The sequence below is a fragment of the Coptis chinensis genome, chromosome 1 (assembly GCF_015680905.1).
Source record: "Coptis chinensis isolate HL-2020 chromosome 1, ASM1568090v1, whole genome shotgun sequence".
NCBI classification, from domain to species: domain Eukaryota; kingdom Viridiplantae; phylum Streptophyta; class Magnoliopsida; order Ranunculales; family Ranunculaceae; genus Coptis; species Coptis chinensis.
Genome location: NC_141456.1, coordinates 1402648 through 1457029, shown reverse-complemented (window position 1 = coordinate 1457029; position 54382 = coordinate 1402648). Strand labels below are relative to the sequence as shown.

Below are 54382 nucleotides of genomic sequence, written 5' to 3'. Positions count from 1 at the left end.
ACTGTAGCTGCAGCAGACGAACTTGTAGCTGCAGCTCAAGTCCTGGTTTACGCTCTCGATGAACTAGCTAATTATTTTAAGTTCAACCAAGTACAAGTGTACATCAGTGAAGAGTGAAATAATCCGCTTTAGTGACAGAACCGCCGAATTGTGGGAGAAACCAAACCAAAACAGGAGGTATAAAATGAATATTACTTCCATCAAATGCTTCTGGACTCATTAACGTGGATACAGGAATTATGGTATTTACAATGCTGATATACTGCTAATGCGATCCATTGTTATTAGAGATCTGTGTGAGCCTATGTACTACTTGCATTTCTGGACGCATTTATTTTGTCAAGTCTGCAGTTAGCCAGGGCATCGATGAGGTGGTCCATTTTGCAATTTCAACCAAAAACTTTAGTGCTATTTTAGTTTAAGAACAAAAAAAGTAGGATTACTGCAAAAGAAAGAACCTGAAAATTCTATTTGATTTTCTATCCATGGTATTTTTTTTTTTGTTTTTTGAACTCATGAACGTGGATACTTCCATGGTAAGTCAGCGGTTTTATACTCAGCACTCAAAGCGACCATTGTCAATCAAAATGGATGAGCCCAGATTTGCTTACAAATAATGCAATCGTTTGCTCTGTACCAACAACCAATAATGTAAACTGTGTACTGGTGTGTAAACCTATCCTCAAAGTAATGTATGTCTCCTATACATATTCCATGGATCAAGAAAATCATAGAGCTCAATTATATATATATGATACAGGTGCTACGCACTTTTGCTTAAACACACGCCATCTTAAATCACTGAAATTTAATGATGAATAGAAGGTCAAAACAGTCATAAAAAAGATAAGGGCAAAATAATCATTAAATAAAACAGATTAGAGACAAAATCGTCACAAAAAATAGTCCAAAGTCTATATTAATATTGCAGTACTGCATGTGGGAGCCAGAATCTTTAAAATAGTTAAGATATGCAACTGTCAAATTTGAAAGACATCAGCAGCCACTTGAGTTGAACCAGCTTATATCATGGAATATGCAGCTGGCATCTTTATTACATTTTGGAGTGGCTAGCATATCATTATTACTGACTATAGACCAACAAAAAAAAGAGAATTTTAGATTTCCGTCTCCCCACCCCCCAAACTTTGCCAATTAGATTTCCACTCTCAGTTTTTCGATTATTAGACTTCTACCTCCAATTTCACAGCATGACCAAGTCAGCACTCTTTGACTAAATGTAATTCGGTTAATGTATGTGCAATGTCAAATCTATCTTTCACAACGTAAAATGACCAAAATATCCATTAATTCTCCTTACATCTGTGCATATAAAATTACCAAACTACCCTTAGTATTGTTTACATGTAGTGACACGTGTCATCGTCCTAACTACAAAATCAACGGTTGACAACATCTAAAAATCGAGATTTTGATTGAAATTTCAAAAACAAAAACAATCAAATAATTCAACACATCAGTTTCTCTATTTTTTGTTGTTGTTATTATTAGCATTTTCTTTTTACTTACGAGTCGTGATAACGAGAGATCAAGACAAATAGTCGTTGGATGGAAAAATTCCTTCTCGAGATCGAGGTTGTTGCATAGCCCACAACCGACAAACCACACCAAACTATATGATCATGTCATCCAACGGCCGATATGAAGTGCGCACTAAATTTAGAGAGAATGATCTCTCTTTATCATTTGCCTTTACTTACCAAAAAAGAGAGAGAACCACAACACTTCTCACCACCGTCTTCCCCACCACCTCCACCTCCGGCCCAGCCCACAAAACATATCTATGATCACTCATCAAAACCCATAACAGAAAACACCCTCAACACTCAAGTACGACCCGCAAGGCATAACAACACTAAAAACAAGGAACATAACAAAATAAAAGTCACGACTCTTGGGTTTCACCCTGTTACTGTAAACTACAATTATGTAGCTCCAACGACTGCAAGTTGATCATCAATGTAGAAGACCGCAGGAGTGATAGACACTTCAACGAGAACTCGTGAAGTGATTGCTTAGGAGTTCCGGAGAAGGTCGCGGGGTGGACTCCGGCTTCCAATTTGCGTACACCTCCGCAAAGCTTTCAATTTGCTTATGCAAATAGACTTTCCACGAGTGGCAAGAGGATTCTTCGGTAGTCATCCGGCGACAAAAGATGTGATTTTGTCGGCTAAGTCCAGAATTTGTCCTTTTGATTCAATTAAATTTGCATCAATTTTTACGAGCGGCAAAGACAAGTGGAAATGGTGGTCAAGCAAAGCGGTATAAAAGCAAAGTGCTCGATAAAATAAGAATGAACCAAATTGAGAATTAAGGTACATAAAGAGAGAAGGAGAGGAGAGAAAAGAGGAGGAGAAAAGAAAGAAGAGAAAATTGCCTTGGTACAGGACTAATAACATCTCTAACGGAACCTTACCTCTAACTCTACATTTTCAAGTAGGCTCTGATAGCTTCTAAGAAGGCGATTAATCCGTGCCAAGCCCCTTGACCACTTCTTCTTCCTCAACCGATTGGGCTAAGTTAAGTAGCATTGAGAGCACTTCCAATTTGGACTTTATTACTGATTGCAACTTTACGAGTCCCTTTCTGCACAAGCTCTTCTAGTTAAGCGTCTCAATGACTTCTCTGTTCTTTGAGTTTGGTCTCCTTGTGGCGAGTTTTTCAGAGAGAATGTAAAGCCTCCTTGTAGCTTGGTAGTCACATTTTCTATCCAACAGTTTTTGCATATTATTACTACAATTCTCGAATTGTTTGGAAAAGTTTTTCTCCAAGATGATTCCTTTGGCTTCTTAGGCGTGTCCATGACACAATTATAACTTCAGTTGTTTGACTAGTATCACCCTCTATTAAGTCTTTGCCAACACAGGGCGCATTTAAAGCGATTGTGAATGTTTTGTGGTGCGGTAAGTTGGAGGTGGTGGGAGGGTGGGGAAGACGGTGGTGAGAACTGTTGTGGTTCTCTTTTTTTTTTTAGGTAAGAAAAAAGAAAATGCTAATAATAACAACAACAACAACAAAAAAAAAAAGAAACTGACGTGTTGAATTATTTGATTGTTTTTGTTTTTGAAATTTCAGTCAAAATCTCGGTTTTTAGATGTTGTCAACTGTTGATTTCGTAGTTAGGATGATGACACGTGTCACCACATGTAAACAATACTAAGAGTAGTTTGGTAATTTTACATGCACAGGGGTAGTAAAAGTCATTTAAGAAAAATATTTGTGGGCATTGGATTAAATGCATAAGATGGTGACACCTCAAAATTTGATCTATTTTGGTCTTGGGAGAGTCAATGGGTATTTTGGTTATTTTATGTGGTGAGGGGTAGATTTGACATTGCACATGCACTAACCGGATGACATCTAGTCAAAAAGGGCTGATTTGGTCATGCCGTGAAATTAGGGGTGGAAGTCTAATAATCGAAAAACTGGGGGTGGAAATCTAATTGGTAAAGTTGGTGGGGTGGAAATCCAAGAAACGAGGCTCAGCCCCTTGGTTCTAACTCGGTTGAGTATAAACTCCCTCCCATCTACCCATATCACATAACCTTTATATTATTTAGGTCTCGTTAAATAATCTTCCTGTTTTCTAAAAAAGAGATAAAATCTGGTTTGTTTTTATTTCCCATTTTATCTTATTTTCTTTTTTACCTTTTTAGGACTGAAAATTTCCTGACTATATGTAAATGTATTTTTTATATAATCATATATATATATATATATATATATATATATATATATATATATATATATATATATATATATATATATAAAACTATATTTACATAGTCATTAGAGCTATAAAAACTTAAATTTACATAGTAACTTTTGTGATTGAAAATTTTCCGACAATTGATAGAATATATGTAAATGTATTTTTACATAGTCATATATATGTAAAACTATATTTATATAGTCATTGGAGCTATGAAAACTTAAATTTATATAGTAACTTTTGAGATTAAAAATTTTCCGACGACACCTGATAGAATATAAATTTAAATTTTCCTATGAAAAAAATTTTTATATGAAAATTTAAATTTAAATAGATTAAGAAGATTGTGTAATTTTATATTGTCATAAGTAAATACAAATTTACGCCGGTTTGTCCTTAAGCCGAAATTATAAGTAAAGATTGATGACGTCATCCCAGTTTTCACAGGAGTATTTTAGTCTATTTTGGCTTTGATGTTATGTTTTAAATAATATGGAGGTTTTATGCATTTGTTCGCTTTGGGGGGAGGGCTTTGTGCAAATAAAAAACTATATAAAGACCTCTATATACATCACTTCTTCACACACAACTATTCAATATGGCTTCTTCTCTAGTATTTATTCTCATCTCCACCATACTTATTTTGTCAACCTCAATCAGTAACGCTCAACCATCTTCTAGCCCACGAGCACTCGTCCTTTCCATTACTAAAGATGCATCCACCCTCCAATATACGACAATCATCAGGCAAAGAACCCCACTTGCGACCATCAATGTAGTTTTGGATCTCGGTGGCCAATTTCTATGGGTCGATTGTGAACAATTCTATGAGTCTTCATCATATGTCCCAGCTCGTTGTGGCTCGGCACAATGCTCCCTTGCCGGGTACGCGATATGTGGTACATGCTATGCTCCCCAAGACCTGGGTGCAGCAACAATACATGCAGTCTAAGCCCAGATAACACAGTAACTGGCATCGCAACAAGTGGTCAGGTGGCCCAAGATATCTTTGCTATCGAATCGACAAATGGGAAAAATGTAGTCTCTGTTGTTTCTGTCCGTCGATTTCTCTTCACTTGTGGATCCACCATTTTACTGAACGGACTAGCTAGTGGTGTTCGGGGTATGGCAGGACTGGGGCGCGGTCGCCTTGGTTTACCATCTCGATTAGCTGCTGCATTCAGCTTTAACAAAAAATTTGCAATTTGCTTGCCGTCTTCCATATCAGCGAGCGGGGTCGTGTTCTTTGGAAACGGTCCTTACGTAATGCAGCCAAATATAGACGTCTCCACCTCACTTACCTACACTCCACTCCTTATCAACCCAGTCAGTACTGCCTCAGCTTACACTATAGAAAAATCAACTGAATACTTCATTGGTGTTAAGTCAATCAAAGTCAATGACAAAGCCATCTCCTTAAACACATCATTACTATCCATTAAAAGTAATGGATTTGGTGGGACCAAGATCAGCACTGTTAATCCGTACACAGTGTTGGAGACTTCTATTTACAAGGCTTTAACTGCAGCATTTATTAAAGAAGCAAATTTAACTGGAGTACCATTTACATCTAGACCACGGGTCGGATTTTGTTTTGACTCAAGCAAAGTGGGCAGTACTCGAGCTGGGCCAAAAGTTCCAAATATTGATTTTGTATTGCAAAGTGAGAATGTGTATTGGAGAATAACTGGAGCCAATTCACTGGTTCCAATTGAACAAGCAGTAGGAAGTTTGTTGTGTTGGGCGTTTGTTGATGGTGGCTCCAATCCAAGGACTTCGATTGTCATCGGTGCACATCAATTGCAAGACAATTTGCTACAGTTTGACCTGGCCACTTCCAGACTTGGGTTCAGTTCTTCACTCCTGTCCAGGCAGACTACCTGCTCCAACTTTAATTTCATCAACTCTAATGCCTAGTAAAATTGTTTAGATTTTGTTGTTGTTACTTGTTACGGTACCTGTCAATAATTGCGATCACATAAATGGTGATCACATGTTAAGTTTTGACTCTTGTGGCTAAGATGTAATACCCCTTGTGACTTGATGTAATAGCGCTTGCATTGTGGCTTTATGCAAGAGCACCCCTTTTGAATAAATGAAATAGAACTGGAATTTGCCCAGAAAAAATATACTATTTACTTGGGACGCTAATGTAATAAATTTGCAAAAATGAAAAATCGAGATAAGATCAACATTTCAAATCAATAACAGTTTAATTTTAGGAAAGCTCTTCAAAGTTGAACTTCAAATATTAAAAGAAGCAAAAGAAAATTGATACGTAAGTCTTTTGTTTTCCCTTGTCAAAAGAGAGAGAGAGGGGATGTGCTTTGATCGTGATTCTTACAATGTCAATTTTTGCCCTCAAACTCACTATATTTAAGAACAACATCGTACATGATTTTGACACAAGTTTGATAATTCATTACAGATTGTTTGTTTAAAATCAGGCTAAAAATCTTAAGATGTTGTCACGTGTCAATCAAAACTTAAATGAGTGTGCACGACTTAAGGACACTTTTACAAGTTAAAATAGGCTTGATGACAAAGACTAACGTGTGATCAACTGGCTGACCAAGGAAAGTAAAAAATGGGCTAACAAAATTCCAATTTAAAAGTACAAATACCACGAGAGCTTCTTGTTATATTGAACTAAAAATTTATATCGAAAATAATTTAACTTAAAATTGAAGAACCCCCTTAGCATTTTCTAATAAATAAATGGGGCCTTCTAGTTTTAGTTGAAGAGAACGTACCACCAAAAACGTTCTTGAAACAAAAAAACAACTGAGCCTAAAACCCCAAAATAAACAGGAACAGAATTACCAAAAAAAAAAAAAAAAACAGGTGTTGAGACTATCCATCTGTGTGTTGATGGTATTGCCCTAGAAATTGGTAGGCAGCGGTTGAAAATTGTTGTTGTTGAGGATCTCAAGGCTCGAAGTGCTAATAGAGCGAACCTCATTATTAATAATTTTTTTTTCTCTCTCTCTCTCTCTCTTTCTCTTTCTCTTTGTTGTTGTCAAGAAGAGATATGAGTTCTATTTTTTTTAGGAGTGTGGTTGTCACGTGCTTTCTTGGACTTTGTTGAACCATGATGATGAACTCGTGGACCGTCTGAGAATTTCACACGTGTTAACAATTACTGTATCACTAATGTTGCGTGCGTGTCATGATAAACAATCAAAATAGGTCTCCTATTTCACTATTTCCATAATTTTCTGCACTAAGAGCATTATCAACGCCTTGTTATTTTTCATTTTTAATGTGACAATTGTCAAATGATCGTTTTGATTTTAAAAATTGTCAAAATTGGAGCTAAATTGGTGAAGAATATAGAAATGATGTGTTCGTTTTGATTTTAAAAATTGTCAAAACTGGAGCTAAATTGGTGAAGAATATAGAAATGATGTGCACAGGACAACTTGACCCGTCCAAGAGTGGGATGGGACCACTTTAGCCGTCCAGCATTTTTTTGTTTTTTTTAATAAAAAATTCAAACGGTTCGATTTTGTACCGTTAGAATTAACGGCTATATTTAGTTCCGTTGGACTGGGCCTATATATATATATTGCATATTTGTTTAACTCATTTTTCACCAATTTACTTCATCTTCTTCTTTCTTCTTTTATTCTTCACTAAAATCACAAAATGTCTTCACAAAGGACTAGAGGTAGAGGAAATAGAGGTGGTAGAAATAGTGAAAACCAAAGCTAAGAAAATAGCCAACATACCTATGTTCAAGGTCGTTCAAAAAAATTCACAACTTTTGAAGATGAAATTTTATGTCATAGTTGGATTTTTATTTCAGAAGATGCAGTTGTTGGAACGGGCCAAAATAGGCATGTTTTTTTTGAGAAAATTGTTGATGAAATGAACAAGTGTATGAGCCAGCTTGGTGGGCAACCATGAACTGGTGGATCAGTTCAAGCGCGTTTTCACATCATCCAACATGTAGTAAGTTTATTTCAAGGTTATTATGATCAACAATTGAGAATGAATGCTAGTGGTACTAATGCGGATGATACAATATCACGAGCTCGTACTATTTTTTTAACTGTTCAAAAGGAATATTTTAAATTTGAGCATTGTTATTGGATTTTAATTTTAAGTCCAAAATGGAATTATTTCTATCAAGCTAGAACTGATAGTAGTTCAAAAAAACAGAGAACCACTTCTAGTAGTGATGTTAGTGGTGGCATTAGTGGTGGATCAACCGCTAACAATATTGGAATAGCCAATATTTTGTTAGATGAAGAAAGTCAACCATCGAGGGAAGTGCTCGGATCAGAAAAACGGCTAAAGGGAAGAAAGTTTAAGAAAAGAGATGCTGATGAAGTTGCGCACTAAATGGCACAAACTCTGGAGGAGGTCAGAGACAATCAACATACAACTGCAAAATATCTACAAGAACAAACAGAGCTAAAATGACAAATGTTCCTCTCAATGAAAAAGGAACAAGAAGACGAAATATTGAGGTTTGAAGTACAGAAAGAACAAGATATCATGATGCTTGATCTAAGCAAGTTTAGCGGTATTCAACTGACATTTTGGGAAGCTAAGCAAGCAGCTATCTATCGTAAGTGGGTTGAACAAGAACAAGATATTCCTGCTGCTCCTTCTAGTCCATACATTCCAACCCCTCATAGTCCATACATTCCAACCCATCATTCTCAACAGTTTGGGTCTTTTTCTTTTTCTGGATCAACAAACATTGCTAGTCAGTCTCGTGGTACGCGACCACGCTCTCCCAATCCATTTCTAAGGGATGAAAATGAAGAATATGAAGATGATGATTTTTAGTTATAACATTTTTAATTCCAAGTATGTTGTAACATTTTTTATTTCAAGTATGTTGTAACTTTTTAATTCCAAGTATGTTGTAATGTTTTAATTCCAAGTATGTTGTAACGCTTTTTAATTTCAAGTATGTGCAAATTTTATTCAACAAATCACAATCTTATTTAAACAAAACAAACTTGATAAAAGTACATTAACAGAAAAATACAGAAAAGTACATTTAACAAAAATACATAAAGCACATTTAAAAACACAGTTAACAGAAAATTCAACTAAGACAAATCAAACTTAAACAAACTTGATGAAAGTACGCTTAACGAAAAAATACATAAAGCACACACTTAAAAACACAGTTAACAAATTTAAACAAACTTATTAGTTGTTCCTTTGGTTGTGGTGTGCACCATAACGCGTCTAATGATGTTCAACCGGATCATTCTTCAATTGTTGATTAGTAGCTCCACAACTAATACTTAATGTCCTGGCTACCATGTTTTGCACAAACAGATGGTCATTACTCTGCATCTCAACTTCATGCCGCAACCGTTCATCTGAAGGTGGTTTCCACTTTGGAAGTTATGCATTACGTTTATTCTCAACAATCATGTTGTGAAGTATAATACATGTCTTCATTATACAGGATAGAGCGCCTCTGTCCCACTGACGAGTAGGCCTGCTAACAATTGCAAATATAGTCTGTAAAACACCAAAACCACGTTCCACATCTTTACGAGCTGCTTCTTGCGCTTTTGCAAAGTTAGTATCCATGGAAGTAGTAGGAGATGGGATTGTTTGAATTAGTGTAGCCCATGGTCGATATATTCCATCAGCAAGGTAGTAGCCTATGTTGTAAGGATTGTTATTAACTTGATAAACACAAGCTGGAGCTGTTCCTCTTACTAAATTATCAAATAAATGAGAATTATCTAACACATTAAGATTATTACATGATCCAACCATTCCAAAGTACGCGTTCCAAAACCATAGCTCCTGGTTTACAACTGCTTCCAAAATCACAGTCGCTTTTCTAGCATGGCCCAAATGAGTTCCATGCCACGCAGTTGGACAATTTTTCCATACCCAGTGCATACAGTCTAAGCTACCCAACATACCTGGCCAACCGCGCTCTTCACCTACTGCAAGCAAAGGTGTTACATCTTCTTCCGTTGGGCTTCTCAGGTACTGTTCTTCAAAACAGTTGACAACTGCATTACAGAAATGATGAAGTGATTCTCGGGCCGTACTCTCAGCAAGTTTTATCCAGTGATCCATTGAATCAGCTGGACAACTATAAGCAGGTATCTGTATTGCAGCTGTCATTTTTACCAAACCCGAAACCCCAGGCAAACCAAGAGCATCACAAGAAGGCTTAAAATAATCATCAAAATTAGTGACAACTTCCAATATATTGTTAAAAAGTGGTCTTCTCATACGAAACCTATGACGAAATTTACCTGCTTTATAAGTTGGTCTAGCAGCAAAATAATCAGCCACCAATCGTTCATGCGCACCAACACGATCGCGGTTAGTGTATTCTCTACAATCAACAAATCCACCCCATTTTGGTACAGATAAAGCGTTGAAAGCCAGAATTATTGATGCCACTACAACTGCATCACTTTGCATTTGTTGAACGATTGCGGTATTTTCATCATCGTCATCGAAAATTAGTTCACTTACTCTTTCGCACCAATTGCTATTATGACTACTAGAACCCATGACAAAATATAAAAAGTTTGATTGATGAGAGGAGATGAAGAAATGATGGATGCTTCACCTGTAATTAATCTGTGATATATAGCGTAGAAAGTGGAGGGAAACGATGGGCGCGAAAATGGGTTGGCACCATAAAAATGGAGGAAATTGATGGGCGGGACAACTTGTGCCGTTTATAAAAATATATATATATCTGGACGGGACAACTTGTGCCGTGTGAAATTGAAACAACAAATTTTGTCATTTCGCATTTCGCGTTGGTACTTGAACTAATTTTAACCATTTTCATCCCTTAAAAGTGCTGATGTGTCACAACGCAAAATGGAAATGTGTTGATGATGCTCTAAAAGGGTCGGAACCATTCCATAGGTATATGCCATTTTAGAGGTCCAAACTTTCTCGCATGCTCCTAATTTCATTTCCATCTTTTAACACATTTCGATACACTCAAACGCATAAATCGGAGCATTGAGTTAGAAATTATACCTTGTTGAAATTTCAACATGATTCAATGTTTCATTTTGATTGTATTGGAAAAATAGGTTTGACATATATACAAGAGTGGAGAAATACAGTGGCACTATATACAAGATAAATAAGTTAGCCTATAATAATTACAAGAACTAGCAAAATGCACGTGCTCTGCACGAAAATGACTAACAGAAAATATTGAAGAATATTTTGAAAATAATTTCAGTCTCAAGTTCTTTTAGATTTGGTTTATTGCAATTGTTTATTATTTTGTTTAGCACACCTGCAAGTCGCATACATGAAATTGAATTTTCACTTGTATTTAATAAAAGACGTCTTTAATGAAGCAATACCTCAAAATTAGGATAGAATCTTAGTGGATTTGAACCACCATCTCTTGAGATGTTTTCTATTGAACTATCATCAAGTGTTCTTCCATTTGTTTATTAGGTGTGAACTTGATGGAAGCTAGGTAGTAGAATAAAAAACCAATATGAAAAAATTTACATACTTCACACAGTTTACATTGTTTTGGTAAAAAGTTATGCTACACCATCCGTCTTAGTCGCTCTCTTGTACACTACGCTTGAACCTTACAAAGGCTCAATAAGTTTTCAAAATGTAAATTAGAATAGGATGCCTAAAAAAACTCTTGGTAGCAGCCTGCTACTCCATTGGCCTTCAAAATATACGCTAGCAATCCTATAAAACGGTTGTCAGATGAAGTGCTACCAAGAATAGCAATAACTGGTTCCATCTTATTAGATGGCACTTGATAAGAGTGCCCATGTATATGCAGTCCGAAAGCTTCTTATTAGTTGGTGGACGGCCTGTTTTACTGAGCCAAACAACTAACAAAGTAAGACATATTACAGAATAATCTTTTCTATCAGTTGTAACATCATATATAAGATTATATATATTCAAGAAAAGTCTATGAGTAGGAGAACCTTTAACCCTTTAATTATTGCAAGTAAAGAGATCACACCTTTCAATCTTATCAAGACCAAATCTTGAACTTCTAAGCTGTTTTGCGGTGCCTGCATTGTCTTGCTTCTCAAGTGACGTGGGATTGCTAGACCCCATATCAGTAAATCCCCTCAATGTCCTTCCTTGTCTCCGAACGCCATCTTTATGTCGAAGCTCTTCATGAGGCACCTTGATGGCAAAACCTGAGTTGCAACCGTTTCAACATTCTGTCCACCTCTCTCATTAGACTTTTTAACCTTATCCTCGTACTTGATTTCAACAGCTCCAGACTCCTCACTTTCTGATAACGTAGCTCGAGAAAATTGGACACCCTTTAATTTAACTTGCTTGAGAGCATCACCACTGGAGCGCCTTTGGAGTCCCAGTGCATTATCATTGCCTGAAACAGTTGATGTCGATATATGGAGGGCTCTCACGAAATGAAATAATTGCGAAAACAACAAGTTGACGGAAATTGAAAACATGTAGCTTATATGACACCATTTGATCACACATTATCAAAACATAAACTACTTTGAACATATGAGACCAGTACGATTGATATCACAATACAAACTCGCCAGATACTGAAATACACTACTATCTTGAATGACTCTGTTAATGCAAGCCATTAACAGAGTGATGTTCATATGAATAATAGAATACACTTAGCTTGTACCTGTAAGTTTATCACAGTACTAACCAAATTCATAAAAAGAGAGTAGTCTTAAATCTCAACAAGCTAGGAGAACTGCAAAGCAGATCATCGTGTAAAGTGTCATGTACAGAAATCATGTTTGATATATAATAAGAAGTTGCAAAAACTCGTGGCCAAAAGTAAGAGAATGTAGGTTTTATATACGCCACACATGTATCTGCCTCAGACATAGTAATAGCGAGTTTAGTAAGTGTTTGTAAGGTGATTACAGATTTGAAAAAGCTAAAGCTTCAATGTGTTAACGAATGAATATAAAAATCTAACCCGATGAGTTGTATCCAAGCTTTTCTGATTTATCTTCACCTTTTTATATATAACCTATAGAGGTAAACCCGGCCCATACAAACAAAGTGATAAATAAACTACTAACAAAATGTATAGTATATGAATGTGGAAACAGGTAGTTTCTGTGTAGATGTAATAGACGTAGTCTTAATGATCCTAACATAATAACACTTAGATAGATAGAAATATATAAATAGAACAACATAGAAGTAAAAGAAATAACACGGCAAAAGAACATGTACTACATGGGTACCTGCAAAAGAATACACGCTTTGTTCATCATGTAAGCAGATATTGCAAAAAGCACAATCCCAAAAAGTAGGAGTTAGGTAGTAGGCTCCTGCTTGTAATTCCAACAAAAGAGATACTGAGTAGAGATGAAACACGCAGCTATAAAATCTTCACACAATGTTATTGCACATTTGTAAAATGATTCAATACAGCTTTATAGAATTCGAAGGACACATCCAATACATACCATGACACATAGGCTATAGGCTCTGGTCATATACACATAGGCTATATGAATGTAGGAGTCTGGCTATGCATTTAGAAAGCATAGTAAATTGGTGACCAATTGTGGTACTAATAAGGTGTTTACCTGAGAATGTATGTATAGTGAACTCCAAAAAAAATGTACAATCTCAAAACCAAATGATATTGGAACAATACACTTGCAGCAAGCATTAAAATATATGATATAATACTATGTCAGCTTCTGTGCCAAGTAAACAATGCAAAGTCTCCATTGCATGTTCCTGCAATTAATATATTAAGTATAAGCAACCTTATATGTGAACAATTGCATTTCAATATTTAAAATAGGTCTAATCCATTTACCGCAGCAAGGAAGGAATGAAAATGGTATGAGCTACGAAACACTCATCAAGATATGTCTCAGAATAGTTTAACACCTGTAAAAAAAAACTCGAGCGTGCAAGTAGATGCCTCCTTATGTAAGCATTTAGCAACAATCAACTTAGAAATTCATAGTTGATGTCATTTTCACCATCAGTAATACTATGAATACCGTTGATATCATCTCTTAGCAATACGGAAGGAGTCGATACGTACACGAGGTTATCTGTTATACAAACACATAGAGCCAATAAGATGATTGCTAACTACAATTCAGTGGGTTTTTTACACAATAAGGGAGATTCTAATGTCGCGTGGGAGTATGGCGTTAGTGGACCATTCTGGTATGCAAGTGGAGCTACCATTCAGGTCTTCCTAGAACCTTATCACATTACCATAATCGATATTTCAGTTTTGGAAAATAAAACTTTATTTTTTGTTTATTCCAACCAGGTACTTCTGTTTGGTATTATGGCTATTGAGATTAAAAGGAAAGCTCCTCATGCCCATACTGTCTGTGAGATCGTTCAAGCTAGGTAAAATAATATTTCATTGTGTCTACACAATTTTCATATTAGTATAACATTTCTGGAGCATGGTACTAATCAGCTATGAACTACATTTAGATAAAAGTCTACTCTGTTCATATGTATACATTGTCCACTCCATTTTTATTGTTTTGCTATTCTGGATTGTTGAAAATGGCAATGATAACTCTATTATGTTGATACATTGATACATCAATCATTACTCAATTACCACTCAATCAAACACTAACATCAACTGTTAGCTCAACCTACATTTGAATACTATCAAAGACATCAAGACTATGTACTAAATATGCATGGTATCATTGTAAGGAATACTCAACGACAACTTATATTCCAATCTCTAAGTATAGGTTCAGGGGAACCACACGTGCGAGTTCCCCCGAATACATTTGAAGTGGCGAAGGCCCTTTCCTTCGCACATGGTAATAGACTAATAGCTGATCAAATCGATTCCATGATTATGAGTTCATACTTACTGATCTATGCTCTTCCTTATGGCAGTGCCTTTAATAGTAGATATGAAGATCAGATTACATCCACTAGGAAAATCGTAAGACCACATAAGAGTATGACTTTGTTACTTGTGAGTGTTAAATATATGTCAATAAGTCTGTAATGAAATGATATACCACATAATGAACTGTTTGGATAGAGAATTCATGCTTTAAAGCTGATCTTAGGAGGAGTAGTATATGATATTGTTGATACAGATATAAGCACAAATAACATTATTAGAATAAAGATGAAACAAAAACACTTACGATTGAATAAGAGGTTGTCAGAATAGTATTGATCGAGTAGTAAACCTAGAACTGAATCCATTCTTGACAGCAAAAAATATCCATATGCAAATGCTGCCAAATCTGCTGATAGTGTACAACTAATGATTGGATGAAGCACCTCCTTGACATTTGATGGCAAACTGCATATCAAGATAGCAATATCAGTATCGTGAAAACTTAAGATCACCTCAAGCTTTTATGCTTAATGTTGATGGCTCACTTCAACAACACAAGGCTAGTTATGGAGGAATGATAAGAGATGACCAATGTAATGTGGTTCTCGATGTATGATGGAGGTTCAAAAAGAGATCTATTATGTACCTAGAACTTATGGGAATAGAAGAAGGGACGAAAGCAAAGAAAACTAGAAGGAGTAAAACAATTACATGTATAATAATAATATAAGATGTAGAGAAGTCATGAAATGTGCGGTCTTACCGATGTTAAAACTAAAACTTCGAATTACGTAGCATCAAACTTCGCGTTTAAAGGTATAATCAACATATATATAATGAACTAATAGTAAGTGATGAGACAAATAAAAGAAACAATTGAATAAGGAGAGCGTATTTACCTGGTTGTGACCACGATTTGTAAAACACCTATCAAATCGAATGATATTCTTTCTCTTCAATCTAAAAAGCAAAGCACAAAAAAAAAATATCAAAAAACAACAAATCATCAGAACTGGTCCATTGAGAGAGTTATTGTAAGAGTAAACAAAAAAGAGTCCCTAATAGCACTGACCTTGAATAAGCAAGATATCTCTCCGACATTGCACTTTGAGTTCCTCATCCAGATTGATGCTAAATGTATATGTTCTTTTTTCTTTTTTCAAAGAACCCAACAAAGATGGAGAACACGAGTTGTAGATTTCCTTTCAGAGTAAACTTTGTCAGATAACCTACATAAATAACCAGGTAGTAGATCAATAAAGTGAGATTTTTGTATCAAGTCGAAAAAAAATCAGAAAAAGCCATTACATTGAAGTCATTAACATGCCTCTGGTAGGTTAGGTCTTAGGTCTTTTTGGGATGTAATCCTTGTTGCATTATTGAAGCAATTAATTCATCTTTGACTTAGTAGTCCTTTTTGTCTCAAAACTCAAAAGCCTTTCTCTTCATGAGTTTTGTTTGGTTGTAAGATCATACTTAAGTCTCACTTTGAAAACTAACCAAAAACACGCAGACACATACAAAGTTGTAAACACACTCACATACATCAAGAATTTGGTACATGGTCCAGCCATGCATCATGTATTTCCAGACTTCTTAAACTCATGACCTAATACTGAAAGAGATAATTCTTACAGACGATTTTTTTTTGGTAAATACTACCAGCGCAGACCACTACCTCCAAATGACAGAGCCATGACAACTTTCAAAAATTTGAGGGGAGATTTGAGGGTTCATGTTAACTCTAAATGAACATTTTCACAACATAACCCATTTAAAATAATAACATACAACCCATTAAAATCAGGTAATCAGACCAAGCACTCCAAAATTTAAATTTTATTGCAAATGAAAAAAAACTCACCATTCTGACCAATGCCCTTGATGGCACACGTGATATTAGGACACCACGATATCGTCGTTCGCGCTCTCACTCCTTTCCCTGCTTTCAATTCTCTTCCCACCCTGCTTAAAGTCGGTATTCTCCTACTTGTTTTCCTTTCTTCAAAACTGGAAGAAATCAAGAGAAAAGGAAGGCAACAAAGAGTTTATATGTTTTTTATCAATAGAGGACGAAGAGGGAGAAGAGAAGCCAGAAGTAAATACCTGATTGGGAGAGAGAAGAAGAGAAGAAGAAGAGAGACGATTGGTTTCTTGAATTTAATTTCAGTATAAAAGGTAATTATTTGGCATTAATGAAGGGTAAGTCTCGAACAATTGAATAGGGGCGTGTAGTTGATTTCCGACCTGAATTTACACATACCCTTAAGTTACTATATAATCTTAAGAGTATAGATGGTAGTAAATTTTGAAATGACTAAGTAGTCCTTCTTAAAGGCATTGAATAATTGATTTTAATATTTTATCAAGGGTATTTTATGGTAGAAAAAAGGCTGGTTCAATTTAAATGTCAATGTTAATTATGGTATACTCTATTAATTGAGATGGAGAAAGTCAGCAAATACTACTAAGTATCTTGGGATAAAAAAACATGCTTTTTTCTTTTTCTTTTTCACCAAGAAAACACAATTATATATACTAGAAACCACCATATAATTTTCCTAATCGTGTCTTTTGTTGTTTAAGGAATCTAAGGGTCTTTTAATTTTTCTGAATCTAAACAACCAAATAAAAACCAAAAGAACTTCCCTAAAAAAAAAACTCATTTTGATTATAAGAGATACCACTGTCTTGGAGATATTATGAGGATGATGCAACCAAAAAGGAAAATTGGGTTCCATCAATATGCAAAGAATCAACCACACAAGCCCTACATTATTGACAATTGCTCCTTTAATCCAGATAGCGCCAGTGGCACAGACGTGCAGGAAAGCAATATGCAAGGCAGTAAGCTTCACCTTAGGAACTATATAATTAACAACTAACTTTGCAGCTCCAATCAAGATTGCAACTCAATTTGTTTCTTCAATATACTCACTGTCTGCATCTTCATCTTCCGTCTCATCTGCATTATTCGCATTAAAAAATATGTATCACAATGTATAATATTTTCCATAGGAATGTCTAGATGTTTGTAAAAGGCTTTTGAGATCAACTTGCACCACAAGGCCCATCATTAAGGAAAAAAGGGAGAGGCTGCAGATCATGCACAAAAACACCTTGTCTTAGAGGTGCATATATATTTGTAGCTCACATATTGGTTTTTGACTTTTCGCTATTCAATCTAAAGAAAGTACGATTCTCTTTCCAACCCATCCACCTTAATATGGTAATACCAAATTGGAGCGAAGAAAACAAACATTTCTTGCTTTCACAAATATTAACCATACTTGTACCGGTCAGTTTATTATGACGAGGGTAAAAATGAGACACGTTCTTTGGGCACAACATGGAGAAGAGCAGTTTTTTTTTTTTTTTTTTTTTTGTGATATTGATTTCACAATTCATCCACAGACACACCTATGTTGAGCTAACTGATGACTTTATGTGGAAATGATCTCCCACCTCGGAGGTCATCTCTACCAAAAAAAAATAGGCTCATTCGAAAATTCTAACCCTTTGTCAAAGTTGTATTCAACTTTCGTACTTAGCGAACAGTCTAGAATTGGTACTTTTGCAACCCTCTCTTCACAATGTTAGACTTTCAAATGAGGTACTTCTAGTGGTTTGGAGACCATCTCCACAAATACTCGACCCTTATATCATCACAAGTTCATTGCTCGAGTCATGGGTACAAAAATGTGTCTATCTATTCTATCAAGTTGTGACGTGGGGAGTTTTACGATGTTTAGGTGGTCTGCTACTTCAATTCCCTAGGCTGGTTTACAGCATCATAGAATGTACTAAACATTCTTCTTTAAAGTCGGTAAAGGTTGCTTATTGTTTGTATATATGGGCCTGGGTCACTTTGGGCACAAGGCCCGCGCAACCCACTATTACATATTTGATGTATGTTCACAGAATAATTTAAAGGGTATATATATATAATAAGATGCATCATGTTGAGGGTTATGCCTAGAGTAAGGCAATTGAAGTGCTAAACTAACACCTCGGAAACTTATAAACAATACAAATAAGACATCAAAGTAATAGCAAATGCAGACGTTCAGAATCAAGATTTAAGCGTTCGGCCCATAGGAGATATTCTCAGGTTACATACTTTTCACTAAAAAGAAAGGGACAGAAAATATACAAATGTATGCATAAGCTGATTGTAACGTCATAACAGTAAGCATATTTGCCAAAAAAGAAACAAAAACAGAAATGAGAAATGGGAGATAATTATATAATTTAAGTGACATTAGAAAGATTCTTCTAAATTATTAATAAAAGAAGGGGCTTATTTTAATTTTTGTGAGAGGTGTTTCTAAATTGAGCAAATAAAGAGATTAATTGCCTACTCGATGGAGAGAGATTCTTGAAAGCTTGGCTATCATATAGTGGCGAGATACACTACCAAGACAAGATATGGGGGTGTCACATCCCACATTATTTTGCAACAAATAAATTATGGAAGATAGTGAGGAACTTTTCGTCTTATGAGTCTTATTCTTGCAGTCTGCATTGGGCATGTTTTACTTCCCAAAATCATCATTGGCTGGGGTTGCGTGGCTATATGTCATATCTTTTTTTTTTTGATTGGGTTGGCGGCAGAGTTTGAGCCCTAGACCTCTGGTATCATCACCCAAAAGTTTTACCGACTTATCTTTGCTACAAAATGTGCATTTCCAATTCATCTTTATGTTTTTTGTGCATTTCAATGACCGACCGTCCAGTTTACTTTGAAGTTTTGATACAAATATAAGTTTTTTCCTTAGCATTGTGGTAAAAATATTTTGCATACAAATGAACCCCTAAGAACACACAACTGCGTAAGGTTAGGTCGCTCAATTGGCACATCAATAGAACGAAATAAATTTGGCGTGCCTTAAAAAACACAGAAGAACGAGCCACTAAACTGATTTTAGCAAGCATTCTCCAACTTTGTTTAGCCAAGAACAAAACCATCTTTATATACTTAAACAAGAATTACATCACGTTATCACCTCTTAGTCTCTTACGCAGACTGCCAGACGGATATCAGTAAATGACTCTTACGCAAAAGATGCAATCTTCCTAAATAACTATTAACAAGCATAATTATACCAAAATAATTATCTAAAGCTTAATCTGAGCCATTGCCAGTGAAGTCCTCATAGTCTGCACCTGTCTCATAGTAATCATCGTAAAGCATTGACCCTTGAGGCCTGAAATCCTTGATATGAGAAGCTAGCTTCAATATCTCCTCATCATCTTCATCGAAACCAATGCAGCCCCTAACATCAAATAATACTAAGTCTCTGCATCCATTCAATATTTGTATGAGACACTCACGAGGAAGAGAACAATTCCTCAAGGACAGATGCTTAATTTTTGGTAGATTCGTAACAATTGATGTTGCCTCATCAAAATGAATACTAGAATTGATAAAGAGTCCCACAAAGTTGCTGCAGTGAATTCCAATTTGAGTAACTATCTTGTTCAATTCAACGCCACAAATCCCTAAGTTCTCCAAATAATTGAGTTTAGCTATAAGTTCTGGGATACACTGCCTTTGTTTTGGAGTTGCATCCAAGTAGGGAACGATTAAGATTTTCAATGCTTTGCACCTACAAAAGAAATACAATTTAAGCATAGTGTGACACTAATAAATAAAGTACACATTCTATGCAAGTAGTTATAATAAATTACAGAGGGAATAATGGTGTCTTTTTGGGCGCCAACGCAGGTGGTATAGGGATAGCTACAAGTTACATAGGAGAGAGTCATGCTATAGTGGAGGGCATCAAAAAAGCATTAGACATGGGATGGACAAGAATCTGGATTCAATCTGACTCAGCTGCAACCATCAAAGCATTTCAATCAAACAAGGTACACTGGAGCTTCAAAGGGCTTTGGAATCAAGTAAAAGAGAAAGCTGAATGGTTAAATCTCACATGCTCATGGAGGAAAACTAACTTAGCTACAGATGCTTGCGATAGATACGGAGCTAATCTAACAAAGGGCACCAAGCAATGGTGGGATGATAAACCACCTTTCATGCACCCGATAGAGAATCAACATCAGATGTACTACAGATTCATGCAGTAAATCTTGTTAGGTTCAGTCTAAATGTAAACTTTGGAGAGTCCTACACAAGGCTCTCAACTGATATAAATGTAAATTTCTCCTTTGCTATTAATACCTTAATACAATTACCCTTTTAGCAAGAAAAAGTTATAAAAATTAGAAATTTGAAACAATAATTAGACTTGTACCACATCAGTGATCAGATTTGCACAAAAAAATAAAGTTTTCTGGACACAATATATATAAAATATTGGACATGTAATTACTTACTCCTCTGAAATATAGTTCAAGTCTTCAAAGGTGCAATCATTTGGAAGTGCAACCATGGTTGCAGTTCCACAGCTACGACTAACAGCAAATTTTATCAAGTTGGTATAAGATGAACCAAACGAAAAGTCATTAGCAAAACGAAAATCAAGATTCTTCCAACACCCAGGACTTAAATGAGCCTTGTACCATGACTTGCACACAAGTGGAACATCCAACATCAAGTGCTTCAGTCCCACTCTCTCAAATACCAGTGCTAGACAATCACAGTTTAAGTCTTCCCATCTCCTCTCCGCCATTTTCTATGTGTATGTATATGTAATGCCTTTATTCTCACTACTCCAAATGCACTATATAAAGAGAACTTAATTAAAGAACATTGAGAGTCTATAGCATTTACTAATGAGACTCTTAATTAATTGTTAAGGAGAAGCTTTTGATGCTTTGTTTACTTTTCTTCTCGAGATGGGTAAAGTGAAGGGAAAAAAGCGAGGAAGTGGGGTTCTGAATAGCATTTAAAGCGAGAGATTAAAGAGAAAGGGCTAGGGACCCGTTAACAACCCCGCTTGCTGATAAAAAAAAAAAAAAAAAAGATTAAAGAGATTGCACTGCACCAGATCCATTTAATGCGTCTTTATTCTAAAAAAAAAAAAAAACACGTTTTTTGGTGTCAGACGAAGGAGACGATGACATTTTTTTAGCAATCGTTTTTCCCTTTTCTACGACACTTTACATGTGTCGTTTTTAATTTTTTCAATTTTTTTTCAAAAAGGCTGAATTAAGGGATTTAAGGCCAAAAAATAATCTCTGGCCCAAAATCTATTGAGTCATGGCCAAAAAAACCCCACCTAATACAGGCTAATTGGATACATCCTACCCTAGTGGCCCAAAATCCCTATAAAAGCCCAATCAAAACAAAGCCTACAACATACATATCAAAGAAGAGCTTTATCTATACTAGCATAGTGCACACCCTCTGGGCGTCAAATTGAACCGGTCTTAGTTTAGAAAGACATCAATGTATGTTACACACAAAAAGTATACCACTGCATAATTAATTAAATTACATTAGTAAAATAGAGTAATTAAGTTAAAAGCACCAACATATAAAAGCTTGTTTTTCTAAATGTTTCAGTTGAATAACTCTAACATGCACACCATCAGCTCCAATTTTCAGCTTGTTATCTTCCGAGCAATGAACTTCAACAATTTGAACCTCCTAAAAATAAGTGTTTGCTCCCAACGGATGTAGTAACTCCATTGCTATCACATTGTTACCTCAACGTATAGAAGACATCAATCTATAACTTGAGTTCTATCGGTGATTTTTGCCGATGAATTTGAATGTAGAGTATCAAAAGGCACATTCAACACAACCTCCTGGTATTGCAAAGAAGCATTTTGATTCTCATTAGGAACAGAACTCGAATTGTTTTAGTTGTCATGTCAATGTCGATTATTATTGCCCTGTTGTTTTGCATGATCTCAAAATTATACTCTTCCCCAGCTACAGGTAAAAGCTCATAAGAAGAAACAAATGTATAGGAAAAGTATTTGGTAGTAATCGATTCATTTTACCTTGTTTACACCTTCATCCGTATCAACAAATATGGAGCCCCTAGCTCCCCTAGGAAATTCAACCGGAATTGTCTTAGAAGCTGATAAATAATAGAAGTTTTATACAAACGGTGAAATCTGTTACCATAATTGAGTTCTTACTGGGACAATCTCCTATGCAAGGGAACCACCATTTTGAGTAGCAATGTCATGTTAAAAGTTTTGAGCAAAATCATCCTGTAGGACTCACATACAAAAATGCAATTCAAAAAAGTAATAATCCACATCAACCAAACAGAAGAACTACACAAAAATGAACAACTTAAATCAAATAAGTTGTATGATGATAATGTTATTGAAAGCAAGGTACCAATAATAAGGAACATTGCTGAGGTCTACACAAAGCAAGCACAATTAAATATGAGATTTATGGTGCTCTACAAAACAATCAACTCTAACCCTTTTTATGCTACCTAATTAACATAGCATAGAAGTAAAAAAAGATCAGCTCTACGTTATAACAACAAATTACAAATTACAAATCTAGGAAAGGAAGTTTAATTAAGCCAAACTTAAATAATACTTAAGTAATTGACAAATAATGCTTCACTTAACCTAAATGAAATCAACACCAGGAAAACTCTAAAGGAAGTAATATATAATCTTCATACGCAAAGGAGTTGCACCAGTTCAAATTTGTTTCTTAGTCCCCAAATCACACCTCTCTAGAGTCTTTCTACTTATCAAAGTCATCAATAATGGCAGGAGAGTTGGCAAGTGTGTGACACTATGCCGATTGATAGCTCTAACCATCTCATCTCCATTAAAATTCCTAATAACCACAACATTAGAACACAAAGACCTTTATTGTATACTATTCGATATTATGTGATTAATGCTATTCTGCTATTGACTCCTGCGACAGTTTGACGATGCAAAGTAACCAGACAAAAAAACACCATTAAATAGTTATTATTTTAAAAAACAGTCGTTCAATTAATTATTTTAAATAAAACAACAAATATACCTAAACTCAGTTATAACCATAGAAACCATGCATCCCTAGCATATATAAGAAACTATAAGTATTGCTACATATATAATCTGCTATGTCCAAAACTATGCTCATTATGCTATTAGCGGCAGTTCCTGGTTCATAACTCATTTTATCCCGCAAAAGATGAACACTTAGTCTATGCACATTTTTGGGTTTACGATATATAAAGGTAGGCATTGGTTTCCTTCCCTTCGTACTGTCTCTCTATAGTATTTTCATTTTTTTAACGTCTTAATTACTAATTAAATGTATTTATGGTGACGGACAATTCAAAATGATGGCGTAGATTTGGTATATATCTCATTCAATGTGTGTAAGGACATGGATGGGGACCAATATTATAGAATTCACATCTAATCTTAAAAAAAAAACAATCTAAAAAAATACCTAAGAGAAAAGAAAGCACTAATATCAACATTTAGGGATTCTAAAGCATTTTATTACCTTTGATAAAATAAGGCTCCTAGTGGCAGCATCAATTATGCATTCATTGAATCTAATGGAATCCACCATTTTCCAACTCACGAATCCCAGAAATGATGGTACCTCGGGTGATGCAACATCGTCTTTCAAGTTATCCCGTATCCTTTTCTGAGTTAATGCCCATGGTTGCTGCTCCCGAAACCTATGACATATATATAAGCAGCACCGTACTAAGAGCAGAATCTTGGTATAATTTAACTAAAGGTCTTGCCATCCAGGGACTTACAGATCCAAAGAGGTAGCAGTAACAAATAATAAGTAGCCTTTAAATTCATTTTTCAAAATACTCGAATTGATTACAATAGCTTTGACACTACTAAGTACTACCACAAAGATTCCTTACGGTTTGTAGTTTTCACTTATTGTATGAAAAGCAAGATCTCGGGGAAGACCTGCAACAACTCAAGCTTAGTGAGATTATCATTTTTGTCAACTTTCAATTTCACGCTACTTGCATTGCCTTTCAAATTGTCTACCTTTCAAAAATTGCAATATTTTTTATCATTAGTATATATACAAATTAAATGAATTTTACTGATAAAAAATAATAATAATTAAAATTTGGCTATCTTTCATAGTATATTCATGACATTAAATTAACCTGCAGAAACACCAACTTTTTTTTTTATTATTATTATTTTTTTTAAGATGGAAAATGACAGCCCTAAATTGGGTCTGAAAGCCCTAACTAAGTTAACTTGGAAACATGGGCTTAAACCCACCACACACCATTAAGATATGACGGACGCGTGGCAAAGGGGTAAGCATTAGTTCATTCCCTTTCTCAACTTTATCTACATGATCTATCTTGCTACTTTTATGTAAATGTGCCTATATATGGCATGCCTTATTTTCTATTACATCTGTGTATAGATGCATCAATAGTCTCTAACTCACACAAATTTTTCACTACCAAAGCACGTCTTACCTGCCTCTATGATATGCTCAAACTAAAGGGTGTACTCAATACCCACTTGGGGTTCTAACATGGTTGGGAAGGAGACCGAGAATTCATTTTCTCAATATCCTAAGGCCTAGAACAAAAGCTCCCAACATTGACCCAAAACAGTTATAGCTTTTCAAACATTCCTTATGCACTCGGAAATTTAAAAGTTGAGTAAAATTAGGAGTGATACACAATTTGCAGATTTCCTTAGCACATGAAGCAACAGACTACACATGAAACTATAATGACATAATAAAATGCACATGAGGGAATATTTGTAGAAGTCATATATTACAAATATGGGGATATTTTTTTTATGATGTAGTTACAACACACTTAAATACTTGTACCACATTGTTCATTCCGATTTTGCGAGGACCATGATGTTATTACAGTGGGACCACAAGATCTGAATATAAGTGTATTTACTTGATTTGAATTTGCATTCTGCATTAACTGGGCTGTGAGTGCTTTCAAGGTATAATCTTCTACCATGGTCCATGTAGGGAAATATTGGCGACCTTAAAAATCTAATGTTGAAGCCAAACGGTATAGTTGTGTGTCTAATATTTTCTTCTTCTTCTCTTGATCAACTCATGCTTTAAGTTGCAATTCCCTAAAAAATTGCCCAAATCGATACGAAACTCTTCATTCCTAAGATCACAACCTCTTAATCCATACCAATGTCTTGCATGCATTTAAACCAAGCAAGATAATATGTTACCTTAAGAACTGGTTCGCCATTGTTAGATGCCGGCATATTGCTTTGACAGTGCAATTATCTCAGTAGCGCAACTCTTCCAGCAACAAACTTCTCAAACTGCACTTGCTTGTTATTAGCATCATTATATACACATTACATACACTTCCATTGTTACTCAAATTAATATCACAACTCATTTATCTATTCAAAACTTCTTGTAGTTTTATATATGTTCATTTTAGTCTTCCAAGTTTTAGATTAAAAATACACCCTTAAAGAATATCAAGAAGCAAATCACTTAGCTACCAGTACAGGAAATAGTAATCCTCATACGATATGACGTTCACCAGGCTTGTTGGCTGAATAAGATGTGATTGTTTTAAAGAGAAACTATGTCCTCACTCTTCTCAGACTTGAGCTAAACTGCTAATGGTATACTCAGTTTACAACTTAGTTTCGAACACATTTTATAGATTTTGGTGGCAGTCAACTATAAGGTGAAGAAACATACATATTCAACTAAAAAATTGTGAGTGTGTCGGACAATAAGGACTAATTCAATTTTGTACATGCACAAAATGAGACAATTTGTTTAAGACCTAATAAGTAACTTAGCAAACCATGAAGTTGTTGCACACTAAAAATATCCACTATGAAACACATGAGAGTTCGACAAAAACATAACAGAAGCATACAACATACCCCTTCAACATGAGGTGGCTCATTGGTTTTCTTGTAGATCCCAGCACTACTAATGTACAAAAATTGTTTGACACTGGCACTCTTTGCCCAGTCCACCACGGGCCTGCTTGTTAAGTTTTTTACGTTAGGTTAATACAACCAAACTGCATTAAAGTATGAGAAGCTAGAACACAGCAGCTTATACACGAAAAATGTACTGATTTTTCTTTGTTTTTTCATTCCAATAATAATAACAAAACAAGTAATGGTTAATTTGGAGACAGAAACAAACCTCACATTATCCAAATCTTTGCCATTGTTATCCAACATAACATCGAATGCCGCCCTGCCAACAACCTTCCCGACATCTGCAGGGTTTCTCCACACTGTCTCGCCTCCACTACTCACAATTTCCTAAAAAAAATCATACCTCCAAAGAAAAATCAACAAAATAATAATTTGCATAAGAAAATACAAATGCCCAAATAGAGATATAAGGAACTAAGGAAGGAAAGAATACTAACTGAGAATCGACTAAATAGAGGCTTTTTCATCTTGTTTGAACTCTCTTCACCAACGAAACCACACAAGAAACTTCATGACCCGGAACTCAAAAAGATCTTTAGCAAAGTAAAACCCAATAACAGCATGCCCACCACTGTTAGTATTAATAATAAGTACTTTCTTCTTCTCTGCACTTGCACTGACAATGAAAGAAGAAAGAGAAGAGTGTCTAGAGATTTTTGAGTCGAGAAGAAAAGCTGAGGAGACAGAAAAAGAAGATGAAAAGAAAAAAGTTATTGTTTACCAAAAGAGGGGAGACGGAAGGGGAAAGGAGTAGAGTGTATTTATGGTAATTAAAGTCTAATTTATGAATAATTAATATAGGCGTATAATTCATATATTGCGTGCATTTGGTTTTCGACTTGAATTTACACAAATGCCCTCTTTTTCCTATGTTAAGTTAAGGGTAACATAAAGAAAATGGTTGAAAAATCATGGGTTATTTAGCTTTTGGCCCCACTTTATATATGGATATTAGCGTTTGGCTCTCCTAAGTTGCTAAATTCATTTTTGGCCCCAGTTCTGTTAGTTGAATCAGTCAACTTTAACTCCACCGTATGTTTTCGCACTCACATTTTTGTAATGGCAGAAATACCCCTCACACATGACACACGTACTGATTTGATTGAAAACAAATCAAATTTACACGTGTCGACATCGTGTGGTTTCCATCCAACGGTTACTGATAATGAGCCGTTGGGCTTTAAATGTTGCTCCCAACGGCTAATGGTTGTTAATCTATAAATACTGGTTTCCATCTTGAGTTTTTTTGTTCATTTCTTACTCCAAAGTAAAGATAGAATGGGTGGCAGTCAAGTTGTTATCGTTGGTGCACCAAAGGTTTGTACTTTCTTCGAGTATTACCCCAAGTAGTATCCCACTGTCCATTAATGGAGGAGGGGCCAAAAGCTTGAAAGTTTTTCACAAAGAGGGGCCAAAAACAAAGGTTTATTTAATTTCATTTTTGTTTTTGTTTGTTTTGCAGGTTTGTCAATTGTGTTTTGAAGTTGGGCATTATGCTCCTACATGTAAGTATTTTGGGATGCATTGCCCTCGTGCTTGTTGTTGTGGCTTTATGAAAGTGGTTTTTGGTCGTGTTAACAATGGAGTACAAGGAATTCTAGAATACAAGTATTTGAAGTGCTCGTTTGAGCAATGTAGTGTTGTGGAGTGGATCTACTTTGATCGAAAGGTTGAGAACAAAGTTTGTAATATGTGCAAAGAAGATCTTGAGTTGTGTGAAGTGTGCAGCCTATGCAAGGGATGTCATTTACCTAATGGTTGTGCCAATAATGTAAGTGTGTGGGGATTGCCCTGTAAGGAAGATGTAATGCTGTAATGAAGTTCAAGTTATCTATTAGATCAAGTAAGGAAGATGTAATGCTTTGCTATATAATGTAAGTGTGAGGGATTGTTACATAAAACAGAACATCATCCATTACATAAAACTGAACATCATCCATTACATAGACTGAGTACGCAAATCCAGAGCAAAAATACACAGATTCCAAGTGCACAAATATAAAAACTGAAGTAACCAAGTAGACTGCGAATACATAGACTGCCCAAATACATAGATAATAGGTACACCATCAAAAGCTAGCATCCATTAAAGCTAGTCATTACATAACCTAATTAACCAACCAAAAGCTAACATCCATTAAAGAGCATAACCATCCAAAAGCTAGTCATTCATTACATAACCTAATTAACCAACCAAAAGCTAGCCTCCATAAAGACCCACCAAAAGACAAAATATTTTTGTTGATTTTTTTGCAAAAAACACTTTCGATCCAACTGCTTCCCCAAAAAAACACCCACCACTTTGCTTCCCTGCTTGAAACAAAGAAGAAAAACAAAAAATGATTTAGAACCAAATCACTGAAAATAGATAGCATGTAGGGTACCCTAGCATGTATGTACAAAAAATGATTTAGAACCAAAATCACTGACAAAATCACTTCTTCCACTTTTTCCTTGTCGATAGCTTAAACTCTGCTTCAAACTTTGCTGGACACATTAGAGCTTGTACAACCATCTTTGGTTGTGGCTTTGGTTGTGCTTGACTTCCCCCTGCAGATTCTGCTTGTTTTAAACTGCATTCTCCAATACCTTTCTTATTTTTACCAGCTTTTGGTTTAGAGATGGTAAAATACTCATCCACATACCCCTCCAACTCCCCCAACTCCTCCAACTCCTCCAAACACTCCCTCTCCCAATCTTGAAGAACTTCTACAGGCAGTCCAACAGCCACCCTTTGCTTTTCTTGATTGTCCAACAACTCCATGATATAAGCCTAGACTTCTTCATATGAGACATCATGACCATGCTCATCTACATATGCTATGGCAGCCAAAACTACATTTCTAGGATAATTGTTATATCCAAATCTAACTGCACTCATGAGATGAGGTGGATATTCATAACCCTTATCCTTATTCTTCCCCTTTTCCTTATTTTTTCCCTTACCTTTCCCCATTTGATATGAGATGTGTGAGAGAGATATTCTAAGTGTGATGTGTGTGTGTTGCTTTTATAGGAAAAGGTATGGGAACTACCTTTTATGGAAACTAACACCTTCATTCATGACATTTAAGACATTAAATTGTTGGTCAAAAGTAAAACAGTAACAATTATGCATTAATAGCTAATAGTACAACTGAAAACACATGCAAAATATATATTGAATAATGAAGGGTCAATACCTTCAATGTGACTACTTACTACTGCGTTTCATTTAATGGAGGGGGTGGTGTTGCTTGGCTTGAGCTTGCTGGTGTGTCTTCTCCAAACCAATAAGCCATTCCCCTACCAGTACCCCTACCCCTTCTACCAGCTCTACCCCCTCTACCAGCCCTTGGTATATGTTCCACTTGCACATTTGTCTGAGAGTTTACTTGCACATTTTCCTGAGAGTGCACATTTGTCTGAGAGTTCACTTGCACATTTTCCTGATGGGTTTCCTGATAGTACACATTTTCTTGAGAGTTCAATTGCACATTTGCCTGACAATGCACATTTGCTTGAGAGTTCACTTGTTCATTTCCCTGAGAGTTCACTTGCTCATGTGTTTGCTGCTTGCACATTAAGCTTTGCTTCATTTCCCCTGAGTTCACTTGCTCATGTGTTTGCTGCTACACATTTGCTTGAGAGTTCACTTGTTCATTTCCCTGAGAGTTCACTTGTTCATGTGTTTGCTGCTGCATATTAGCCTCATCTTCACACTCACCTTCTCCTCTGCTTTGTGTTTTTTTTGCTTTTGACATTCCCTTAGTTCCACCTTGTTCTCTTATTGGACATGTCCTCTTGTTATGGCCTGGTACATGACATAACTTGCAGACCCTCTTCTTGGATGGTCTCTCCTCATCTGCATCCCTAATTCTTTGTTTTCTAGGCCTTCCTGATTTTCTCTCAAGTGGTGGAGGTAGTACCTCATCACCAATTTCAACCTATTAAATGACATTCATGACAATCACTATTAGCAAAGTACAATGAAGGAAAATGAATTTCAAACATAAATAAGTGCAACATTCACCTTGTCCCAGTCTTCCTCATTATCAAAAGGATATATAAAACCAGCATAAATGGCTTTAAAGGATTGTACATTATAGAATGGACTACAGTACCTAAATAGAAACAAAAAATGAAATAAACATGTAAATTTGTTGTCAATAAAGGTTAAAATATAAGCATAGTACACCATTTTTACTTACTGTGCCCAGCTAGAACCCTGTGTTCTCCTTTTCCTAATAACACATACTGCATGAACACATGGTATTCTAGTCATTTGTCATACTACACATGTACATTCCAAACCTGTCATATTTACCACAAACTTTTTTTCAGTCTTGACATTAATGACACAGAATGAGTTGTGTTCAACTCCTTCAACAAATCCCTCAACAAATCCTTGTACTTTGTATTTGTTGTACTTGTTTTCTAGCTTATTTATGACTCCCATAGCAGCTGGCACCAAATCACCATCAACTAGTTCCTGTGAAGTAATCCTCCTTTCATGGATCAACTTCATTACAGCAAGACTATATTGATCAACAAACTGCACTAGGGGCATATCTCTAATTTTCAGTATCCAAGAATTAAATGATTCACTGAAATTATTGGTGATAGCATCACATTTTGTTGAGAAATCAAAATGTGACCTAGCCCAGTGTGTTTTGCTTCCCCTCTAACCACTCTTTTTAGCTTCCTCATCCACATCCAATGCTTCTGTTCCATATATCTATCATGATGACATTCTTTAAATGCTTCTGCTGCCCTCCAGCTCAAGTCCCTTAGCAACTCACCCTTAAAATTCACCTTAAAGTTTTTGTACATGTGTCTAAAGCAATACCTAAAAAAGAATAGAACCAAAAAAGAATTAAAATACATGTAAATAAGAAAGTGAATACATTATGCAAAGAATTACTTAAGAATTAAAATACATTAGCAACCGCGATTGTATTACATTAGCGAGCTTCTGGAAACACATCATCCACAACTTCTATGAGACCCTTTTGTCTATCAGGGATAAAGGTAAGTGGCTCCTTGTGTATGATCAAATAAGGCCTCAGCTGACTCAAAATCTTCTTCCATGTATCTCCATTCTCACCCCTACAAATATAGATAGCAATTGGGAAGAGCCCATTTTGTGCATCTAAGGCCATTGCATTAAACAACATCCACCATATTTCCCTTTCAGAAATGATCCATCTAACCCAATAATAGGTCTACAACCATTGACAAACCCATCCAATGATGCTTTGTAAGCAAGCAAGAACCCAACAAATTCCCCTGTTTCACCATGTCTGTACCATTTGACCAGACTTCCCACATTCTTTACATCTATCTGTTTTTTCAACTCAGATACTACAAGATAACTAGCTTCATAATTCCCATTTATTTTCTCAAACATCTTGACCTTAGCCTTCCAAGCAGTGTAATAAGATAACTCAACTCCAAATCTCCTCCAAACTTCCTTGTGAACATCTAAAGGTTTCATGTTTGGGTGATCTCTAAGGAAATCCTCAAGAACTTGTGCAACCCAAGGAGCTTTGGCTTGTTTCACATGATTCTTTCCATCAACCTCACAAGTATGAGTCCCACAAATTTCCTTAACTTCACAGTATGGTGATCCCTTGTGATACTACATGCTACCTTCCAGGTGCATGGTTTAACCATTTCTTTATCTGCATGGTCTTCACCAATACAATACATTCTGTATCTTTTTGTGTCATTTTGTTTTTGCTTGAAACTGAATATGTCTTGTATTGCCAAACTCTTCAGATAACTCCTACATTCAGGCATTGACTTCCATTGCATGCCTGGTTCTAGCTTCAGTTTGTTATCTTCTTTTATATCTTCATCCTCCACACTTGGGATTGGTTCACCCTGATACAAGTTACTTGTCCCCAACCCAAGACTATCAATCACATCATCTGCTCCTTCTTCAAGATTAGTTGCCTCATTCACCAAATTACATACAACTTCATCTTCTTCAACATCTTAAGGTGTGAAATCATCATCATCATCATATTCAGTTGACTGATTACTAACATACCCACATCTCATGTCCACACATGGACCACCAGTTTGAAATTTCTCAAAGTATCTTCCACCCTCTTCATTTTCACTATCATCATTCTGTACTTCCCCATTGTTTTCTTCTTGGGCACTTGCTTCTTCTACTGCATCAACAAATGCCTCACCAGTTTCAAACAACTCAGCAAAGTCATTGACAACATCTTCTGCAGTTTGTTGTATCCCTTCATCAACTTGGATCCCCTCACATGCATCTTCATTTTCACATGGAGACAATTGTATAACTGGAGAAGCTTGGTTTATTGGAGACAGTTGTGAGGAAAATCTAGGTGACCTTCTTACCTCAAAGTTAAGAATAGACTTGGCCTTTATAGGTGTGCTTGGGCTTTGTGTTGAGACCAACTTGGACTCAGATTCACATGGAGGAGGAGAAGCTATGTTTATTGGAGACAGTTGTGAGGAAAATCTAGGTGACCTTCTTATCTCAAAGTTAAGAATAGACTTGGTCTTTATAGGTGTGCTTGGGCTTTGTGTTGAGACCAACTTGGACTCAGATTCACATGGAGGAGGAGAAGCTAGGTTTATTGGAGGCAGGTTGTGAGGAAAATCTAGGTGACCTTCTTACCTCAAAGTTAAGAATAGACTTGGCCTTTGTAGGTGTTCTTGGGCTTTGTGTTGAAACCAACTTGGACTTAGAAACAATACTGGGCTTCTTATATGGTTTGGCATTGGGCTTACTCTGGAGCTTAGGTTTAGGGACTTGATGGGGTTGCATCATATCCTCGAGTGACCATGGTGACAAACAAATGAAACTTTTGATCCCTTTCTGCCTTAATAGTATCCCACATTTTTAGCACTCCAACATCATTGTAAATGGTAGTCAAGAACCCTCTACAAATGCAATTAACACCATTAATGGGAACATCATCCCCCACAGATCTATGAATATCTTCAATGAGCCCCATATAACTCAATTCATCCCCATCTAACCTAAGATGAAACTGAGACCCACCATGATAATCTAGATATTTCATTCTACCAGGCACTATTTGCATCCAAAAACCATCATAGTGTATCACAAACTCTCTCTGACCTCTTAAAGATGACGCCATATCACTGAAAATGCATGTTTACAATAATTCCCATAATTCAATTAGGGTATTACATACATTTAATACATACACACAGAGAGGCATATAAACACATAGAACATGCACATAAACAAACAGAACATGCATACAAACACACAGAACATGTATATATAAGAATTAACAATGAAAAGACACTTCACAATATTCAATTTGCACTTTAGATTCTTAACTGGACAAAATCCCCAATTTTTTGCAATTAATTGTCCCAATTTAGGTTAAATTTGCACACTATAAACAAAATTGGACAAAAGGCCTATTTATTTTACATGTAATTGGGCCTAATTGGTGTTCAATTTGCACATTAGAACCCTAATTTGACCAAAGCCCTAATTGTTAACATGTAATTGGGGCAAATTGGTGTTTAGAACCCTAATTTGACAGAAGTCCCAATTTGTATGGTGTAATTTCGTTAAGTTTTTATGTTCAATTTGCATATTAAAATCCCAATTGGACAAAATCCCCAATTTTGAATAAGTAATTGGGGCAAATTGGTGTTTAGAATCCTAATTTGACAGAAGCCCCAATTTGTATGGTGTAATTTCGTTAAGTTTTTATGTTCAATTGGACAAAATCCCCAATTTTGAATAAGTAATTGGGGTTATTACAGTTTAATTATAAATCGTGAACCCTAATTTAAAAAATCCTCAATTTCAATAAGTAATAATTATTTAGTAATTTCTAGGGTTTGGTCCCCACTTTAAAATTACCATTTGGTAATTTCTAGGGTTTGGTCCCCACATTCCCCACATTCCTTATTATATGGTTCATCACCCATCGCTTTTCATGCAACCAACAATTTACATGCAATTTTCATGCAACCAACAAAGTACATACAGACATACCTTTCTGCAAGCTAAATAATCTTTCCAATGAACTAAAGCTTGAGCTAAGAAACAACAATCAAACCAACTGATCATGACCAGAAATTAGGGTACGTGATGATGGGGAGTTGGTATTTTGTTGGTATTCGATGATGGGGAGCATTCGATGATAGGGTATGTAATTTGATGATTAGAGAGATGAGGGAGAGATGAGAGATCTTTTTTTGTTTTCTCGTGATATCAGACAAATTGTAATGTTGTTGATTGAAATTGTACAAGAGATCATTTCGAAATTGTAATGGAATTTCAAATCGAAATAAAACAAATGAATATTTCGTTACAGTTTCACGTGCAAGTCACGAGTCACGAGAGGGGTAAAATTGCCATTTTGAAGAAAACATACGGTGGAGTTAAAGTTGGTGATTCAACTAATGTAATCGGGGCCAAAATGAATTTAGCAACTTAGGAGAGCCAAACGCTAATATCCATATATAAAGTGGGGCCAAAAGCTAAATAACCCAAAAATCATTAGTAAATGTGTCGCATAAAAATTAGTAAAAAGTGTGACAGACAAATTACGAATAACGAAGTTCACCTTTTGTTATGAGTAAGCCTCTATAGCAGACTACAGTAAACATGATCCTTTGGATCAATTTTTCTTCATTCACCTCTGTTTGTAGAGGAAGTGATTATCCATTCCTAGATGTAAAGAGAAGGAAGTTCCTAACGTTTACGACAAAATCCACCTCGACAAGATCCATGGCCAAAGCACTAATCGGTTTATACACACCTTTGCCTGAGGACACCTTCTGAGAACCTTAACCAACATGACAATCATATTTGCAATCACATTCCTCTTTAAATTTCACCTTGGAAGCATATGCTTCTAATGGATCCACATTACACCGGCCAGTGCGCTAGTATTTGTTGTGAAAATATTGTCCAGTGCTGCTTTTGCCCAATCGGTCAACTTTTTTGACCACCGTTCTCTGAAGGTAAAATTTGAAACAGATTATTACACCTATGATCAATTTCACAAAGATATCATTATTCACCACAAGATATTATCACGGAGACTTCAGGAGTCCTTACTTGATCTGAAATCCACAGGCCCTCGACTCTTGGGATCATTTGGGTACTTTGTTCCTTGTCCACGAAACACATAGCCCTTGTTGTATCACAATAAAGCGGGCGATTGAGACAACCCATGGCCTATAAGGTTGCTCACGGTGATCCCGTAAATTGCACTCCAACCGCAACCTCTCGAAACATCCTTCCCTATAAAGTAGCGGACCTTATATAAGATCCCAGCAAATGGATAACCAAAGAAACTCAATACATCAAAACCATTTAATTTTTTTTTTAAAAAAAAAGTGATCACAAGCATTATCATGCAATCAAAAATTAATAGAAAAAATGAAATGAACGTAAGGAGGAGATATAGACCTGAAAATCCGTGAAAACACCTGCATAGTCCCACTTTCCGGTTGCAAACAACTTGGCCGCTGCAATCACTCTTGCATGTCTTTCCACCTATTCTCTGTAGACAGAACCAGTGGGTGTAAGTAAGAGATAAGGTCGAAGCGATTAATCCTATCCACAACTCTACAATCAGTGCAAATGCTCAAATTTCCACAAGTAGGAAAAAACATAAAAATGAAGTAATGTTGCTCAGATCTTCTACTATCTCTCATTGATGAGATCAACATATAAACTTCAAGCCTTTTTATCCAAGCTTGAAAGTTCAATTCTCAAAAAATCATTGTAATAAACAAATAAAATACAAACACTACACTATTTTCACGTCTCCATACCTCGACAATATTGATTGTCCTATTTGTTGAATCATAGCCGGAAAGCCACCATCCAATTTCTGCCTTCCATGGTGCACCATGGTAAACCACAGTGTTATGTGAATCAGTAGGAAATTTATGATCTAGGTTGGTAGGTGGACTAACTTCTCCACTCAACCCATTGTTTGGAAAAGAAGAATTCTGAATTTGGCAGGGACTTAAGTTAGTGAAAGATGATGGCACCAAAGGAAACAAAAACAGATGCACAGTTGACACTAATGTAACTAATTAAGGAAGCAATGGCTGCTATCAAAGACCATGAGCATTTCCAAGTTTGAACAGTGGACATCATCTTAACACTAATATCCTGAGGAACCAAACTCTACCAGGTCAAAGGATTATCATGAAACAGTCTTTTGTTGGTTCCTGTTTCACTGTTATTATAAGAGCTTTAACTCCATGTACATATAGCTCTCCACGGATACCTGATCACACGGTACCGCATTTAATCCTTACTGAAATTAAGAGCAAACAATTCAAATATAGTTAGGCAAAAATAGTAATGGTTAATTTGGAGACAGGAAACAAACCTCACAGTATCCAAATCTTTGCCATTGTTATCCAACACAACATCGAATGCCACCGCCAACAACCTTCCCGACATCTGCAGGGTTTCCCCACACTGTCTCGCCTCCACTACTCACAATTTCCTAAAAAAAATCATACCTCCAAACAGAAATCAACCAACTAATAATTTGCATAGCAAGAAAATACAAATGCCCAAATAGAGATATAAGGAACTAAGGAAGGAAAGAATACTAACTGAGAATCGACTAAATGGAGGCTTTTTCATCTTGTCTAAACTCTCTTCACCAACAATCAATACAGTAACTTCATGACCAGAACTCAAAAGATCTTTAGCAAAGTAAAACCCAATAACAGCATGCCCACCACTGTTAGTATTAATAATAAGTACTTTCTTCTTCTATACACTTGCACTGACAGTGAAAGAAGAAAGAGAAAAGTGTATAGAGATTTTTTAGTAGAGAAGAAAAGATGAGGAGACAGAAAAAGGAGATGAAAGAAAAAAAGTTATTGTTTACCAAAAGACGGAGACGGAAGGGGAAAGGAGCATAGTGTATTTATGGTAATTAAAGTCTAATTTATGAATAATTAATATAGGCGTATAATTCACATATTGCGTGCAATTGGTTTTCTATTTGAATTTACACAAACACCCTCTTTTTCCTATGTTAAGTTAAGAGTATAACGGTAGTAAAATTTAAAATGACCAAATAGTCTTTTTTAAATATATTGAATAATTTGTTTGAATATTTTATGAAAGGTATTTAGTGGTAGAAAAAAAATTAGTTCAATTTAAAAACTCATGTTAATTATGGTGTACTCTACTAATTGAGATTTTTGAAACGGTTTAAAGTATCTTGGGATCAAAGCACAAGAATAAAACAACGACAACATAGTTACATTTTGAACATTAAAAATGCCATTTATGAGAGCTTCTCCACGGAAAAATGTTACTCAATTTACTCCAAACCTTAGTGCTGAAAAAAAGAACATAAATTGGCAAACTACAAAGCAGTAGAGGACACATCAATCCGATGTTCTCACTACTTCAAGAGTAATGAAGCACTGCACTGAGCCATAATTTTAGAGGCCCTGGCGATGGAAGCAGTCATGTAAAAATTGTCGACAGCACTTTTGTATGCAGCTGTACTCATCTCAAAAGGGAATTCAGGTTTCAATAAAGGAGAGACAGTGGCCGGTTCCCTCGATCTCATCTCTGTGCAAGAGGTTTGGCGCGACAGTCTTGATGCGTGCCCGAAGATCCCCAACTGAATCGCAAAGCAGCCGTGTTCCAGTCATCTCTGAAAGGGCCCTGATAATTTTCCAATCATCCCTAGCATCACCAACTGTTGGAACTGCAGGCAATGTCTGCTGAACACAGCCTTAAGTATTCTCATAGGTACTTTCCTTCTCACTGAATGCTGAAGCAGGTAAGATGACATTTGCACGGTATAAGCCCTTATCACCATGGTGTCCCACTGTCCCTGCTATACCACAAATGCATCACCATGGAGCTTGTCCAAACTCGCATCATCAGCACCCATTAGATACAAACACTTCGCAGATTCAATGCTGTTCTCACTCTCTTGCACGAGACTAAGGTCATCATGAGCAGCAGTTTCGGCAGCATCAAGAAGCAAGAAACTGAGACCATTCCAGTCAGGTCTTACAACGTTTCCAAGCTTAGCTATGGCTTCAACAGCAGACAAAATTGAGTCCTTGTCCGCACGATCAAAGACTCCTGCACTGCCAATGTTCGCTGGATTTTTTGCAGATAATATAGTAGAGCGAAATGGGTGTCTTTCCTATGCAATTTCAAGCAGTGTGGGGAGTAGTGCCATGTTGCTGGTGGTCGTAATTCAAATCAGTGGGTGAACGTGAACCCATGTATCCCACCTTCGCCTGGGTTGCTTTGACCGTTTTGCGGATTCTCGCATTAACCATAGGACATAGGAGCCTCAACCTTAGCTGTGATGTCTAAGAACAATCTCTAGATAATTGATCTCAAATCACCCGAACTACTGATCACTGATCGTAATTGAATATGAATGATAGAAAAATAGTTTGAATGAGATTGAATTGAAGTGAAACAAATTTTTTTTATTTATCAGTAACGGAGGTTTATAATCTCTCTGATTCTCTATTTCTCTCTCCTGTTTCTAATAGTTTTTGTGGTAATGATCGAATGAATCATTCTTTCACTTTAACGAAGTTCAAATAATCGATCATATTATCACATTTTGCTGAATATCCTCTGTGGGGGACATATATTGTCATCAATATATTTGCAACACATGTCATTGTCATTGATCATATCGTGAGACTAACTTATTGAATCATTACAATTGGTCATCTCAAGAGTAATGAGTTACTAAATGGTTACAAAATGAACATGAGCAATAAATAACTATCAATGCAATATTAAATATCATTAATTAATAGAGCACCAAAAATAGATCTCATTCAATTCATGGAGCACCAAAAGGGGAAGGAAATTTTATATATTTTCTCTCCACTCTCTAAGCAAAGGGGGGAGAGGGCACGCTTCTTCTCCACTCTCCATCTTCTCCATTTACCATCGATCACTCTATCATAGAGACCAAACAATGAACTACGTTCGACTTGATTCCATAGGTAGTTCGATTCGTCGAACTCAGTCACAATATCATTCTACCCAAATCATCAACACACGTAAGATTCCCCTAAAAAAAACTTTTACATTGGTGCCGTATGTGGGGAGAAGTTTTTGAGAAAAACTACTTTCTTTATTTGTTCTTCTCAAGCCTGCAAAGCATGGATAAAAAGCCACACTAGAATTTTTTCAAAGTTAGCTATTACTGAATACGATAATATTTCAAGGATCGGAAGCAAAGAGCCTCGTGAACAAGCTAAGTTTCTCCAACTCTCTGTTGTTTTTGGGAATTTTTTTTTATTTTTTTTTTCCAAAAACGTCATCGTTGAAGTAAAGACTAGCCAGGTCGCTAAAACATAAATCTACCGATTGGAGATTGATGTAATAAGATGCATTCTTTTAAATAATCCTAATATGATATCATGATTTTAAAATCAACCATGAGCATATTCAGGATCGTAGACTATTCTCCCACTCACAAGATTATTTAAGAAGAAATTAAAGGTTAACGTTAACAATACTTTCATGTAAAATATATGTTATGTTGAACTGAAATCTTATTTTCGTAGCTACTTGCTGCTCCTCGGGTTTATGAGAAATGCTCTCCCGTGCATTCATTTGAAAATCCAATTCATAACTATTTCAAAGATGTTCCAGATGATCAGTGACCGCATCATCTTGTATTGGATGGTCATTTGCTATATGTTTGGAACTTCAGCAGAACTGCCAGCTTCAGACTATCCGCCAATGCTTCCATTATTACAAAGAAAATGCTTCTGCTTTTCTGTCAGAGTATAGTTCCACATTTTCTCATAATTTGCTTCATGGCCTGTTGTCAATCCACCCACTGGGCTTGAGTTGCCATATGGTATTCTTTTCAAGGTCAATTCCTTGATTCAGAACGGTTGCTTAGCAGGGGCAACCCTTGATTCTACCTTTTTTAGGTGAGTTCATCCTCGATATTTCCCAATAAATCATATATAGAGTGAGCTATAAAAGTTGTATAACTTGAAAGACCCTGTTAATTGGAGCAATATATAACAATCAGTGCAGCTAGGAGGTCTCATAGGCGACCTGCTATTACCTTGGATGATGGCTTGGCTTACATCCGAAGAGTTCAAGTGACTGCTATTACAGTTTCAATTACTAAAACTTGAGATCACCAAAAAATCAAAAGGAGATAGAAGAACGTACCTTTGAATTTTAAACGAAAACGAAAACAATTGTTCCAACCATTCCAAGGCAAGAAGACATAACTGTTGGAAAATTGCTGACTTATATTACAAGATTAAAGAATATTAGAAAACGAAAAATGAAATAAAGTATTACCTTTGATTCTGAAAATGAAAACAGGGTTTAAATTTATGTTTCGTTGGTTGCAGTGTTTGATTTGAACTTTCAAACTTAACGGGTTTTAATTGGGAATATCAGGAACGGAGAAAACGAACAAAATGTTAATTTTTTTTTTAATTGGGAAACCGCAAAACGGTGTCTTGTTTTTTGTTTTCTGAAGACGTTGAGTTTTATTGTCCTGGGAATGCTTTAAATTACCGTTTTACCCTTTTCGCGAAAAACAAACAAAAAGTGGTTGTCCAACTTTTCGGTACCCTTAAGATTTAAAACTTTGGTCTAAAACCGGGAATACAGGAACTAATTGGAAAATCTAGTATCCGTTTTATATATACTAGTCAACGGGCACGTGCGTTGCACGTGCTAGGAAAAAAAAATTAGAATGGAGAAAATCAAAGGAATGAACGCATGTAAATTAGAAAAGAAAATTAAAAAATTTAATAAGGAAAAAACACTTCAATACGCTTAGTTGTATTTTTGTTCGATTCGATTTTTCTTTGACGACCATGTTGTTTGAATAAATATATTCGAATGGGTATTTAACCACCTGTAATTTAGTCAAAATATAATTATTAGTGCATATCATACAAACTAATTTACCAACTAAAGAAAGGCATTATGTTAATGAAGTTAACCCCATGTTGCTAGTTGTGTAATTATCTTGTCGAGCATTTATATGTGATTGAGGAACATTGTTGGATTCATATGAGTGTATGTACTACCTGTAAGATATAAGAATATTATATCATAGTGTGCAACATACTTGTTATCTACACTGGAGAATAAAATATATAAAAAAAAAAATGCAAGAAGAATAACTTTTTTCTTTCCATTGTCTTCAAAATGATCTAGTTAAAATCTTTCAACATAATGTGGATCTTAAAATGATGGAGTGGTGATTTTTTCAAACCATCTGTATAGAGGTGACAAAAGGAAGAAATTATGGATGCTAGCTAGTTGCATAAAAGAAGTATTACATTGGTTATTGGTCTCATTCTGAAAATGTTATTAGCACTCAACTCCACATGCAGAACTTTGAAAATGTTATTAACACAATGCAATGGAATGTTGGTTTTTTAGAGCCAAATTAAGTGTAATGATCGAGTATTTAGCAGCAAGTGCAGAGTGCACGGTGAAGGAGTGCAGAGGAATTATAAGCGTGATCCATTGTGCATACTTAGAAGGGAAAAACGTTAGTAGTAAAAAACCAGCAGAGCAGCTTTTAAACGCATGAACTGTGTAAGTTATGAAGTTTGATTATAATTGAGTTCCACCTATTCCCATCCGAGTATCCAATTAATATTTTAAGAACGCTTAGTTATAAAAGGGTGTATAACAAATATTATAATTGATTATAAAATCATGTGGTTAAACAAATTCGACCGGTTAACTAATACATTAAAGTCATGTATAGACTCCATGTATTACAATATTTTCGTAGGGAACTATCTGTTTGCCTGTATTTTTATAATCATTTAGTAGGGAACTATCTGTTTGCCTGTATTTTATTTTCATTCTTGAATAAGCGTGGGCTTAGGTTATTAACCCAAATGGTTTCAGAGAATAAAAAAAATAGTATATCGTTAAAAGTAATAGTATACTTATTACATGCTCATAAAGATTTATTTTTTTTATTATTATTTTTTTGTATTTTTTTTATTTTGTAAATCTAGTTGCCACTGTACCCAAGTAACTTCTGGGTTGCCTACGTACATAGGGGATTAACTCTCACCCCGCTTACGGATCAAGCGACACGTAATTCTTTTGTCATTATTAAATTACAAATAATATGATTACAAGGTTTATGTACATGTAACAACTCCAATTCGTTAGTTCCATGTAGAAATTATGTTGTGAATCCGGGACAGCTCCCTATTCAACTTCTTCAAGTAGTGCAGTCTGTACATTGACACTTTGAAAGTGTGTTCACAAAAGGGGTCCGAAATCGACGTGTTTTTCATTATTCCTTTGCAAAATTGATACACTGTATTGTAACACATGACAACAACTGTGATCGAACTTTTTGCGAGAAGAAATAGCATATTTTATCATCATCTGTAAATAACTGAGAAATATGCACTTCAGAATAAACTATGTAGAAGAGTTTCATAATGTCATTTATAGGGAAGATATACATATAGGGTTGGTAAGATGACTAAAATCAAAAAAATATTACCTCATACTATGTACTTTTTTTTCCATCACATAAGGTTCAATACAATTGCAGCAAATGAGCGATGGTGTAAAAATATTGTTTGGTTGATATTCCATGAAACTTGTATTCAGATCCAAATGATAGAATTGAATGAAATGGAAGACAAAATAATAAAAGATGAGTGCATAACATGCATATGTGAAATGAGACCACTTATGCTCGATGATCAAATTAATATATCAAAACTAATTTGTTATCGTACGGACGAAATGGATGAGCAAGATCAATAAAGCCTAGGCAAATAGTTAAGGCATTTAATCCGGCAGAAATTGCATTCAATCACCATACTGTAGAGTTCCATGCATTAATCGCTAGCTGCATTGAATCAGAAATCATGAAGTCACAATGAAATTCAGCAACATTGATTGGTGAAGTAAACTCAGCATAAACAGTTTGAAAGAAAGGATATTAGACAATGAATTGGCAGTTTTGAATCAAGGTCCCAAGATGAGTAGCCACTAATATAGTTGGTGAGTTATATCATAATAGGCTATTTTAAAAAGATGAAGCTTAACTATAAGTTGCAAAAGCGAATTTTATAGCTTTGAGAATATTAGGCGAGTCCAAAGAAAAAAATTTGGATTGTATTCACAAATGTGAGGGTTGTGAATGATCATCGTCGATATTACACCCGGAATCTATAAAAAAGAAAACCCATGAATGCAACACTACTATATTAGGCTGTAAAGCTCGTAATACAATCATTTCACTGTTTTTAAAGCGTTATTTGTAGGCAAATTATTGAAAACCTCTCTATAAACATTATGTTTTGTATACCCAGTGGCTCACTGTCAGAGTGATTGATCCGAATTTTAAGTCCATCAGCAGACGACGTCCGTGATACAGCGAATATAATATGACTTCTAGCTAAGCAATTAGTGTATGTATAACGACAAATAATCAAAGTCGATGTGCTGGCCATTGCCCCATCCATGTAGTGTTTTGTACAGCTGATGGGTTGAGTTTGCTCGTTTCCAACTCTTTGTTTTCATTTGCTTTTAGCTATACTTTCTTATCTTCCCCAATCATCTAAGTGCCAGAATAGGTACTTTTTGTTCTTACAATTCGCCCTTCTGTTCATCCTCAAACGTTGTATGGTGTGATGGTCCTGCACTCCCGCACCGAAAGTATCTGGAGTCCAAGATAATGTCAGTCATAGTCATTCTATAGTCAATATTGGTACACCTAAAGTATTGACATCTGCTGCCGCTTGCCTATCAAATGACCATCAATCTTTTGGTTTATTGATTCCTTGTACCTTGAAGAAATGACTGTGGACATGTATTTTTTTTTTTTTAGAAGAGTAGGGGCTATGGCTGACCCCAACCTGGCATTAGAATCTTAATTAAACCCTCTCATTCTTATCCTCCTCAATCATGAGAGTTAAGGGGAGGTACAAAATAGTCAGTTACAAACTCATTTTCTTGAGCAGTTAAAAAACTTCTCAAAATGGCTTTAATAGCGTGCACAGCTAGTAAGTATGCACAATGCCAAGACGCCTTCTCCTGATCCTTCAGAATTCTAATAGCCCTCATTGAATCTGCTGGCACTATGATTTTCTGCACCTGCAACATTTGACAACCTTTTAATCCCGCCTGCATATATAGCTCTCAGTTCTTGCTATAAAACTGATCTTTGGCCATCGCCTCCAGTCTACAGCTAGTAGAACTTGCCCTTGATCATCTCTTATTACTACTCCTACAAATTGAAGTGTTAAAACTTGAAAAATAACTGTGGACATGTATGTTATAGCTAAGTAGCAAGTAATCAAACAAACGACTATGGACTATGGACATTGATACTTGATACTTTGATAGTACCGCTACAAACATAATGGTCCTGTATTTCTAACTTGGTTTCTACTGACGATAATAAAATCCATCGAACGTTTGTTCCAATGTTAATTTACAACCAGATCTATACAATATTAAAAATATCAATGCCAGTTTTCAGTCAAACAATGCTACAAACCCTTTTTGCTTAAATCAAGCTTTATCAATGCTTATTCACCACTCTTTAATTTATTCACACAGAAAATGGCTTTGGGGTTTTGAAAGCCTTATCCTTATTCTTTTTCTTACTCTTTACAAAATCTTATGGTGAACTTATAACAGCACTCCGACCAACCAAGCAATGTTTCATTGAAACAGTACTCTGGGAATACAGTAACTGATGCACAACATGGCCGAGCTTTGTTCTACTATTTCGCTGAAGCTGATTCAGTCGATCCTCTTACTCGTCCCCTCACCTTGTGGCTTAATGGAGGTTGACTTCAACTATTACATTTTCATCTTGTTTGTGTGTGTGGGTGGGTGGGTTGGGGGTTAGTTTTAGTACATTTGTTAGAAGAGTATGTATATTAATATGGACTTCAACTGCTAGGTCCTGGTTGCTCTTCTCTTTGGTTTTGGCGCATCCAATAGAGGAGCCGTCGGTGTGAGGAACTAATTGGAAATTATCTTAATGAAGTCAAAAAAATTCGCACATTGTTTTAAAATTAAGTCTGTAGTGAAAGTTTATGGAAGGTTGGATTGTTGGAGCCAGCCTTAGCCCGTGCATCCTTCATAAATTATTACATCAATTGGCCAAACTACACATAGTGTATATGAAAATATCAATTACCTGTATAGTACTTCTGCAATCCAAACATCATCGTCTCCACCATACTGGTCAAGGTAGTACCTTGTCTCTATACGAGATAAGTTTGCATACCATGGAACACACATATTATAATATTTTTTTGCACGCAAGTAAGGAGTTGTATTACGAATAAAAGAATGTGTTATAGAGAGATAATAAAATTACACTGCATCTGACTTAACAAAATCTAAAATATGATCAAAAGGGGCACTCCACTCTCGGAACAAAACCTGGTCGAATGTCACTCCAATTATCAAGAGTTGAAGCATGCCTTGCTAGAGATATGTGATACCTTTGGTGTGTGTGTGTTTATGCCCCATGGCAGACATGTGATACCTTTGCTAGAGATAATTACTTCTCTGCTCAACAACTCAGGTTTTAGGAGTAAAGTTGTTCTTAACCATATAGTAATATACCAACCTGACCAACCCACTGTTTAAGACCCATAATATGTTCCCTTATTTGCTGTGGAGTGAAGAGTTCAGTCACTGATACACCCTTTACTTTTGCCTTTCCTGACTTCGTCCCCAGTAGAGCTACTTGTTTCCTGCCTTATCTCCTGCTTAACCTGGTCAATCTGTTTCTCAGTGAATGCCAAGGTCTCTCGGGAAGCAAGACCAAGATGCTCATTCGAAGAATCGATTCAGAAGCGAGCCCCTATTGCGGCTATGCAGAGATTCCTCTTTTTAGTATCATTACTGTTAGGATTTTTAGCCCAGAACCTACAGTTAGTTCAGCTTTCTTTTCCACAGCTGCATCTTTAACAGAATTGGGAAAGCCAATCATCTGGCATACTTGGCTAGAGGCATCCTGAGAAACTTGAGATAAATTCACCCCAGGAACTGAATCTGGAATTGTTTCACTCATATCCATGAAGGACTTGGAGAAATGATCTGTCTTTAATCATTTTAGCGGAGATTGTAGATCTTCTGAAATTGTAACAGTCAATTGATCAGTCTTTAATGCTACTTTAGCAGCACCTCTACCATTGATGGATTTCCATGATGAACCCAAATCAGATGAAGGACGACTACATGCTTTATGCAGCTCCAAATAACGGTGAACTGGAACACAAAGTGGACAACATAGGTAGTGGCAATTTTTATAATGCTCAGTCAGTATCTTGGTCTTACCATGGCGAGGATTTGAACATCGATCTGACTTGCAGCTTTTCATATGCTTCCACAGTTTCTGCACAGTTATACAATTAACTTATTGACATTTTCCTTCTGGAGCGAACATCCGCAAGCATGGATCAAGAACAGCAACCATCTTTGTTCATTTAGATATCTCAGTTCACGGGCACAACTGCATGTCCACAATGCTGCGAAGCTTCGACTATACCACATGTTACACTTGGCAACAATGGGGTAAATGCAAAATAATTACGGGGTGACACCACCTGAACATCATAGGAGGAAATATTCAGATCTTTCAGGAGAGTAATGCCCCTGCCCATCCAGTACCGAGCACCAGAACCTTCTTATTCTTTTTACATCTTGTAAAGATGGTTCAAGAGCGCACACCATGGTCTGATTGTGACTCTGAGTATGATATAATACCTCAACTACTGCAATGACCACCACAGAAAGTGAATAATAAAAAGGAGGGTGGTTTTGTATAATGTGGAATAGAAAATGGACTTGATTAATTAACACTTTAATAGGCGGTAAACAAATAAAATATCAGTATACTATTTAAGATATAAATTTAATGTCTACAATTCAAGGAAAAAATATTAACTCATAGATATAGTGATTGACATAAAAGGATATACAAAATGATCCGTATTCAGGGAGGAGACTTAATAAATCTCATGGTACATGGGATATCTCGACAAATTCAACAATCAACAAAATGCCTACAGAGTTTCAAGTATAACTACTTGATACATAAAATGTGCAGCAATTAATCAAACATGGCCTAAAGCGCCGAGGACTGTGGTATAGCCTAATTAATCTCAACTTGCACCATATAATTAAAGTCCACATTCCAGTCATACATATGCTCTAAAGAAAAACAGCTATGCCTGATTGAGGGCTTGAATAGCATTGTAGTATGCTGGGATAGTGAAGTGCAAGCAGATGTTTGTGTGTGGTGAATAAGAGAGGGTACAGATTTCAGGTGCATATCAGCAAGACAGTAACCTCATTCCAGCTTACAAATAGTAGGCAAAAGTTAACAGGGTGAGACACTGTTCTCGATACCTGTGTATTAATCTGAGCCACCTTATGTACATGAAGAAGACCAACCATGTCCTGATAACCAGTAAGGAGATTTGCCACCCAAAGAAGAGTTGGTATTTAAAAAGAATGAACGCATTTAAATTAGTAACATACTACATTTGTGTGAATGGATATATTATGTGAATTGATACATTTGTGTGAAGGAAACAGTCAGTAATGAGTACTACAATGTTCCAGCCATTCGGAGGCAACAAAATAACATTTTAACAGGCAATAGACTTACTGCGGCGTTACAATGAATGTTGAGTTCTTCGTTCATTTCCCTTGTCCTCTGACCTTCCATGAGACTGACCTCTTGAGTTGTCTGATTAGGATGCAAATAAAAGTTTCTTAGCCCTCTTCCACACCTTTGATTTCTTTTACCATGTTCTGTTTATTGTCAACTGATTATATACCGCCTGCTGATATGGAAATTACATCTTTGAAACAAAATTGAAAATTGAAGAGCTTGAAGCGTAGCTTAATGAAGCAGAGGATGTTGTGACAGATTTTAGAGCACAGTCAACGCAGTGCAAGATGAACTGGAAAAATGAAAAAAACTTAATTGAAGCCTTTAGATGAGCAAACTCCAAAAAGTTTTGATGCTTCACATGAAAACTCTTCACAGGGAAACAAAATGAAGATTTCTGAGGTCGTTTTATTGCCTTCTCTGGATGCAGGGTGGAGACATAACAATGCATGTTTGGACCAGAGAAAAATTGGCGATAACTGCTGTTTTACCTCAGAAAGTGTAACCATAACTAATGACCCTTGAAGAAAATTTTCATTGGAGAAATATTTTTCTGGTAATGCAGATTTAGCTTCCATAATCTTGAAAAGCAAAAGCCCGAGCTCTACAGAAACAGATAGAGCCAGAGAATTTGTGCATCTGAAAGGAACCTTCCTGATGGGAAATCGCCTCTTCTCATGCAGACAGAGGTTCAGGAATCAAACCTGAAGACAGGACCAACCACTAAAGAGGACATAACAGCTGAAGTGACTTGTGTTGTAGCTCATCCCAGAGAATTGATGTGAGGATAACGGAGAAGAAATCAGATGTGATGGAAAAAAACGAACACCAAGCTGTCAAGCCCTCTCGCAGGTTACGCTGAGTTGTCCCTTGTGCTAACAACGGGCGCAAAGCTGTGAATTACCCAGGGCAATAGCATGTTCAGGCAATCTGATATTTGGAACGTTTATACATGTTCAGGGAATAGCATGGCTGAGTGTAGAGAAAGTCTACCCAGGGCAACTGAAGAGGAAGTCAAGAAGAACTCAGACTCCCATTTTCATCCTGTGTCATGGTTGGATAAAGCTGATATCGATTCTCTTAAGTGAATGTAGTGGAAATAAACTAAAACTACTAATGAAGTAAATGTTCAAAATACTTCCGCAGAAGATGAACCAATAGTATGGTGAAAGGACTACCCGATCATATGGTGTTCAAGCTGGAAGCTGTATTAGAGCATCTTGACATACCCACATAACAATTTGTACAAAATCCAAAAATCTAAACAAATTAAGTAAACAGGCCCCAAATCTTAAAACCATTTACATAAACGTTCCACACCCATTTCATCACATATCTTGATAGCAAATTAAATAAAGCACCCAAGTTGTGATGTGTAACTTTGTTTCTTCTTCTTCTTCAAAGAAAACCAAGAAAGAGTCAAACAACAAAAAAAAACTCCACTTAGCTATAGTCCAGCTAGATGTAGAGCCAAAAAAAAAAAAAAACAATTGGCGATCAATACATGGGCAATGGAGAGATTACAGAGTTGGAAGAGTGGGGGAGATTTTGGGTTTAGCGAGAAGAGATGTTTCCTTCCTAGCTAACGATGGAAAGCAAACAATGAAAAGCAGAAGATAAGAAAGGCATTTAAAGGCAGCTTCGAGGCTTCAACAGCGTAAGAAAAAACGTGTTGCATTCCAGTAGGATAAGAAGCCTGGATGCACAGATGAGAGGCTTAGAGGACTAAAAAGCATGGATGTTAAAACTTGGTAAGAGAGTGGATAGGTTAAAGGCTAGCTCGGCCACGCCTCTATGTTACAGCGGATAAAGCGTGGCTCAACAACTTCGGGCATGCCTCTTTAAAGGTGTTTAGATTAATACCAATTACATTCTATTTCTGATTTTTCTAACCCCTAGTATCAATACATGTTCAAATCTAATTAGTTTAACCCCTGCTCGCATGGCTTAAGCTAAGCATTCACGACTTTTTAGTTTCCTTCAAATGCCTCATTCCACATTTTCCGGACAAAAATTTTACTACAATGCTACATGTTTTGATCTCATTGTACAACTAACTTTAGTTTGAACAAATTGCAAATGCTAATTAAATACAATTCTTTGTTCAACATTAAACAAACAGTGGTTTCTATAATGCAAGCCTGCAACAACTAAGATTAATTATAATTTTTTGAAAGAGAACGGCATATATGACATATATCGATAGTCTTAGTGTGCATTAATCCAAATCAATGGTGATTCACAAAGCTTTATTTTCGGTTCACTAACATTACTAATTGCCTAATTTTACTTTGAAATAACTCAAGAATAAAACATTAATTACTAAAGGAATTCGGCAATAATAAAAAACTCTAAAAAGAGCGACCCTATAATGGCTTCTTACATCTAATTTAATGAAGCTGATACTATCTCTCTCAATACCCACTTTCACAATTAAGAAATGCACTATTCAACTAAATTGAAATATAAATCAAATAACAAAAGAATTGGTCTCACCTCTAAACTAATTAGATGAAAAGTCAATTTTTGCTTTGAAGCAAGAAAATAGTTTAAGAGCCACCCCAAAGAACCAATTATAAAGAAAAAAATCGAAAGATCAAAGGGCAAGATCAAAGGGCAGAGAAACGGTCTTCTAAATCTATATAAATCCTATAACTACTTGAGTGCCTAACAGAACCATAGTTTTGAGGGTTCATGTTCACCCCATTGAAAGTAACATCATACAACCCCATATAAATCAGGAAATCAGACGAAGCAGTCCAAAACTCTAATTCAATTGCAAAATGAAAAAACAAAATCAGACCTAGCACTCCAAAACTTTAATATAACTGCAAAATGAAAAAAAAACTAACCATTTTGACCAATACCCTTGACCAATACACCGCTTTAAGTTTCGCGCTTTCACCGCTCCCACTCCTTTCCCTTTCTTCAAAACTGGAAGGAAGCAAGAGAAAAGCAATAAGCAACAAAAAAAAATTCATTTTTTCCAATAGAGATTAGAAACGTACCTTTGAAATTTAAACGATAAGAACGAAGCGAAAACCCTACATATGCATTTTAAAATTGGTTGCATTTGGGTCGTTCCAAAAGTCAAATATTTGGCGGCTCCTTAAAGCCCCACAAACTTCAAACTTTAAAAGAGCAGAACCTAAATATGTTAAAAAAACAGAGTTTTTACAGAATAAAATACTATAGAAAAATACATTACACATTGTAAAGGATCATGTCTATCCATTTCATCTTTAATTATGAAAATAATAGAAGTTATAGGATTGTGAATACAAACGAAAAGTTTCCCGATTCACTAAACAAAAACTTTCACTATACGATAGTGATTAAACTGAACTGTAATATAATTCTCTAGAACTCGAATGCCTGGTGAGAACATATAGATAAGTGAAAAAGGCGGCAGTAAAATCTTCTTAGGCATTTTCATAAACAATCTTATATAGTGTAATATGAAAAAGAGTTAAACAATAACATAAAAAAGAAGAATTCTCAAGAAAGACTTAAAGAAAAAGAAGAAGAAAATAGAAGAAGGGTGCACCTGAAGAAACCGTTTGCTAATTTGCTCGATTGGTGGGAAGAAATGAAAGTGAAAACTGAACGTACAACGCAGTTTCCGCAGAGAAAGTTAGAGATTGGGGATCTACAGAGGGGATAAGCCTAAGAACTGAATGGAGAAGACGAATTGCTTCTCTTTTTTTTAGTCTTTGGAAATGGAAAAGAAGCCCGAAATGGTGTTCTATTTCGTGAGATAGTTTCGAGGTGCTGGAAATGTGCACCTTTGATTCTGAAAATGAAATTAGGATTTAAATTTATGTTTCATTGGTTGGGGGAAAGTGTTTGGGAATATCAGGAACGAAGAAGAGAAACGAACGGTTTACACTTTTTTTTTTTAATTTTAATAGGGAAACCGCGAAACGGTGTCTTGTTTTCTGAAGACGTTGAGTTTTATAGTTCTGGAAATATTTAAATTACCGATTTACCCTTCGAATGTGAAGGGTAAAAAATTTGGAGGGTGAAACTTTTGGGTACCCTTTTGATTTAAAAGATTGTTTTAAAATGGAGAATACGGGGACTAATAAACGGGGCAAGTTTTCCCATTATATATAAGATATAGGGGAGGGATCAATATACCATGGTTTATACCATGCCCCACAACTTCACCCACAAGACGAACTAGAACCTAATTTTTTTGTAGATATGTCTAACAAACCATGAAGATGCTTAACAATATCAAAAGATGCTTAACAAACCATGAAGATATGTCTACAAAATTTCAACTCATTTGATAGTGCTTAACAATATCAAAAGATGATTGCAAAATCAAAAAATCTAGGTCGTTAAAAAAAAAATCAAAGTTGTCAAAAAAAATTAAATAGGTTAGAGGTTTCTAAATTAGCCAAATTTTTGTGGAGTATCTATCCATAGTTAGTAGATCATATCCACAAAATATTAGCTTTTAATTCATCTTGTAAAGGGGCGTGGTATAAACTATGGTAAACGGATTCCTCCCCATATATATATATATATATATATATATATAACCCTATTGTTAACTTCAACAACTTAACAAATTGTCAACTTCCTATAATATTATAAGTCTATATAACTCTACCATCATGTGGAGAAAACTATAAAAGATTAACATTGAAAGTAAAAAATTACCTTATTTTGTTTTGTTTTTTTTTTGTTTTGTTTTTTTGTTTGTTTTTTTTTTTTTTTTTTTTTTTTTTTTTTTTTAAGTGAAAATTATTAATGGTGATAATGAGTTTTACAAATAATTAGGACAAATGTGCAACAAGCTGCGCCGCAAGTTCTTTTTGAATTTGTTTTTTGTTTTAAATTTGTTATTTTTTTTGTTAAGATCTGATGTTTGTTTAAGAATTGAGAGTGAAAGAAATAAAGGAGAGCTTACTGGTTTGTTATGAGTGATTAGAATTATACAAACCCACCCAAGAGGGGCTTTGGGTCTTTGGATATTTGTTTTAGTCTCATTAACCCATCAAATATTCAAAGACACATTTGTCCATCTTTAATAGTTTTGGACTCAAAATAAATAATAAATGATAATTTTGTAAAGACAAAAAGATAAGTAAAAAAAAAACGTTGGTTTATAGGAATGTTTTTTATTAGTCTTTTTTTCATACTATTTTTTTTTTGTTAATTATATTCTTACTATAGTTGTGAAAATTTTGGGGGTGCGGTAGTATAAGTTTGCTAAAATAATTAGGGATGCGAGTCATTATAGTTTGAAGATTTTTCTATGCAATTAGTTATGTGGTTGTGATCAGTATTTTAGGATGTCTTTCCAAATCCAAACTCTTTTAGGATGTCTTTCCAAATCCAAACTCTTTTGTAAAAACTTTGAGTGTGCTGGAATCCTCACAATTCTTAGCATTTCACATGTATTGTTACTTAGTTTCTTGGTTGCCCTAACCAAAATAGCTACTAGCTTGAAATCATTGGTGTAGACAAATGCAGCCGTACCACCTTCTTCCACATTTTTGTATGAGGCATCTGTCAATACTATACAATCGTAATCACTCAAAAAAATTCCTAATTCTTCGAGTTCCTTTCTGACCGACTCTTTTTCATCTTCCAAAGTAGCCTTTCTCCTTATTATAAACCATCGTTTTTTTTTTAAATGAAAATGAAAAATTGTTCTTTTTCTCCTTATATATATATATATATATATATATACAAGTCTACAACAATTCAACAAATTGTTAACTTCATATAATATTATAAGTCTATATAACTCTACTATTATGTGGAGAAAACTATAAAAGATTAACATTGAAAGTTAAAAATTACTTTATTTTGTTTTTTTTAAGTGAAAATTATTAATGATGATAACAAATTTTACAAATAATTAGGACAAGCGTGCAACAAGCTGCGCCGCAAATCCTTTCTAATTTTTTTTTTGTTGAGGTCTGATACTTGTTTAAGAATTGAAAGTGAAAGAATGTTATAAGTCTATATAACCATACTATCATGTGGAGAAAACTATAAAAGATTAACATTGAAAGTAAAAAATTACCTAGCTTGTTTTGTTTTTTTGTTTTTTTTAAGTGGAAATTTTATTAATGATGATGACGAGTTTTACAAATAATTAGGACAAACATGCAACAAGCTGCGCCGCAAGTCCTTTTTGAATTTGTTTTTTGTTTTTTGTTTTTTGTTTTTAATTTGTTTTTTGTTTTTTTTGAGATCTGATGTTTGTTTAAGAATTGAGAGTGAAAAAAAGGAATGAGAGCTTACTGGTTTGTTATGAGTGATTAGAATTATAAAAAC

The 54382-nt window shown here is 35.6% G+C and overlaps 2 protein-coding genes, 2 long non-coding RNA genes and 1 pseudogene across 8 annotated transcripts; 1 reads left to right on the top strand and 4 right to left on the bottom strand.

The window, feature by feature from the left end:
- The first annotated feature begins 4328 nt into the window (after positions 1-4328).
- LOC147521128 (putative aspartic proteinase GIP2 pseudogene) lies at positions 4329-5862 on the top strand (annotated as a pseudogene).
- Positions 5863-9106: 3244 nt separating this feature from the next.
- LOC147521127 (uncharacterized) lies at positions 9107-10249 on the bottom strand. The gene has a single exon (XM_086558245.1). The coding sequence runs from the start codon at positions 10247-10249 to the stop codon at positions 9107-9109; it is 1143 nt and encodes a 380-aa protein (XP_086414371.1).
- A 9249-nt stretch (positions 10250-19498) lies between these two features.
- Positions 19499-21487, bottom strand: LOC147521126 (F-box protein FBW2-like). Its single transcript, XM_086593118.1, has 2 exons — positions 20895-21487; positions 19499-20164 (listed from the first exon to the last, which is right to left on the bottom strand). Exons 1-2 carry the CDS (start codon positions 21188-21190, stop codon positions 19681-19683), a joined length of 780 nt encoding a protein of 259 aa, XP_086449244.1. The 5' UTR covers positions 21191-21487; the 3' UTR covers positions 19499-19680.
- A 676-nt stretch (positions 21488-22163) lies between these two features.
- On the bottom strand, positions 22164-37412 carry LOC147521125 (uncharacterized). Of its 5 annotated transcripts, none has more exons than XR_015193783.1 (8): positions 37009-37412; positions 36776-36911; positions 26340-26442; positions 25659-25754; positions 23950-24130; positions 22611-22685; positions 22470-22518; positions 22164-22271 (listed from the first exon to the last, which is right to left on the bottom strand). It is a non-coding gene; the product is annotated as an uncharacterized LOC147521125 (long non-coding RNA). The 5 variants fall into 5 exon arrangements; XR_015193782.1 differs by having other exon boundaries at positions 36776-36895; XR_015193769.1 differs by having other exon boundaries at positions 22594-22685; positions 36776-37412.
- Positions 37413-48906: 11494 nt separating this feature from the next.
- Positions 48907-51603, bottom strand: LOC147521124 (uncharacterized). The gene is made up of 3 exons (XR_015212999.1): positions 51091-51603; positions 50935-51016; positions 48907-49126 (listed from the first exon to the last, which is right to left on the bottom strand). It is a non-coding gene; the product is annotated as an uncharacterized LOC147521124 (long non-coding RNA).
- Positions 51604-54382: the final 2779 nt, after the last annotated feature.

What these genes read in the sequence shown, in the direction of transcription:
- LOC147521127 (XM_086558245.1), bottom strand. Translation starts at nt 10,249, where the DNA reads ATGGGTTCTAGTAGTCATAATAGCAATTGGTGCGAAAGAGTAAGTGAA.
- LOC147521126 (XM_086593118.1), bottom strand. Translation starts at nt 21,190, where the DNA reads ATGGCGGAGAGGAGATGGGAAGACTTAAACTGTGATTGTCTAGCACTG. An exon ending in TTGAACTATATTTCAGAGGA is followed by an intron (nt 20,165 to 20,894) that starts GTAAGTAATTAC and finishes TTTCTTTTGTAG; the next exon opens with GTGCAAAGCATTGAAAATCT.